General features: G+C 31.2%; 5 protein-coding genes across 8 annotated transcripts in view; 3 read left to right on the forward strand and 2 right to left on the reverse strand.

Annotated features, from left to right (window-relative positions):
* LOC100263114 (uncharacterized) overlaps positions 1–1,410 on the reverse strand; it is a 9,775-nt gene extending 8,365 nt beyond the window's left edge. Inside the window, exons 1-3 of the mRNA XM_002275152.5 lie at positions 1,034–1,410; positions 726–941; positions 1–7 (exon numbers count right to left, since the gene is read on the reverse strand). The exon at positions 1–7 is cut by the window's left edge and continues 160 nt beyond it. Of these exons, the coding sequence (XP_002275188.2) occupies positions 1–7; positions 726–941; positions 1,034–1,153 (343 nt within the window). The 5' untranslated portion in view covers positions 1,154–1,410. The remainder of the gene's footprint in view (positions 8–725; positions 942–1,033) is intronic.
* Positions 1,411–12,238: 10,828 nt separating this feature from the next.
* LOC100247770 (late embryogenesis abundant protein At5g17165) lies at positions 12,239–15,878 on the forward strand. 2 transcript variants are annotated; one of them, XM_002274923.5, is made up of 2 exons: positions 12,239–12,525; positions 15,350–15,878. In XM_002274923.5, the coding sequence occupies exons 1-2, from the start codon at positions 12,416–12,418 to the stop codon at positions 15,633–15,635; spliced, it is 396 nt and encodes a 131-aa protein (XP_002274959.1). In that variant the 5' UTR covers positions 12,239–12,415; the 3' UTR covers positions 15,636–15,878. The 2 variants fall into 2 exon arrangements, with proteins under 2 accessions (XP_002274959.1, XP_010662149.1); XM_010663847.3 differs by having other exon boundaries at positions 12,253–12,525; positions 15,353–15,878.
* Positions 15,879–21,541: 5,663 nt separating this feature from the next.
* LOC100257976 (pentatricopeptide repeat-containing protein CRP1, chloroplastic) lies at positions 21,542–25,926 on the reverse strand. 2 transcript variants are annotated; one of them, XM_019225864.2, is made up of 9 exons: positions 24,606–25,920; positions 23,651–23,803; positions 23,438–23,509; positions 23,207–23,309; positions 23,081–23,105; positions 22,492–22,630; positions 22,220–22,387; positions 21,869–21,981; positions 21,542–21,739 (listed from the first exon to the last, which is right to left on the reverse strand). In XM_019225864.2, coding segments are annotated over exons 1-5 (1,512 nt in total). In that variant the 5' UTR covers positions 25,788–25,920; the 3' UTR covers positions 21,542–21,739; positions 21,869–21,981; positions 22,220–22,387; positions 22,492–22,630; positions 23,081–23,103. The 2 variants fall into 2 exon arrangements, with proteins under 2 accessions (XP_019081409.1, XP_010662150.1); XM_010663848.3 differs by having other exon boundaries at positions 21,542–21,981; positions 24,606–25,926.
* A 757-nt stretch (positions 25,927–26,683) lies between these two features.
* On the forward strand, positions 26,684–32,469 carry LOC100252831 (pentatricopeptide repeat-containing protein At3g18110, chloroplastic). Of its 2 annotated transcripts, XM_010663849.3 has the most exons (4): positions 26,687–30,489; positions 30,583–30,783; positions 31,092–31,182; positions 31,755–32,469. In XM_010663849.3, the coding sequence occupies exons 1-4, from the start codon at positions 26,879–26,881 to the stop codon at positions 32,286–32,288; spliced, it is 4,437 nt and encodes a 1,478-aa protein (XP_010662151.1). In that variant the 5' UTR covers positions 26,687–26,878; the 3' UTR covers positions 32,289–32,469. The 2 variants fall into 2 exon arrangements, with proteins under 2 accessions (XP_019081759.1, XP_010662151.1); XM_019226214.2 differs by lacking the exons at positions 31,092–31,182; positions 31,755–32,469 and having other exon boundaries at positions 26,684–30,489; positions 30,612–30,720.
* A 3,194-nt stretch (positions 32,470–35,663) lies between these two features.
* Positions 35,664–37,010, forward strand: LOC104882014 (retrovirus-related Pol polyprotein from transposon RE1). The gene is made up of 2 exons (XM_010663894.1): positions 35,664–36,318; positions 36,976–37,010. The coding sequence occupies exons 1-2, from the start codon at positions 35,664–35,666 to the stop codon at positions 37,008–37,010; spliced, it is 690 nt and encodes a 229-aa protein (XP_010662196.1).
* The last annotated feature ends 35,079 nt before the right edge of the window (positions 37,011–72,089 follow it).

Consider the following 72,089-nt stretch of genomic DNA (forward strand, 5'->3'; position numbering starts at 1 on the left):
CCACTGCCTAAAAACCGATCCAATTTCAAAAAACAACCAGAGAATAACCCCCTCAAACCTATTATCAAACTGTTGTTAAAGCAAGAATTTGATTTGATTAAGCAAGAAAGTAGTCCCAAAATGCTAATTAACCAAAAAAAATGTCTAATTCCAAAAACACACTATCTATTCTATTGCCTAAAAAGGATCCAATTTTGAAAAGAACAACATAGTCAGAAGCATATAGTCCTTAAAAACCCTGCATTCTGCTATTAAACCATCATGGGATTAACAAACTTAAATCACTTTTCCTACTTGTGAAAGCAAAAAAAAAAATCAATTAAATTGAACAAGAAACTACTCCCAAAATGCTAATTGATCAAATACGATCTAATTTTAAAAATAACCACACAAAAGATGGATCCAATTTCAAAAAAACAATCACACAAGTACTTTTCATGCTTTTGAAAACAAAAAGTATGCACTAGGATTGATGAAGAAAGTACTCCCAAAATGCCAGATAACCAAACAATCTCAAAAGCAACCATATATTAACCAATTCTATTGCCTAAAAATCGATCTGATTTTTGAAAACAACCCAAAGAAACCATCAATTCTATCATCAAACCACTGTTTGGTCATCAAGTTCAGACTAATTTTCCTGATTTGAAAGCAAAATTTCTGTTAGATTGAGCAAGAAAAGCACTCCCAGAATGCAAATTAGCCAAATAGAATCACAAACTCACTGTGATAACCACTCCACCACCAGACTTTTGGCCCAAGGTGAGGCCCAGTGGCTTGTCAACCTCAACCTCAATGTTCTTAGCAGCCCCAGCAGTTCTTGCAGTGATCTCAAGACCCCTTCTCACAGAGGCAAAACTGCTCCTACTGTCAGCAGCCAACACGGAATTGGAGAAACCCCTTTTGGCATCTTGAAGAGAGAGCCCCTGGAAAGTGGTTTTCTGGGGGAACAAACAGAGAGTCACAGCCTACACAACCAACCCAAAAGGGTTTATGCAAATGGGGTTTCGTTGGGGGGGCTTAGAATTCATACCTGGGATTGTGAAGGTGTGAGTGGCTTTGGAGGTGGGGTCGAAGAGGGTTTGATGGAGTGGGTCCTGGTGAATGCAGCAGAGCAAGAAGATGAAGTTCCTGCAACCACAGCTGATGCCATTTTGGAATGGCCACCAATTCTGAACTCAGGGAGAGGAAGAAGAAGAAGGGGGTTGTGTCAGTTACTGGTTGGCAGTTGGAGGGTTTTTTTTTGTGTGGACAGGAGTGATCAATCAGATAACCTTTTAGTGGATTAGAGTGTGGAAAAATTATGAGAGCCACATGCCTCTGAGAACGAATTGTTGGTGACTTGGAACTTGCCACACCAATGGTGGACAGCCCCATTTTTGTAGCCAGAGTAGTTTTAAAAACAATTTTGAAAAACACTTCTGTTTTATCTTTTCTACAACAAAAGTCTGTTTCAAAATTGGAACATGCTCAACCTACTTTTGTTTGGAAAGTATTTTTAAAAAATAAATTTTTTTATTTATAATATTTTATTTTAATTATTATATCGGATATACTATAAGACAATGACCACATCAGAAGATGCAAAGTGTATACTAAAACCCACAAAAGGGACAACCCTTTTGTTCCAGGCCAATGCAGAACATTCTTCGGTCAATTTTGAAAAACACTTCTGTTTTATCTTTTCTACAACAAAAGTCTGTTTCAAAATTGGAACATGCTCAACCTACTTTTGTTTGGAAAATATTTCTTAAAAATAATTTTTTTTATTTGTAATATTTTATTTTAATCATTACCTGTATTTGTATAATATTTTTTTTAAAATAATTCTCAGAAAAAAAATAAAAATAATTAAAATATATTCTCAAAAAAACACCTTGTACAGATGATCCTCTCTTATTCAACATTTTGTGCACCAACAACATCTATGATAAAATATTCAAAATTGTCATAAGTTTTTATATTAAACCATAGGTAAAGAAACAAATAATAAACTGGGTTATTTAACAACTCATAGTTCAAAAAAAGAAAAAAAGAAAAAAAAGAGAGTAACAACAAACTAGCTAAAAAAACATCATGGGTTTTATATTCATCCCTTTGTTCTTTTTAATTCTATTACCATAGTTGTTTGACCCTCCAAGTGTAAACTATCAATTAGATACACAATTATTAAAAACAAGGTTGGGTAGACTTTTCACTAAAAAAGGGTTTTTGGGAATTGGTTATAAAAATAAATTAATTTTTAGAATAAAATTTGAGGTGTTTTTATTTTTTATTTTATTTTATAAAGGATTTTAGGCTTAAAAAAAAAAAAAAACTTCAATAACTTGTGTATTGTACGTGAATATATAATACCTTTATAAAAAATAAGTTAAGAAAATTACATTTTATATTTAAGAGTTCTTGATAGTAATTTTAAGAAACGCTCCTAACATGTTTAACACTTGAAAAAGTTTATCATTGAAGTGTTAAAAAGACAAGAAACGTTTTTTAGAATCACTATCAAACACACTCTAAGTTTGAAATCGAATTTTGTTTCTAAAAAATTTGAGAATTTTTTTTTAAAACATTACTAACTATATCCTAAACTTTTTTCTTGAATCAAGTTTTCACTATTTTATCTAAAAACAAATTGTCGTATTATAAAAGTAGGTTAAACCTTTTATGATATTTGAGTAATTTAGTATCAAGTTTAAGAACAACATTGTTGCACCCCACCAATCCCTCCCTTGGCATGACGTTCTCATAAAGTGAACCCATGATTATTGGTTCTGATATTACTCTGTGGATCAGAATTTGAATCATCTCATTGTGAATGTAAGTTAAATCTTTTATGACATTCAACCACTTTATTTGAATGACCAATTCTAAATTACATGTGGTATGTCTTGTACCAACATTTTCGAATGAGTAAATATATGAATAAAAAGTTATATAAAATGATAATATATTTTATTGTAAATACGACGATGTCTTTTTTTTTCCTCTTATAAAATTATACTTATCTTAGTTACTATGGATAATTTATTTGAAGTAAGAATTGGATTTTTTTTTCTATTTTTGGAAATCAAAACTCAATCATGTCAAATTTTGAATTCCTTTCTTCTACATGTTAATGCGATTTCCTTCATTCTTATTTCCATTTCAAAGCACCAACCTTTTGTTTCATGGGCCCTATGGGCCAAGCCCTTATTACATGAGTTAGAATTTTTTTTTGGATCTTTGTCATATACTTGGGCCATAGGCCAAAACCATATCACATGAGTTGAATGTTTGTATGGGCTAGTGGCCCAAATCCATATCACAATAGTGGATTTTTTATATTGGCCAATGGGCCCAAAGTTTAATTTGGATCTTTCATGGGCAAAAAACGTAGCACATGAGTGAAATGTTTGTATGGGCCAGTGGCCCAAATCCATATCACATTAGTGAGTCTTAATATTGGCCAATGGGCCCAAAGTTTAATTTGGATCTTTATCATAGACTTGGACCATGGAAACCATATCACATCAGTGACATGTTTGTATGGGCCAGTGGCCCAAATCCATATCACATTAGTGAATCTTAATATTGGCCAGTGGGCCAAAGTTTAATTTGGATCTTTGTCATAGACTTGGGGCCATGGGCAAAAAACGTAGCACATGAGTGAAATGTTTGTATGGGCCAGTGGTTATTCTTGATATTGGCGAGCAGGTCTTAAGTTTAAGTGTGATTGCGTTGATGGGCCCAGGCCCGTTACTTGAAAGTCATTGAAACTTTGGCTAGGCTTGGTTTTTTCACCTCAAACTCAATTTGAATTTAGCTTGAACTAAATTTCGAAATGTAAATTTAACCTAAACTAATATAATCCTAATTTGAATTCAACTCGAATTTGAAAAAATAAGTTCAAGTTGAATTTGATTTAAATATTGAAAAAATAGTGGTATTTATAAAAATAATTTAAAATACTTTCTTAAATTAATTTACCATTTGAAATATTAATATTAATATTTATATTATTGCTATTACAAATACTAAATTCTTAAAATAATTGTTCATGTAGTCGCTATAAATCCTTTATAATAACAATTTGGTATTTATTGAAAAATAAGACCAATCATAATATGCCACATGTATAGTTCGTTTTTATTTTTTTTATTTTATACTTTATTTATGTTTCATTAATTTGTAAGTCAATCCCTTTCTTTTATACTTTGTTTTCATTTGTTTATACCTCGTACCATATATTTATACCGTCATCCAACGATTTTATCATATACTTTCAATTGTCGAGACTGAAAGTTTGATAAGAGGAATAACATAACATTCTCGTATTTTGATGAGAAAAATATTATACATTGGAATAGACAAAATTCACTATCATCCAAAGAAGATACAATCCTATCTTGGGGAACACTATTATTGATAATTTTTAGTATACCTTTGGAAAGATAATTTATTATAAATGATAAGAATTTAAAAATATATCAGTCAATGTTGACTAAGACATGGCAAAATTATCTTAAAATTTCAAATTAATAATTATTAATTGCAAATGCTTCCTACCGGCCAACACAAAATTTAAAAGCATGTTTTCAAATGTCAAACCTTTGATACCATATTAAAAAAAAATTAATAATTCAATTTGAAGCCATCAAAATAAAATTATTTGACAAAAAAAAAAAAAAAATTCCAATATTTATTAATTTGTTTGTCTACAAGGCCATAACTTAGGTTGGGTTGGACCAATTAGAAGACTAATCCATTTCATGTATTAATATGTTCAACTGGGTTAAACCCAATTTGAAGTTCGATTATTACGCTAGACCTTAAGCAACTCGGGTTTCTAATAGGGATGACAACGAAGTGGGTTCGGGACGGGTCGTCCCCATCTCAACCTTGTCCCGTTTATTCAAAATAATTTACATCACCGTCTTATTAAAAAAACTAAATGAGGTGAGACAGGTTGTTTTTTTTTGAAATTTTTTAATGTTTTCTTAAAAAAATAATAATTTTTTTAATTACATTAAAATAAATATATTTTATAAATAAATAAATTATTAATTTTTTTAATTTATATATTATTGAAAAATATTTTATTATTTTTATTATTAGCTATATATGAAAAATAAGAAAATAAAAATTAAATTAAATTAATTTTATATATAATCAAGATGAGGTCGGGTGGAATGAGACAAGACAATACTCGAACCCACCCTGATCGTCTTGGGTTTTAAAAAAAATATTAAATCCATAAAAAAATCCGTTTATTTAAATTTCAAACCCATTCCATTAGATGTGGGGTAAGGCAGATACCCGAAAAAATCTGTTCTATTGTCCTCTCTAGTTTTTATGGATTATCAAATAAAACAATTATTTTAAAGTTTATAGAATATAAACAATATTATAGAATTCAAAGTTATAAACTAAATGTCTCAAAGTCATAAAGTAAAATATTAATTATTAATATAATGATCATTTTTATATTTTAATAAAATAATATATAGTATAATTAAAAATAACGAACAAATAATAGTGTACACGCTTAGGTTTTGGTGGGTGATTCTTGTCAACTCTAATATTTTTAAGCTAGTATAAATTTGAGACTGATTTGTTCAAATTTTATCTACATGACCCCGAAGAGTCGGGCCACTACAGGTTGTAACTCGAACCCAAAAAAATAATATCATAAAAATAAAATAATACTTAGAATTAATTGGATTGTAACTCAAATTTTTATTTTTCTAGAAAGAAAAAGTACTTAGAATAAATTCTTTAGTAAAACCCTAATGGAGGCTCAATTATTATAAAGAGAAAAAGATTGGATGCCATAATTAATAATTATTCTGAAAGGACTATCTTATTTACCTTTCTTTTGTTAAGGAATAAAACATAGGGGTTAGTAGCTTGCCACTTGGCCACGAGAAGGAAGGTAGAAGGACCCTTTTTTTTAAAAAAAAAAAAAAAAATTAATAATGTTTTTTGGAATTTTATTATGTTCTTTTTGAGGAAAGACCATCTTTATATAAATTAATAAATGGAGAAAATTTCTATGGTTTGAGGAAATGACAATAATATTAAATTCCTTTTTCTTTTATTAATATATATATATATATATATATATCAATGGTGACCAAAGATTTTTCATTGGCACCATTAGAAGTGGCATGACCCATAATACCTAGCTAGAAAAATGATTCTCTAAACTTTGGAGATAAGAGTCCAAGGCCAATCCAAAGAATTTCATAATATTTTTGAAAAATTATTATTATTATTATTATTATTATTATTATTTTAATTGTTAATGTTGTTGAATTAAATTTGATATTTGCCTCCTATATTGATAATGACTTCAATTAAATAAAGTCTAATATTATAATTTATGGGGTTTAGGTTGACCAAGGGGTTGTTTTTGGATACCATAAGAAAGAAGTATTAATAAAATAAATGATTGACAAGAAAAAAATCTGTGTGTAAAAAATTTTCGATACATTTGACTCTACAAATTGTCTCATTGTTATATAATCCAAATAAAAAGTTTGACCATGAAAAAAATTGACTGTTGAATATATTTGAAAAATATTAAGATTTTATAGTGATACCTACCAAATAAAAAGTTTGACCATCCGAAAAAAATTGATTGTTGAATATATATATATATATATATATATATATATATATATATATATATATATATATATAAAATATTAAGATATCTTAGCGATACCTTACAAATAAAAATTCGAATATATATATGATAAGATTTAGGTATAGAAATACAAATGAATGAAATAAAGTATAACTGTATAGATAATAAAACTTAAAAAATACATACTTGATACGATACTAAAAAAAATACATTGAATATGCATATATATAAGAAAATGTAAGTTTTTTTTTAAATATTGTTGTTGAATTACCAATTTCTTAACTAATTAAATACTTTATCATTACAAATTTTTTATTGTGATAATAAATTATGATATTTTAGCATATTGAAAATATTTCTTAAAATTATTAGGTTTCAAATCAAAATAAGAAAAATATAATATTAATTTTATAAATATTATAAAATAAATAAGTTAAACACATAATGTACTAAAATATTAAAAAATAAGATTTGATAGCATTCAAACACTAATAAAATACAAACAAACTAAAAAAATTACAACTTAATCATATTTAAATCAAATTTAGATTTATTCGAAATTATAAAAAAAAGAAGAAAAAACTAACACCAACTTATTAAAATATTTTATGGATAATTAATTAGTATTTAGTAGTAAATCAAAAAATTTTAGTAATAAAATATATATAGCAAAAAGTGTTTTTAAAAGAAGTATCCACCAATTATTGGCTTAAGAATCTTATTTTTTTTTATAAAAAATTATTATTAAAATTTGGTCATAGGTATAAATCTCTCTTAATGTTCCAAGGATGACTTGCAAGAGGACCAAGAAATGGCATTACCTCATCCCTTATTTATTTTATTATCTAAAACATCATATCAACATAATATTAAATTCCTCTTTCTTTTATCAAACAACATAACATCATTGGTGACTAGTTTTTCCATGAGCACCATTAGAAGCGGCATGACCCATAAGACAAAAAATGATTCTTTAAACTTAGAGATAAAGAGTCTAATGCCAATCTAAAGAATTTTAAAGAGATTATTATTATTATTATTATTATTGTTGTTGTTGTTGTTGTTGTTATTGATATTGTTGTTGTTGAATTAATTGTAATGTTAGTTTCTTGTATTGATAACCATTTTAATTAAATAAAGTCTAATATTATACTTTTTTGGGATTTGGGTCATGGTGCCCAAAGGTTGCCTTTGATATCATATGAAAAAAAATACCAAAAAAATAAACTGTCGATAAGAAATGCCATGTGTCCAAACTTTTTGATACTTTTTACCTGTAAATTGTCTCATTGTTTTGTAATCGGATAGTATATATTTGTTTTCTTTTATATTCGATTTCTTTGTATCTTAATCTTATATATGCATTTATACCATCATTTAATGATTTATGTCAATAACTCAAATTGTGATATCTCACATCAGATATGATAGAAAATTTCTGATACTATATAAATATAAACTTTTTTTAACTCTGTAAAGTCATTTTTAAACTGCAAGGGCCCTTTTAATTTAAAAACAAATAATATTTACACGATTAGAACTTGACTCCGACGTGAGAGTTTGTTTGACTCCAAAATCTCGTGGAACATAACGGAGATATTGTATTTGCATGAGAAGTGTTTATAATATCTCACATCCGATATTCCTGACACTATATAAGTATGAATACTAATTCACAATTGAATATGAATCATTATACAAATCATGAAATTTTGGATCAAATTGATCCTTAAATAAAATAAAATATAAGTTTTGACCATATTTTAAAATTATTATTTAAATTAAGCCTCATTTACTTTTTCTTAAACTAATTTGAAACCTCATTTTGAAAATGTTTGTAAACAAATTAAGACTGAAGTTTTAAAATACGCTTTCTAAATTTGTGCTAAATTGCAATGTTAAGATATGATTTCAAAATTTGTACTAAAATCACAATTTTAAGATATTATTTTAAATATTTTTTTTTAAAAATAAAGCACATCGATAATAGCCATTTCCAAAGTATCTTTTGGGAAGTGGATTAAAATGTATATTTTAACATAAGGAAATGACATTCTTGATCCAAAACTCCGGATCATAAGTTGTACCTTTTCCATTTTTTTATCCTTAGTGTGAAAAGGACCTCCATTCCAATGTTAAAAGGGGGAAGCAAACGGATAAGGGATGCCATGAATGAGTTGTTTATGTGAAATCATTTTGGGTTTTGCCTTCTTTATCGATGTGACTTGTCTCAATGGAACAAAAAACTTTAAGAGATTTACATCCGAAAATAATGAGAAAAATGTATAAAGATACAAATAAATTAATGAAATTTGGGTTCAAATGAGATTTGAAAATTTATAAATTTAAATTTGAACATGAAATTTAAGTTTAAGGGTATAATCGAATGAAATTAATGTTTTTGAATAGTTAAATATATATGATAAGATTTAGACTTAAAGGTAGAAACTAATGAAATCAGGATATGAAGATATAAACAAATGAAATTAAAGTACAAACAGTAAGATTTGAAAATTTATAAATCTAAATTTAGACATTTAAATACGGATGATGAGATCTGGGTTTAAGAATACAAATGAATGAAACCAATATATAATGATACAAAAAAAATGAAAGTATAGTACAAACAATGAGATTTGAAAATTTATAAATTTAGGTTTAAGGGTACAAATGAATGATACCATAAAAATAAATGAAAATATGGTACAAATAATGAGATTTAAAAATTTATATGTGGCAGCACCCATATAAAATAAAATTTAAGGTTTTCTTTCTTTTTAGAAATGAATTATTTTTTTAAAAATAAAATATTAAAGTATAATTTTTTTATCAGCTGCCAAGCATAATTTAAAATCCTAATTATTGTCCAATTACTAGTTTCTTGACTAATTAAATATTTATAATTAATTTTTTTTATTATGATAGTAAATTATGATATTTTAGCATATTTATTTATTTTTTTAAACTATTAGGTTTCAAATTAAAATAAGAAAAATATAATAATTAATTTTAACACATAAAAATAAATAAATTAAACACATAGCACTAATAAAATACAAACAAATTGACCTCATATCAACATAATATTAAATTCCTTTTCTTTTTATTAAGCACAATAACTTTAATGGTCATCATAGTTTTTCCATTAACAACATGAGAAGTAGCATGACCCATAAGACCCAAACTTTAGAGATCACTCCAAAGAATTTTCATAATATTTTTTAAAGAGATTATTATTATTATTATTATTATTATTTTATAATTTTAGTTGGTAGTGCCTTTGAATGAATTGTGATGTAAGCTTATACATAGAGGGAAAGCATGGCTTTGTATTGGTCTACACTCACCCAAGCTAACCATCGAGGGTTGTGGATGTGATATCATCCTCTATCCTTTCTTTCTTTGATTTATTTATTATTATTATTTTTAATTTGATTATTGATGTGACTTTGTTGAAGATGAATCAACAAGTCATGGATAGGGTTTTCGAGGGAAAGAGCTTGAATGCTCTAGAATCATGTTAAAGACGAATAAGATCGATAAATTATTGTATGTTAAAGAATATGAATTTCGAAAATTTCTTAATTACCTAAAATTATAACTTAAAATATAATTAATTTACGGTCAATAAATTATAAATGACGTAGTGGCATATATTTGTGTTTTTTATTTAATGACACAAATTTTATCATTCACTTGAATGGTTCGGATTCAAAGTTCAATACGACATCAATTCGGTATTAGAGATTTTTCCTTTACAATAATAAAAGCTAGAAAATAACAAGTAAAAAAGAAAAATGTTAAAAGAGAATGATTTTATCATATTTAGTTGTACAATCGATCATTCTCATGTTTGGTTGTATAATGAAAAAAAAAAAATCAAATATAATTAAAATTGATTTAAAATTTATATATTTTAATATTATTTAATATTTATATAGTAAAAGAAAATAAGTGAAATGAATTTAAATAAATATATAAAAATAATTTATTAATTTTGAATTTATTTTTTATTTTCTTTCACTATTTCTTTTCTTGTAGTTTTTCTTCTATTTTCTCTCAAATTTTTTGGAAACCAAACATAAAGTTGGAAAGAGCTTAAGTGAATTTTTAAAATAACAATGTCCAAAAAAAATAAGAAAAATTAGGATATTGAAAAATGAAAATATTTTAAAAATAATAATTTTTGTTTTTCCTATAACATTTCAAAATAATATGCCTAATTTGAAAAAAAAAAATCAAAGAAAATATTTTAAGAATGAATTCAAAAAGGATTTTGGTTTAGAAATTTATAAAATAATTTAATAACATGTTTTTATAGAATTAATTTTTTTTTTCTAGAAGTAATTTAAAAAAAAAAATATTATAAGTAAAACCAATGTCTTCCTCATATTTATTTTCAAAAAGAAAATATTTTTTAAAAATAGTTCTCATACTTCTTGGAAAAATTGTTGGTGTTTTTTTTTTTTTTTTTTTTAAAATGTTAAAGCATAAATAAGACCACTATAATCATTATATTTATATTGGAAATGAAAATACTTTTTAAATTATTATTTTTAAGAAAAAATATCAAATTATATTATATTATTTTTTTTTAGATTTTTAGAAAGATACATAAAATTATTTTTACTTTTTTTTATTGCAATTTATAAATTTGGTCAAAATTTCTATTTTTCATATAAATAAATAGAAAAAATTCTTAGAAAACATAATATAAATAGATTATGAATTATGCAATTCCATTAATCTTAAAACAATGTGTGGATATACCTATCAAGTGGAATATCTTGACTATACCTCAAGTCTAATTCAACTAATTCGATCTTAGATAAATGAGGTTGGTTGACTTGGATTGAGTACCCCGGGCTAAAAATTGTGTTGAGTTGGTTTCAGATTAATTATTTTTTAATTCAAATTAGATTTGAATTAGCCATCAATCGATCGACCAGTCCAAGTTTTATCCCTTATTACATTCGAAATAATTTTATTATATCAAAATTTTCTCTTTTATTTATAATTTTTTCGAGTAAGGTAGATTAATTCTTTAGAAAAGAGTAATTAAAGTAAAGTTATTAGAAGAATAAATTTATTGACTCTAAAATTTTTAGAGATTTACATTGAAAAAATAATGATTTTAAAATGGTTTAAATATAAGGATGATTAAAAAAAAAATTATTTTCTCAAATTAAAATATTTGAAAATGATATTAAAAAATATAAAATAAATTTGTAAGATGTTTGAATTTTATAGAGAAGCTTCTGATTTTAAATTTAAAAAATAAAAAGAAGGAATTGTATCGAAAACAAATTATTTCTTTTTATGATTATTTGTTGACGCATTATTATTATTTTCAAAATTAATAATGGATTCAGCACACGTCAAGGGGCACAAATGGTAATTTCAGCTAAAATAATGTGGCTTTAATGACCGATTGCCGTTCAACAACTAACGCCGTTGCGACGGTCCAGAATATTCCCGGAGAATACGTCTACGACAAAAGCTAACGGCGTCAATACTAAAGGACATAGACAACAATACTCCTTTTTGTAACGGTAACGACCGTCAAAAAAGTAGACGGCAACGGTAGTACTGGAGAGTGTACGGTAGGTGAGGGCTGTTTGGCGGGTGAGAAACTGACACCCTCGCTTTTCTCTCTCTTTTTCCTCACTTTCTCACTCCCTATATATATATCTGGGTTGAGATTTCGTTAGCAGAAGAAGCCATATCCACTTCTCTGTGCTTTCTTTCTCTGTGCTTTCTTTCTCTTTAGAGGTTGAAATTCATTGTATGGCAGCCAATCCGAAGAGCCGCGAACTCGCCAGCTTGGGGAAGCGAGTCGTGAGCCAGATCTGGAGCAGCAGCTCCCGCGATCCTGCTCTGCCAGCTGTTGCTTTCAGGTGAAGTTTTCTTTGAGCTCTTCGGATTCGTCTTGTTTCCCGCTTTTTCTTGTAAAAATTTTGCCGGCTGTTTTCCGGGATAATATTGGAGGATTTTCTGAAGTTTTTAAAATTCTTTTTGGGGAGATTTATTCAGGCAGCTCGTTAATGGTGATTTGGCTCATTTTTTTCAGATTTTTTTCTTAAGATTTTTGTGGTTCAATTGTGTTTGGTTGCTGAGAAAAGAGGTAGGTGAAGGAAAGGGATGTGAATTTTGACTCACTCAACCAAATATTTTTGATGCAGCTGTTTGCGTCAGTCGGAACTTAAAATTATATTCTCAACCGAGAAAGTCACATGCAAATTTATGTTCTACTTTATTTCCATGCTTTCCTTTTCCTCTCTTTTCTCGGTAACCAAACTGCAGGGAGGATCTCCGAGATAGCTCTTTGTATTTCATTCCTTTCTTCAACAAAGAAAATTAAATTTGGATTCTCTTTTTACTTTTATTATTCTTCCTTTTTTTCCTCTGATTTCTCGGCAGCAAAACGAACACGAAAATCATCGAACCAGTTATTTTAATCTCGATAAGATCTTCTCTCCTAAAGCCTTCCATTTTTTCTCTATTTCTCACAAAGACGATTCATCTCCCATCCTATTTTCCTCTCCGATCCTTGAAATTTTTCACTTTTCCGGCACCGACCTCGCCGGAGATATGGCATACTGTACGAAGAACTTACCAGTAGAAGATGACGTGGCATTGCCACCGCTTTGCACCTCATCACCGTGTCCCGCCACGTCATCTCCGATGAACAACCAAATATGAATTGACAATAAATTTAATATTTATTTATTTTCTTTCTCATTTTCTCTATAATTTTTTTATTAGAAAAATAAGAGAATCAGGTGATTAGCAAGAAAAAAAAAAAACCCTCAAATCCAACAAGGAAAAAACTTTCAAATTATTATTCTTATATTTTTATGAACAAATTTGCAGTTGGATGAGTTTTTGCAGATGAATTCAAATGTGGGCTTGTGATTTAAATTTTGGGTGTTTCTCAAAACTGCAGATACATGCCAAAATCGATTCATACATGATAGCTCCCTAGGGTGTTACCATCCTTGGTTGGTTTTCTTGATCTAGTTGAATAAAACCCGTGTCGGATTAGCTGCATACTTTGCATGTGGCTTATTGATCATACCGCCTTTTGTGTCCGAATATGCTTGTTTGATCCTTAGTCTAAAGTTTGACTCCATCGTGACTATTTATCATTTATTAATCACACACGCATACACATATACATATGCATATATATTAGTATTATTAAATCACTATTGTTGTCTTTGCTGTAAAGGCAAGGATGGCAGTCCAGATCCCATTAATGGTTAGATTTGAATGGAATCACCACTCCATATTTGACATTTCTAGCTACAAATCAGTGGCTGAAGATGGGTTTGTGACCAAAAAAGGTCAAAACAAACTCTATGACATTGGTGTTTTGTTTTCTTCATACACATATGTATATATTAGCATTATTAAATCGCTGCCTTTGCCTGGACTGCAAAGGCAGCTATGGCGGCCCAAGCCTGATTACTGGTTAGATTTGAATAGAATCACCACTCTATATTTGACCATTTTTGCTGCAAATTGACGACTGAAGAGGTATGACCAAAAATGGTTAGAACAAACTCTATGACATAATGTTTTTGTTTTCTTCAACCCGTGTTTTTGGTGGCTTAGCACCAGCCTTTTCTACAAGCAGCATGGAAAACGCACCCCACCTTGTTTTTTAATTCAAATCTGCTTCTGAGTAGTTGGCAAATCCTTATCCAATTGCGGTAGATATATTTGGGTCATGTGACTTCCAAACCTTGACGAGTAGAATAATATGTCACTAGTGGCACCTACCCATATGCCATGCGGCTTGGATCACACCTACCCATATGGTTGGGCTATTTAATTTAATGAGTTATACTCAAAACAAAGTTGTTAGGAGTGCCATTCGAGGTAGGGAAATAAAGTATTCATTGCCAAATTAAACTATCCTCTCACCTGAATTTTGGTGTTAGGTTGCTTAAACTGTTTGATATAGATGTGGCTAATGAAGAAGTGTGTAATTTGTAGGAAAAATAAATCAATGTATGGATATGCTACGCTTTTTCCTTTTTCTCATAATGGTTCTAACTTTCACGTTACTATTAAGATCATGCAGTGGCTCCCATAGAAGTAGTTAGGTCTTGTGCCCAACATCATCCTATTCCAAGTGATGGCTCACATGCCTCCATAAACCCTCAGAACCCCGCACCAGCCGGCCACTGTCACTAACCCTAAACCTTCAGTTATCATTATCTCAACGCCACCTGCAAGAAAGCTTCATTTCCTAACAAGAAGATTGGGTAGGGGTTTAGGGAAGGTTTGCTTTTAGATTGAAGTTACCCTGTTTTTCAAATCATTGGTGATGGGGTGGTTGTGTATGGGACCCCAGTGCTGGGCCAATTTCAGTGCCGGTTGGAGACCTGGTTGGACATACGTATCTTGAAGGAGAGCCATCACCATAGTACTGCTTGCTATATTTTGGAGGACACACCAGGACGATCAGAAATTATGATGCTGAATAGGGCCAGCCACATGTGCTAGCCAGTCACTTTTTTGAAGATTTTTGTTCCTTGGTTCCCTATTCGATATTCCTACTCAGAATTAAAGCATCAGCTTTCTTTAATGTGTTCTTCCTGATAACGTGCAGATATCTTTTGATATATCTTTTGGTTGTGGGTGGGGTAGGACTGAGGTTGGAATCTCTTTATACGTATTTTTGTTGATGCATATATATATGGGATTATGCAGCAGGAGTGCCCATTTCTCCATATATGACAAGAACCCGGATGATCAACTCCCCCCGGGTGTGGTCCCCGACGAGCTGATCCAGCCCCAGTCCGACAAGTACTGGGCTCCACACCCACAAACTGGCGTGTTTGGCCCAGCTGCCGAGCAAAACGCTGCAACTGCTGGTGCAGGAAGCAGGGACGGTGGCTTCTTCTCCTCGCCAGTGAATGGTGGTGGAGAGTCGGTGCTGGAAGAGAAGGCGTGGTTCCGCCCCACCAGCCTGGAGGACTTGGAGAAGCCTCACTGATCTCAACAAAAGCGCATGTGAATAAGGCCAAAGCTCTCCCATCAGAGGATAGGTAACTGGAACTGCTACTAAAAATATTTAGTAGAATCATAATAATAAGAAGAGTAGTAAGGCTTGGTTTTGGATGTGTATAAAAGAGTTTTACTCCCAACTCTTGTTATATGCGGTCATTTAATTAGGCTTGGAATTGGATGCTATGTTTCTTGTACTATTTTGCTATAAGACGCTTGCTTATGTTTGCCATCTTCGCATCTTCATTATTCCTATTCCTTGTAGCTAACATCATTCATTAACCCAGCATTAATCTGTATGAATCGATCCATTCGATCGTTTTTGTGATTCAAGCTTTTGGGTAGATGAAGTGAGGATGTACATAAGAAGTGGAGCCATTGAGTTGGGAGGATGAGCTTCAAAAACTTACCTCTCAATCTTCATTCATGTGAAGTGCTTCCCCTATTAGAAGCTAAAATTCTCTTTAAGTTAAAAAAAAAAATGTTTTAATAGCATTTTTGGTGATGTATTATATAACAAAAAAAAATGATAATTTATCATCTATAAACTTTTATAAGTAATTCTTGAGAGTGCTAGAAACTTTGGAAAACACTTTTAGTCATATATTTATAAAAACCCCGGAAGGGCTTGTTTTATTTTTAAAATAACTTTTAAAAATAGTTTTTGAGAATAGTTTTTGAAAATTGTTTTATAATGTTTTATAAAATAAAAAAAGTATGTTTGAAAACTTAAAATATTTTTAATATTTCTAAAAATAATTTTTATATTTAATAATTCTATATGTTTGTACCATTATTTTTAATTAAAAGATGTTATTTGAAAATGTCATGTTTTTTATTCTTAAGAATATACTATAAAAAATAATTTTTAATTATCAAATGTGTTCTTTTAATTTTTTGTTTTAGAGAACAAAATACAGTTCTTGAAAACAATAACCAAACAAACCGTAAGTCCTCCATGCTCTAAAGAAAAGTGGGGGACGTGGAGACAATGGCGATGTGTAGTAATTTTCAATCCTCCCATACCCTTGGCATGGCTCCTAAAGAACAGTGGGGGGGACCTTGGGACAAAGACTGAGTGCTATAATTCAATCCTCCCATACTCTTGGCGTGGCTACAACTTACACATATTGGGTTGGAAATTTTGTTGGACAATGTGAGTTGGGTTTTTATGAAATTTGTCATAGAGGTGAATCAGGTGATGTCTGCTAAATAATAGAAAAATGGTAAGAAAAATGAGTTGATTTCATTTACAATCTCGATATTTAATTTAATGTTTGATTTCATATTTTGTTAATTAGTATCTTTATATATGTTTCTGATATATAAAATTTATTTTGTAAAGAATAAAATTTAATTTTTTAGAGAATTATTAAATAATTTTTTTTTAAAATAATTTTTATAATTGAAATAAATTTGTAGGAATGCTAATTTATGAAATTTGAATCATTGATGATTACATGTATACCAAACTTTAGGTGTTTACTTTAAAAATAATACAAAAAATACTAACCCTATCTTTAACTTCTAAAAAAACCTAAGAAAAAAAATGAAAGAAGTAAAATGCATAAAAATAAAAATAAAAACGATAAGAAAAATATGATGGATAAATTATTTTGATGTATATTTAGAATTTATTTTATTTATTTTTTCCTGTGTATAAAAATTAAAAATAATATGAAAATATATAGGTTTTTAATTAATTTTAATTATATTTGAATATTTTATATTTATTGATAAATCAAATATGAAAAAATTATTTTTATTTTAAAGCATAAATGGTTATGAATTTTCACATGGTGTAATGTGAATGGGAGGTCATTATCATACCATGTATCTTTTTTATCCATTTTGGAGTGGACACTGGACATATAGACAAGAGAGAAAATATTGTCCATTTGGACATGTTCCTCCCACAGTGATCCCACTCTTTGATCTTTTGGAGACCACATGCCACCACCACCCACCAGTCCCTGCCTGCCTCTCCACAACCCCCCTCTATGCTCATAAGGTTGATTGAGATTTTAATTTTAATTTTTCATTTTTTTATTGGTCCTCACAACATATGAGATAGGGGTTATTTGATTAAAAGTAACATTGAAAACCCGATTTTGGAAATCTAACCTTTTATCATTTTTTTATATCATATTTTAATAAAAATGTCTTCATTCTTTTTTTCTAAAAGCAATAATTTCTATTAAAATCTACATATAAATACTTTCTTAAAAAAAAAATTGGAAAAGGGGTTAAATTCACAAATATGATGATTATTTTATCAATTCTAACCAATTTATTCTATAAGATATGCTTTGCATATTCTTCATTTTGGTCTCTAATAATTACTCTAATAATTACATATTTGATTAGATAAACTCGAGTATAATAATTACATCAAATTTCTTTCACATGAAATTAAATTTGATTAAAGTATATTTGTGGGACGCTTACAGCCGTCTAGCATGAGCCCTAAGCCTGCAAAATATGTTTAACATAAGAGCCATGTAGTATTGTTCACTTTAAGTATTAATTGTAACGAGCATTAAGTGCATTGATTGACGCAACCATTACGAAGATAAAATGCTAAACTTCAAGGCTTATCAAGATGGGAACGTGTAATCAAAGACACAATTAAGGCACTTGAGAAGACATTATATTTGGAAAAGGATAAATAGTCATTCTTCATCACAAGAAAGGTATGTTATCACTTTTTCCAAAAAAACTCTTGCTCAAGTCTTCTATCTCTGACCTAAGCTTTGGGGTGTGCCTGAAAAACCCATTCGGACATTCCTTTGTGTAGGTGCAATTGTCATCTACGTCATGCGGAGGCTAGTCGGACACCTTCTTTCTTGGCCATGGACCAATAATATTAACTGGAAACATAATCCATTTATTTATTTTAGTATTATTCATAAATGATGATTATGACCCACATGACATAATTTCCTATTTTTAAATAAAAGTCTCTTTTAAAAAAAATTTAAACTCTTGAGTCAAGTTATATATAATCATTTGAACATAATATAATTAATTAAATGAGATAAACGGGTGTTATAGACTTTTAGAAGTATGAATACAAAGCTAAACATAGTTAAAAATTATATTTGATATATTTTTTTCTTTTACTAAATTACGGTTCATTTGGTAACCAAAAATATGAATGAAAATAAGATGAATCATAATACCATGTAAAATAAAGGAATCAAAATCGTAGTGAAAATTAGATCAAATTTTCATGATGGTAAATTTTTGTTTTTATTTTCGTTTTGGATTGTAATCCTAATACATTAATTAATGGGAAATAAAACTAATCTCCATTCTTGTTCTTTATTATAGTGTTCCAAAATATGGTTTTAGGATTGAAATTGATTTTGAAATATTAAAGGTTAAATTGGTAGATGTATAAATTACATAGAAATTTGAAATTTCTTACTTTTACATCATTTTAATACCTTTAATGCACATTTTTGTATTTTTTAAGTTTTGGGTTTGAAAGAAGAAACATAGCATTGATCAAAGTTAAAACAAAAGTAATGATTTTTTTTAGTTAAATAATTTGAAAATATGCGTCAACACATTGGATGGTATTTTAATTTAAATTTTTTTGGATAACCAAATGATGGATTTGAAGCATTCCCATACCAAAACAATGATAATTATTTATTGAATAAAATTTCAAAAATTTCAAATAGCAATAATAATATTGTTATTGTTATTATTATTATTATTATAAAGAAATAGAAAACCATTAATTTGAAACTTTTATCTAATTGTTTTTTAGGAATGACAATAAAGTGGGGTTAGGACAGGGATCGGTGAGGGGCGAGTATGAGAATTTTCCATGCCCATCTCATCTCAATTTATATATTTTGAAAAAAAAAAAATAAACTTTTTAATAAAATTATCTTAAAATTTTTAATTATATTAAAATAAATATATTTTATAAATAATTAAGATTTCGTATTCGATAAAGTCACGAACTCATCTTGAACTTGTCCAAATGACACAAAATATAATGGAAAGGTGGCACTTTATGTCATCTAGCTTTGCATTTGTATAAAAGAGTAAAATCCATTACTTTGACTCTTGCGGAATTGCATTTAATTTTTGTCTATAAAAAAATAATTTTTGAGAATAATGTTATAAAATAGTACTTAATTATTCCAAGGAAAATAAAATTCTTTGAAATTATTTTGTACCAAATATTGTGAGCTTATGTACAATACAAACATTCTTAAAATATTCTTCATATTTTTATCTAATATGTTCAATTTTTTCTTGTAATACTCAATAAAAATATATTGCTTAAAATTTAATCTAAAAACTAATTTATTTTCAGAATAAATTGTTTACAAAACTAGTTTTAATAAAAAAAATTTGTGAAATATATTTTTTTTCATTCTAAAAAATAAAAAACTAGTTTAAAAAATGATTATTAAACGGACTCAAAATATCTAAGGATATGTTCGAAAATAGTTATGAAAAATAGTTTTTGATTTTTTTTAAAAAATTATTCTTTGACTTTTGTGAAATAAAAGTTTATTTGAAAACCTAAAATATTTTAAACATATTTTTAAATATGTTTTAAAAATAATTTTTATATCTAATGTTTTATTTTTAATTATTCTACATGTTTGTATAATTATTTCTTAAAATAGTTTTAAGAAAACAAGTGAAAACAACATAAAACTAAAAAATGTTCTTCGAAAACACCCTATTTTTTGTTCTTGAAAAAAAAAAAAAAACAGTTTTTGATAATCAAACACATTTTTTATATTTTTTTGTTTCGGAGAATATAAAATTGTTTTAAAAAATAGTTCTCAAACAACCTCTAAACTTTTCAACTTTCAATTTAGACGATATGACTCGAAATATATTTGGTTGTATTTATATAGTAACAAATTTTATTTTAATTTTATATTATATTATATTTTTTTATCACTATTATAGATTTAAGTGTTAAATTTCAACGGTTGAAAATTTACAAGAAAAATGTTGAATCATGATTAATTTTCAAATGTTGTAATAAGAATCAGAGGTCATAATCACCGTGTTGAATCATATATATATGTTTGTATATATATGGAATGAACATAGTCAAGAGAGAGATTGAAGTTATCTATTTGAAGATGTTCCCCCACAATGATCCCATCCTTAGATATTTGGGGACCAGATATCACTACCCACTAGGCCCTACCTGCCTCCCCACAACCACTCTCATCCCCATATAGTCTCTCAAATCATATTAGAATTTAGGATAAGGTTGATTGAGTTTTCTTATTCATTTATTTATTTTTTGTTGAGTGTCACAACATATAAGCTAAATTCTTATTATTTTTACTTATTCAAAAGATGAATTTAACATTCATATTAAGCTCATTTTTTCAAAAGACGAATTTAGCGTAATGATTTTCATAACAGTATAAACTATTTTATTTTTAAAAATATTTTTGAGAAAATGATATTGTGAATTTGGTCTTTAAACAAAAGGGTAAATTGAAATTAAAAAAATTAAAATAAGGTGGGCAAAAAAAAAAAAAAAAAATGGTGGGTCCTCCCTTATCTTCATTTCTCCCACTCACATTTTACACCAAAACCCACTCCAACGAAAAAATCAAGGTTGGTAATAATATAATCGAAGTGGGTCATGTTCGTGTCGAATCAACTCTAGGCGACTTGCTTAATAGACATGCAAGTTGACATCAATAGGACCTAGATATGATTAACTTCAACCTAAATCATCTTCAAGTTAAAGATTTCAATCCAACATGACCCACTTAATAGACAAGTGAGTTGACATGAATAGGATCTAAACATGATTAACTTCAACCTAAATCTTCTTCAAGCTAAAGCTTTCAATCAAACATGATCCGCTTAATGGACAAGCGAGTTGACATGAATAGAGTCCAAACATGATCAACTTTATCTTAAATCATCTTCAAGTTAAATCTTTCAAGCAAACATGACCCACTTGATGGACAAGCATGTTGACACAAATAGAATCTAAATATGATCAACTTACAACCTAAATTTGTTAATTTCATTTGGTTTTCAAGTCATGTCACCAGGTGTGTCAAGATTTGAACACCGATAGTCCTGCATGCCAAACATAACTAACAAGTTGTAGCTTTTGAATTTGGTGTTATGGTAGTAGATGAGGGATGTGCTCTCTCAAATCTATAAAACCAACCCTCCCTTTCCCATTAACCAAACAAGCAAACTTACCTCATTAAATTCAAGCAGATGCACGAGCTCTAGATTTTCATGCCTAATTTTCAGGAGACACCCCAGATTTTCTCGTCTTTCTCAAGTTGAGTTGCATCTGGTAATGAGGAGTTCTGTTGTAACCATCAGAACAAGATAAATTGTTAGTATATGTTCCCATTTTCATAAATTCACGAACAGAAACCGAAGTTGAGAAAGGTTATTAGGTAGTTTCTTTGTTTCCTTAAGCAGGGTTTACTTCTTTTCCTCTGAAAAAAAGAGCAGAAAATTTCATGCAAAACTATTTCACAAATTCATCTACTGCTCAACTGCATCTATGTTTTCAAATTTGCAGGAATGATAATCAAACACCTCTTAGTGACGTCCTCATTTCTTCGATATTTGTCTTGCATTTTTGTTAGCATGGACTGTTCATCCATCTTGGTTTCCTCCTTTTGATTGACTGTTTATTCATCTCTCATGTCGGTTAATCTTCTCTTCCATGTATCAGAACTCTGTTACCGTTAAATCCAGTCTCTCCTGTACAATTTGAAATGATATGGATATAACATGCTTCACTGAGTTTGGGAGGATAAATGAACTCAAATCGTAGTGTGTAAGGAGTGTTGAGTTCGTGAACCAACCTCAGAGGCCAATCACTGACATCATTTCCATCATGGGGCAAATTCATTTGGTCAGGAGAGGCAGCCAGTCCATATTTTCACATTTTGCCATTCCTTCATTCTGAAGCAGTCCCACTCACCACGGTTCCTGAACTTGATGCTGCACAGAGATTTAGCATACATTTAGAAGCTTGGGAAAGTGGATAGATATACATAGCAGAATCATTACTTGAATTGAAACTTTTGACTGAGAGATTGCTCAGCACTCAATGTCATTTACATAATCATATAAATTTTGTGCATACATGCAGGCCAAAGATTGAAAAGTTCAGATATGATACCAAGCACATGAAATACAGGGATACTGGGAATAATCCATGCAGTGAGTCACACTAGACCCACAAATTTTAAGTACTTTACCATATGGAGGAACTAAGCATTTCCAATTCGGTCTAAAGGCATCATATAGCAGTATTGCCAGAATAATGTTTGCAAGCTTTTAGAAAAATGACGTGAAAGTATAAAGTACTTATATCACATATGGAAAAAAGCATGTCACACATGAGAACCAATGGCTGAGACATCTAATTATAAGAATCGAGAGGCTTACCTCTACAGAATTCAACCGTGGATTCCTGAAAGGAAACATGATTTAAATAAGAATAAGTTGGATTCTCGATTTTGATTTTATTTATGATTTGTTACACCATAGATATGCACCCGAAGTAATACTTACAATGTCTCTGCTGCAGGACCAAAAGTGCAGTTTGAAGCATCTCTCTAGCCTTCCTATCTGGAGTACATCCAGCAGATTCCATTTCCTCATATATCTCAGGGACCTGGCCAGCATGTCATTTGAATGGATTCGTTAAGGTAGAAAAGGGAGAAACGAAACAAAACAGTGCAATTCAATTCTTGTATGGAGGAATCTAGATGAATTTAGTTCAAACAGAAGGATATACTGCACCTTGTCAAACTTTCTTGCCCTAATACATGCCTTCATAAGTGTACTGTAAGTGACCACATCAGGACTGATACCCTTCGATAACAACAAGAATGTCTCATCAGAGTCTGGGAAGAAGTGTCTCGAAAATGAATTGCATGAGCAAATCCAAAAGTGCTTTAAGCCCATAACATATCACTCCTAGTATGTGTATCATGCAAAATAAGATAGGCTTACTGTGTCTTTTATATGATGATAAACTGATAGAGCCTCCAAATGTCTCCCAGCAATGCCAAATGCATTGATCAACATGTTCAGCATTATAAGGTTTGGTTCAATTCCTTCTGTCTCCATGAGCTGAAGAACCTTAACTGTTTGCTCACATAAACCCTGCTCAAGAAATCACAATTACAGTGTTGCATGAAATCTTCATAGATGTTGGTCAAATAGAGAGTTAATCCTCTTAACTCAACTTGGACAAAAAGCAAATACTAGCATATCATCATGTCAAACTATCTATCTAATTATCTATCTAATTATTGTGATTACAAAACTGTAAATAGTTTGTCATTGATGTGGTAGGGTATAGGCCCCGTTAGCAGCACATTAATTATTTGAGGATGGTTTTTATTTTATATTTTATTTGTTATTTTTGTGGCACTGGGTTTTGAGGATGGGGTGGGAAATGGAGACCCAAGCCTTACTATGTTTATCCTTGCTAAAACATCTATCTTTATAATTGATTCAAATGCCCAAACAGAAGCATATATCATCTGGTCATAATGAGGCTAGAGCTTTTCTCAATTTCTGGAGTCCAAAGAGATGTTATTTTCTTTGCACATCCAGTGGCCAGCAAAATAAGAGCTAAATTTGCAAATGAATCTATGGCCAACTCCTTATGGCCTCAACCTTCATGGGTTGACAATGAATCTGCTACATGATCATCCGGGCTATAAATTTCAGCTTTTAAAGGCAAATCATATTCTTTACATCTAAAAGTTACTAACTGCTTCCAGTGATCAAAGTCCTTCAACAATTTCTTGGTGTCTCTAGGTTACAAATAAAAGGGGGTATCCAATCATTGGACCACAGTGAATGAATATAGTAGGTAATACACACAGAAAAACAAGTGTAAAGATAATAAGAATAAAATACGAGAAATTAAAAGGGAGTGACTAGAAAGGTGACAAACCTGTTGAGCATATGCATTTGCCAACACACAAAACATGCTAGCTGATGGCTGAATACCTTCCGATTTTAAAGCAGATATGCACTCTTCCGGGCCCTGGAATCTTCCATACTGCCCATAAATATCAACCAGAATGGCATAAATGGCACCACTTCTTTGATGCCCTCTGCATTTCATATTCTCAAAATTCCTTTTTATCACATCCCACTTCCCCTGCTCCCCTAAACGGCTGATGATAGTGATGAAGATCTTCGGGTCAGGGTACAACCCTTCTTCTTGCATCTTACTAAATAACTCAAGTGCTTTACCGACATCCCCTGCCTTGCAGTGCCACTGAATCAAAGAATTCCATGTCATTATATCCGGTTTCACGCCTTCTTCCTGCATTTTCTCAAACACTTCCAAGGCCTCACTCAACTCACCACACTTGCCAAACGTATCAATTATGCTATTATAAATCCTCTTGTCTAGTGAAACCCCCATCTCCCTTATCTCTCTCACAATCTCCATTGCTTTCTTCCACATCCCATTATCCCTATACACACCAATCACCTTACTATATACAAATGAGTCTGGTCCAAATCCATCCCTACTCATTTCACCGATAACCGCCCAAACATCATTTAACCGCCCTGCACGGCCATAATAATCAACAAGGGCCTCATAAGTTGCTCGGTTCCTCCCAATTCCTAAAGCATCCATTTCCGCCAAAACTTTATCTGCAAGCTCTAACAGGCCTTTTCTCAAACAGCTTCTAAGCATCACATTATACACCCTCAAATCAAGCTTCAACCCCAAATGCACCATTTCCCTAAAAATGGCCTCGGCTTCCAAGGTCCTCCCAACACTCCCTAAGGCCTCAATTACAGTGGTGTAACTTCCCAAGCTAAGACTAAACCCGAGAGCCTCCATTTGAGCTAACAGCTTCATGGCCTTATCAACATCCCCTACTCTGCAACTTTCCCTAATCCTAGCATTGTACACAACCCCAGAGAGCTCTTCCCCATTTTCTGAAATGGAAACCTCTTCTACACTGACTTGATGCTTGTTTTTCATGTGGGTATTGATCAAAGTTGGAAATGGTGGACCCATAAGAGAGACCATGAAGTGCATTTTCATGGGCTTATACTGCCCCAATTGTTGGTGAAACAAGGAAACCGATTGGCAACACTTGATGCTGAGCATGATGAATGTACCAATGTATTGCTGTTACTGCAAAATGGGGGGTTTATCATTTATGTATATTTTTCCACAAATTGAAGTATAAAAAAATTCTTTGCCATTTGGGTTTAGTTGTGATATTCATGGTGGAACCATGTCTAAATCATACTATGCCACATGCCCAAGGGTTTTTTATATTATTTATTTATTTATATATATATATATATATATTTTTAAATACCATAGAGTGATATTAAAAATTTTATGATAAAAATTGTCACATAATACTGTAAGTAAAATCATAAGGGATGCAATAATCATACTAAAAAACAAGTATGAAATAATCCTAAGGATGCATCAACATCAAATTATATAATTTTATTTTAAAGGGTGAATCTTTTAAACTTGATCAACCATGAGTATCGTCTTTTGAAAATATGTATTTCACCTAACAAAATTAATTTATCTTTCATATTAACTTATCTTTTGTATTACTGTGAGTATTTTAACTCATTTTTTTTTTAAATACAAGTTAAATATTTTTATATTAAACTTATTTTTTCAAAAAAATAAATTTAATGTTTTATTAAAGTTACTTATTGTTTTTTATAGAGCTAAAAGTAATCCAAAAATCATTTCCAAAATAATTATATTATCATTTATAAGATCAAACAAACATGATATTGAGCAATTTTTTTTATTTTAAATATTCATTAATTTAATAAGTATTGTAAAGTTTTAATTATGGAATAAATCTTTATTTTTGACATGAATCTTATAAGTTTAGAAAAAGAGAAAGAAAATGTATAACAAGATTTTTGATTTAATTTTGAGAATTACAAATTTCAAAATTAACTTCAATATAAAAAACCCAGGTGGATGGGATGATAAAATCACTATATTGCCCTTCAACTTCACCCATTTTCTCTGGATAATAAAGAGGGGGAAAAAAAATCTTCAACTGAAATTCCTCCGTTTCTTCAAGGGATTACGTCATTGATTTCTGCACTTTCACTACCTGGGTTTGTCTCCTTAAACCCTGAAGGCTGATGGGTAAAGCCCTATAATCTACAAAACCCCTGAAAATCCAGGAAACAGCAAGAAAATCCGAGGTCATGCCAGTGGCAATGGCATGCGCTGGAGTGCTGGCATTCTCATCTGCGCCCAAAAACTCAGACCCATCATCATCATCATCATCATCAAAGGTATGCAGAAGCTCTACTGCTACAGTTTCTTGCGTTTCACATTGCGTATGTTCTGCTGCCAGTACCAGTACTGCCACTGAACAAGCAAATTTACAGAAATTTAGTTACAGCAGGGCGTCTCCATCTGTGAGATGGCCTCACCTGAAGCTGACTGAGAATTACCCACCATCACAGAGGCCTACCCATGTTGTGGAAGATGTGGGTCTTTTGGAAGACACTCATGATTCTTTAGGAAAAGAGGAAATTAGGGAGATAGGTGAAGCGGGTTTTGGGGAGGGTTTGGAATTGGGTGATGAAACCCAGGATTTTTTGGGGAAAACTAGTAAGAATAGGGTGAAGAAAATGACTAAATTGGCTCTTAAAAGGGCTAAAGACTGGAGGCAGAGGGTACAGTTTTTGACCGATAGGATACTGGGGTTGAAATCAGAGGAGTTTGTGGCTGATGTGTTGGATGATAGAAAGGTTCAGATGACGCCTACAGATTTTTGCTTTGTTGTGAAGTGGGTTGGGCAGTCGAGCTGGCAACGGGCATTGGAGGTTTACGAGTGGCTGAATCTTCGCCACTGGTACTCTCCCAATGCCAGGATGCTCGCCACTATATTGTCGGTGCTCGGGAAGGCCAATCAGGAAGCATTGGCTGTGGAAATATTTGCCCGAGCAGAGGCTGCATCTGGTAACACTGTCCAAGTTTACAATGCAATGATGGGTGTTTATGCCCGAACAGGTCGGTTCACTAAGGTTCAAGAATTGCTTGATTTAATGCGGTCACGGGGATGTGAGCCAGATCTTGTGAGCTTCAATACTTTGATAAATGCCCGGTTGAAATCAGGTACCATGGTAACAAATTTGGCAATTGAACTGCTTAATGAGGTTAGAAGGTCAGGTATTCAACCTGATATAATCACTTACAACACTCTTATTAGTGCTTGTTCACGTGAGTCCAATTTGGAGGAGGCAGTGAAGGTGTACAATGACATGGTGGCTCATCGTTGTCAACCTGATTTATGGACTTATAATGCAATGATTTCAGTTTATGGAAGATGTGGAATGTCCAGAGAGGCAGGTAGGCTCTTTAAGGACTTGGAGTCAAAAGGGTTTCTCCCTGATGCAGTGACGTATAATTCTCTGCTATATGCATTTGCTAGAGAAGGGAATGTGGATAAGGTCAAGGAGATTTGCGAGGACATGGTAAAAATGGGTTTTGGAAAAGATGAAATGACTTATAACACCATTATCCACATGTATGGAAAGCGAGGACAGCATGATCTAGCATTTCAGCTTTATAGTGACATGAAACTGTCAGGCCGAAGTCCTGATGCTGTTACCTACACTGTTTTGATTGATTCACTTGGGAAAGCAAATATGATAAAGGAGGCTGCAGAGGTGATGTCCGAGATGTTGAATGCAAGAGTTAAACCCACTTTGCGAACTTTCAGTGCTTTGATTTGTGGGTATGCCAAGGCCGGGAAGAGGGTGGAGGCTGAAGAGACTTTTGATTGCATGTTGAGGTCCGGGATCAAACCTGATCATCTAGCATACTCTGTTATGTTAGATATCCTTTTAAGGTTTAATGAGAGTGGGAAGGCAATGAAGTTGTATCAAGAAATGGTTCTTCATAGTTTCAAGCCGGATCATGCCCTTTATGAGGTCATGCTTCGAGTACTTGGGAAGGAAAACAGAGAGGAAGATGTTCACAAAGTGGTCAAGGATATGGAGGAGTTATGTGGTATGAACTCACAAGTTATTTGTTCTATTCTTGTTAAGGGGGAATGTTTTGACCATGCTGCTAACATGTTGAGATTGGCCATCAGCCAGGGCTGTGAACTTGACCGTGAGAATTTGTTATCTATTTTGGGTTCATATGGTTCATCTGGAAGACACTTGGAGGCACGGGAGTTGCTTGATTTCTTGAGAGAACATTCTTCTGGATCGCATCAATTGATAAATGAGGCTCTGATTATCATGCTTTGCAAGGCTCACCAGCTGGGTGATGCTTTGAGAGAATATGGCAAAGCTAGGGATTTTGGTTTGTTTTGTGGAAGTTTCACCATGTATGAGTCCTTGCTTCTGTGCTGTGAAGAAAATGAACTCTTTGCTGAAGCTTCTCAGATATTTTCTGATATGAGATTTTATGGTGTGGAACCTTCTGATCACCTTTACCGAAGCATGGTAGTTACATATTGTAAAATGGGATTCCCTGAGACAGCTCATTATTTGATTGATCAGGCAGAGGAAAAAGGCCTTCTATTCGATGATGTATCCATCCATACTGGTGTTATTGAGGCATATGGGAAATTGAAGCTGTGGCAAAAAGCAGAAAGCTTGGTTGGAAGTCTTCGACAGAAGTGTACAATGGTGGATCGGAAGGTTTGGAATGCCTTAATACATGCTTATGCAGCAAGTGGCTGCTATGAGCGAGCAAGGGCTATTTTTAATACAATGATGAGAGATGGTCCTTCCCCAACTGTAGATTCCGTGAATGGTCTCATGCAAGCTTTAATTGTTGATGGGAGACTAGATGAGCTCTATGTGGTAATACAGGAGTTGCAAGATATGGGTTTTAAGATAAGTAAAAGTTCAATTACACTGATGCTTGATGCATTTGCACATGCAGGGAACATATTTGAGGTGAAAAAAATATACCAGGGAATGAAGGCTGCCGGTTATTTTCCTACCATGCATCTCTACAGAATCATGATTGGGTTGCTAGCCAAGGGAAAACGAGTAAGGGATGTTGAAGCAATGGTTTCTGAGATGGAAGTAGCAAGATTCAAGCCCGACCTTTCTATATGGAATTCTGTGCTCAAATTATACACAGGAATTGGGGATTTTAAAAAGACGGGTCAGGTGTATCAGCTGATTCAAGAAGCTGGACTTAAACCAGATGAGGACACTTACAATACTTTAATATTAATGTACTGTAGAGATCGTAGACCAGAAGAAGGTTTGTCCCTGATGCATGAAATGAGAAGGGTTGGTTTGGAGCCTAAATTGGACACTTACAAAAGCCTGATTTCAGCATTTGGGAAACTGCAGATGGTAGAACAAGCTGAGGAACTTTTTGAAGGGTTGCTGTCAAAAGAGTGTAAATTGGATCGCTCTTTTTATCATATTATGATGAAAATGTTTAGAAATTCTGGAAACCATTCCAAAGCTGAAAAGCTACTTGGCGTGATGAAGGAAGCTGGAGTAGAACCTACCATTGCCACAATGCACTTACTTATGGTTTCTTATAGTGGTTCTGGACAGCCAGAGGAAGCTGAAAAAGTTCTTGATAATTTGAAAGTGGAAGGTTTACCTCTTAGTACACTACCGTATAGTTCAGTTATTGATGCTTATCTTAAGAATGGTGACCATAACGTTGCCATTCAAAAGCTTATGGAGATGAAGAAAGATGGTCTGGAGCCAGACCACAGAATATGGACATGCTTTGTTAGGGCTGCGAGTTTATCCCAGCACACAAGTGAAGCTATAGTCCTCTTAAAGGCACTCCGTGATACTGGATTTGATCTTCCAATCAGGTATGAGTACTCAATGTATTTTGCTTTTCTTTCATTTTTTTTCTTTTGGATATCATTCATGTGGATGTATTCCTAAATGATTCACCTTTGTAGGCTTCTCACAGAAAAATCTGATTCTCTAGTTTCTGAGGTAGACAATTGTTTGGAGAAACTAGGACCCCTGGAAGACAATGCAGCCTTCAACTTTGTCAATGCTCTCGAAGACCTATTGTGGGCATTTGAACTCCGGGCTACTGCTTCATGGGTTTTCCAATTGGCAGTTAAGAGGAGTATCTATCGCCATGATGTGTTCAGGTATCTAGTTAGTTCTTTTCTTTACTATCTCTATGCTTATTCTTTGTTTATCAAGGTTAGAATTTTTGCTTTTTCTGAGAAGAGCATGACTAGCCTTGGAGTATCCTCCACCTAGATGTTAAAGGGCTGAAATGATCTTTGATAACGAGTTACCAGTAGAATTATACCTGTTGAATTTTTATTGCAAAAATTCATTCATGTCCAATTAATGACGGGTCCAACTTGGAGTGAGCCACGGAAAGATAGTCTTAGTTTTTCTAATATTCATTAGCTTTCTTACACCTGACCGCTTGGTCTTTTCTATGCAGGGTAGCTGAAAAAGATTGGGGAGCTGATTTTAGAAAGATGTCTGCTGGTTCTGCTCTTGTTGGCCTCACTTTGTGGCTTGACCACATGCAGGCAAGTTTTATTCCCTTCTAAATATTCTCTGCATTTTTAGCATTTAGCAGTGTTATTTAACATCTGAAAGTATAATAAATATAAACATGACACAATAACTTGTTATCATCATTATCATCTGACTAAATTTCTTCAAGTCCTCATATTATTGGTAGCATTATCATTATTACTGTAATTATTATTCTTGACCTAGTGATTGGACCCCCTATTGGCCATATATACAACATCTCATAAGTGGACAGAGATGTGTCAACTAGGATTTTTATGAGGGACCTCATACCTAATACAATATTGGCAAAGTATCAGTAATATTATTGATTTTTTAGTCCTTGATTCAATCTGAGAACCTTGCTGAGTAACTCTATCCACCATGGATAAACATAGAACTGGTTCATATTTGGTTGCTTGCCTGGCCTTTACAAAGCCATCAGCTCCACCTAATCCTAGGACACTTTTGGTGGCCTTAGCTTAATTACATCTTAAGTTATCCTTAATGTTATTTTCCAATTTCTTAAGGCTTTTTGATTACCATTTTTGTGCAATTAATGGAAGAATACTTTTATTTTTGGCAGGATGCATCATTACAAGGTTATCCCCTGTCTCCAAAATCAGTTGTTCTGATAACAGGAACTGCGGAATATAACATGGTTTCCCTAAACAGCACATTAAAGGCATTCCTTTGGGAAATGGGTTCTCCATTTCTTCCTTGTAAAACACGGAGTGGGCTACTTGTAGCAAAGGCCCACTCCCTCAGGATGTGGTTGAAAGACTCTTCATTTTGCTTGGATCTTGAGTTGAAAGATGCGCCATCACTTCCTGAATCAAATTCGATGCAACTGATGGAAGGGTGTTTCCTAAGACGTGGCCTTGTTCCTGCTTTCAAGGACATAACTGAGAGACTAGGAGATGTAAGGCCAAAGAAATTTGCTAGATTGGCTTTGCTACCAGATGAGAAAAGAGATAAAGTCATTCGAGCGGATATAGAAGGTGGGAAAGAGAAGTTGGAAAAGATGAAGAAAAAGGTTGGGGTGAAGAGGAGAAGGAAGCTTGTGAGAAGAAAATTCATTCGAGGAGTTGTGCTATCAAAACCTGTAGAGATTAGATAAAAAAAACAAGCCTTGAAATAGTCACCTAATAAAAAGACGTCTCGCTGCCTTGCAATAAATTAATTCTTTACTTCTATCCCTTCTCAATTTTGATTATGCCTTGAAGAGAATCAGAAAGATACACAATGATGTTTTTTAAAGGAATGGAAAATATATTAAAACTGATAGTTGAATGTTAAAATGTTTTACATGTTTTTCCTATTACTGCATACCAACTGCTGGACATCCAGGATTCATTCTGAGAGTTTCATTCCATGCAGTTCATCAACAATTAAGAGAATCCTACTGTAAGTGAATCCTTTTTGTTAGGTTGCTGTAAAAGCTTGCATTGTATATTACCTTCAACACTTCTTTTTTTACTTTCCCCTTGATTCCCTGCAATTGTGGCCCTGCTTTGGTTAGATTTATTTGTGATATTTAGGCACTGTTAGCATCTCAGTGGCAGTTCAAAAGACTGTATTGGGCTGTGTACTCCCTTTTAGTGGCTGCTTCTTTCTTTTTCCTTGACATTTTATGCAAAATGACCATGGTTTGGTGAGTGATTCTTTGAAATTTTTTGCAGTTAGCATTATGAAAGCACTTCAAAAGCTGAAAGCTCAAGAGCTGAAAAGAAGATTTTTGGTTTAAAACCAAATGTACCTTCTAGGAAGCAAGAAATGAAAAAAGTTTAAATTCCATTTCTTTTCCTTCCCATTTCTTCAGCTTGGGAGTTCTCCTTTTCTCGAGGGAGACCAATCGGAAGTGCCCAAGTCTTATTCCTTCATTTTTTCCCATTCCCTCTCTATGAAAAGAGGCCTTGCTGTTTCTCCGATATTTCTTCTCCATTTCCACAAAGATTAACACTAAGAACTGTCAAGGAGAGTTGGTGACATTCAGCAAGGTTTCCAAAATACTGCACTAGTTCTAGCTCCCTTCTGAATGATCGTCGTAGAGATAATTTCTGTGTGCTTGGATATGTAATCTGCATTTTATCAATGTATAGGACCCTTTTGTGACTTTTCTGAGTTCTGACCTGTTCATAACCTAGAATGGATATCATTTAATGCGAACCAGATATATTTCAATTGAACTACAGTGTTTTTATATTTTTATCAAAGTTTCTGTTGTGTCCTTACTATCTTTGGCATATTGATATCTTAGATAATTTGCACTTGAACAATTTAGTAGAATGAATATGAAGGATTATACTTTGCTTGAGAGGGTTTGAGGTTTTCTTTTGAATGGAAGTGAATCAGTCATATCCACTGTAGGATTGGCTAGTGACTGACTACACTTTGGATGAGTAATGTGTAAAAACAGCTAATTTTGTGATAACGTCTGTGAGAGAAGGCAGATTTCTATTTTTGATTTTCTACTCAAAGATTGGAGAAAATTAAGCAAAATCCAGGCACACAAATCTTGATTTGCAAGGGTGGAGAACTTTCTTGCTCTCATTTTTCCAACTTAGAGAAAAAAGAAAGACTATTAAAGCCTGTTCTTTCGTAGATATTTCTGCTGAGAAGGTTTAGGGAAACTTTGGGCGTCTTCTGAATAAATCAGATAACAGGCTTCTAGTTCCAGTTCACTTACTTTTTCATGGAGATGGCTTTCTCACCACTACCTTTTAGAGGCTTATTTTTCCTGGCAGAGTGCAACCAGGAAAGGGTTTGGTTTATGACTGAGGGCCTACAATGTCTCTCTCTCTCTCTCTCTCTCGTGGGATTTAATTTCTCATAATTTCTACCTTGCTTTGTTTTTTTAATTTTTTGAAGAAGGAAAAATGCAAGAAACCTTGTTTTGCTGGATGCTTTCTAGAAATGGGTTTGAGAATGATGCTAAAACGGTGCCATTTTTATGGAGGATACCAGAAAGATGTTCTTGACCATTATCATTCTCAAGGCTTTTAGCCCAAGTAGGTTTAAACTTTTGCATGAACTTAATTGCTTAACGAGCTTGAATGACATGAACCTGGCCATGTGCATTTGACAATCAGCTGTGTCTTCATCTACATGCATGAAGATCAGTCCCATCTCCATTTTTGAGTTGCATTCTCAAAAAGAAGGAACAAAGCCCCCTCTTTGTTCATCTTTCTCCTTATCTCTCTCTCAACCACAACATTTCTTCTGTGCTCTAATTCTTCAAATGTGTGACAGATTTCAGGGTTGCTGCTTTGAAGATCCACTGGATTGAGTTCACATCATCACAGGTAACAGTTCTGATGTGAAACCATGAAGTTTTGTTTGTGTGCTCATGTGAATCCATTATCAGCATGTGTCTGTTCTGCAATTTGTGAATCCATTATCAAATTCTATGAATTCAAGATACATGTGTTTATAAGACTAAACACCTGATTTTACTTTGGTTTGTCAATCCACAGATCAAATCTTCAGCATGAGTTTTTTTTTTTTACCTTTTTCCTTTTTCGGGAGGGTGTCAAATGGGAAGGATGACCATAGCAAAGAGATATGTGTGGGAAAAGAGATAATTGTTGCTAAAATATTTTACCATTATGGAGTGAATGGAATGGTTTTACATGTAGCTAAAAAAAATTAAATGCAAATGCAGGTTGTGTCATACTGTAGTTTGATACTTCAGAATCATCTTGCTACCAAATATACTTGTTTCCTTATTTTTCCTGGCACATTTATCGAATGATTGAGATATGAGAAGTGGGGTAACTGAATGTTGGCCAAAAGAATTCGCTACCATAATTCATGTCACCAAAGATTCATGCATTTCCTTTAATTGGTTTAAGAGGACAACACATTCATTCATTGGCTATTAGATTCTTCTATAAACTTGGACATCACAAATTCACTACTATAGTAAAAATCCTTGCATCTGTCTGCCCCCAAATGTTCCCTGTTCATCATTTTCAGATCTTACTTGGAGTCCCAAAGTTGAAAAATGTTGGAAAGTCAATCTTCCATATTAAGAATAGATGATCTGTATATTAGTCTTCCTATTGTAATCCTTGACTTATAGTTGGACAACCTAGAATGTAGTAGCTAATTCCTGACTTGTAGGAAAAGATCACAAATCTCCCTATATAAATACACAATTTAGCATCAATAATATTTATTCAACCAATTCCCTCTGTCATTCATCTTTTCATGGTATTAGAGCAGGACTAAGATCCTAACTCATCGCTGCACTCTAATATCTCGTGTAACATCTCTTTTTTTTAGTCATCATGGCCAACGATGAGGTGCCACCAATGCCTCCGGTCCCTGGCAAGAAAGCTGTTGGCTCTAGTACAACAAAATCAAAGATTCCTACAGATTTCTCAAAGGCAGATATTTCCAACCCTATTTCACTCACCATTCAGATTACCTAGGTTTGCTTTTGATTTCCAAATCTTTGAATGGAGACAATTATTTGGCTTGGAAAAGGGCTATGATTCTAGCTTTGAATTCCAAGAACAAATTGGGTTTTGTCAATGGCTCGATTAAGGCTCCTTTAGAAGAAACTGATCTTAAAGGTTATGCGACTTGGTCACGGTGTAACAACATGGTTCACTCCTGGATCGTCAATACTCTCAATCCAGAAATCGTGGACAATGTAATCTATTATTCTACTGCTTATGAAGTTTGGGAAGATCTTCGTGAGCGGTTCTCTCAAAGCAATGCACATCGCATCTTTGAAATTCAACAAGATATTGCTTGTCTTCGACAAGAGCAACTCTCTGTCTCTGCCTATTACACAAAATTGAAAGGTCTGTGGGATGAACTAGCTTCCTACAATGTTGCACCACATAGGGCACAACAAGATCAACAAAAATTGATGCAATTTCTGATGGGATTGAATGAATCTTACAGTGCTATTCGTGGGCAAATCCTCCTAATGAATCCTCTCCCTTCTGTCCTCCAAGCATACTCCTCTGTCTCTCAAGAAGAAAAACATTGCCTTCTTACTTCGACGAATGCAACAACGGAATTTGCCGCAAGTGCTGCTATGGCTGTGTGCAGCAACAACAAGTCTTTGGTGGCCTGGAAGGACAAAATAGATCGATCGAACACAGGAATGATGGAACCGACTAATCGCCCCTCTGGTTCTCAAAATTTCCAGGTGAATCAGTCTTTTTAGGGGTAAGATGGCAGACGTTTTTTTTTTTATCAAGATCGGTGCCGCATGGGTTCGAGAAGAGGATGCCCCCAGTGCTCGTATTATGGAGATATGGGCCATTGGGTCCAAAAGTGTTTTCAACTACATGGATACCCACTAGGCTATCCTAAAGCAAGAATGAACTTAGACTCAAATTCAAGTCGATATAAAGGTTTTTCTGCGGCTAACCAAGTTTCTGAGGCAGATGAAGGGAGACCTGCAGTTGCATTATCAGAAGCCCAACTCAAGCAACTTTTGTCATTTTTTAATAACCAAGATGAAGGCTCTAGTTCCAAAGTGAATGCGGTAACAAAGCTAGGTTTGTCCAAAATCGCTTCCCGAAATTGGATTATTGACAGCGGGGCGACGGATCATATTACTTCATCATCTAAGTTATTGCATAAAGATAAAAATTGCTCATTACCGCCCGTATTGTTGCCTAGCGGAGAAAAAGTGACTATTGTTGCGAAAGGGTCTTTGCCTCTGAATTCTGTCTATTATTTGCATGATGTGTTATCTCAAAGTTGATTTAATATCAGTTAGTCGTTTGACAAGAGGTCTGAGTTGTTCAGTGACGTTTTTCCCTTATTGGTGTATTTTGTAGGATCTGGCTATGAGGAAGACGATTGGTTTGGGTAAACAACGTGACAAACTATACTATTTGGTGGCACTAGTGACAAAGAAATCTTTGACCAACCATTCCTCATCCACAAACCAACTAGCCTACAATCTTGCCATTTTTTCCATTGATCTCTGGAATAGTCGCTTAGGCCATGTATCACCTTCTCATTTGAGTTTCATTGTTAAGAATTTTTTCGTTTAGTCCAATAATGCTTGCCCTATATGTCCTTCGACTAAGCAAAGTCGTTTTCTTTTTGGTACTAGTGCTATTTCTTCTACAAAACCTTTTGAGATTATTCATTGTGACATTTGGGGTTGTTATCAACACCCTTCTCTTTCTGGTGCCCATTACTTTCTCACTATTGTTAATGATTATACACATTTCACATGGATATTTTTAATGCGACATAAAGATGAAGCACAATCACTTTTAAAACACTTCTTTAGCTATGTTTTCACACAATTTGAATTTCGCACTAAAAATTTTTGAAGTGACAATGGTGGAGAATTTTTCTCACTTCGTTCCTTTTTTCAAGATAATGATATCATCTTTTAGCATTCTTGCATTTACACGCCTCAACAAAATGGGCTTGTGGGACGCAAACATCGTCATATTTTACAAGTAGCCCGAGCTTTGAAATTTCATGCTAAACTTCCCACTCAATTTTGGGAGGAGTGTGCTCTCATTGCCGTACACATCATCAATTTTTTACCTTCACCAGTATTGTCTTTCAAAACTCCATTTGAATTGCTTTACTCAAAACCACCTTCTTACTCTCATCTTCGTGTTTTTGGATGTTTAGCCTATGCCACCAATGTTCACATTTCTCACAAATTTGACTAGCGTGCCATGCCATGCCATCTTCGTCGGTTATCCTACCTGTCAGAAAGCATACAAATTATTTGATTTATCAACCAAAAAGGTCTTTACTAGTCGAGATGTCAAATTTCATGAAGATATTTTTCCTTATGTCTTTCTCAAGCCCAACTCTACTTTCCCTTCGTTGACCCATAATTCTGGCCCAATCCCTTTGGTGCCCCATGACATCCCTTCCTCTCTTGACTCTTTTTTTTGACTCTATTTCTCACGTACCTTCCTCTCTTCTTTTCGACCACACAAGCACACCGTATTCTCCCATAGAAAATGACGACCTTCCTTCTCCTTCTTGACCGTCTGAACTCGCTCCCTCTTCTTCGATGCTGGCACCAGCCCCACCCTCCATTCTTCGTACCTATACCCGAAGCCTAAAACCTTTCTCCTTACTAAACAATCCTACCCTGATCGAACCTTCTTCTCAGATCGATCTAAACCCTCCACCATTGCCTTTTGCAACTCCAACATTGCCTTCTCCGATGTTGCCATTCGCATCCATCCTGTCTGCTCCTCCAGACCAAACGTCCCTCTTTTCACCAAAAACACACTCACTTGAACCAGCTACTCCGCTCTAGCCACCATATCGCCTCGCCGGTCAAGCTCCACGATTATGTCTGCTCCCACATTTGCTCTAATCAATCTTCTTTCTTGATTCCAGGTCCGACCAAAGGTACACGATATCCACTAGCCAATTATGTTTCTCATCACATATATAAGCCTGCATATAGATCTTTTGTTGCTCAACACAGTGTTGTCATAGAACCCAGGTCTTATTCGGAAGCCGTTGCTCATCCTGAGTGGCAGGAGACAATGAGTTCCAAATTGCAGGCTCTCCAAGCTAATGACACTTGGTCTCTCACTCCACTTTCGACCGGCAAGACGCCGATTGGCTGCCGATGGGTGTATAAAATTAAACACCGTTCAGATGGGTCCATCAAGCGTTACAAAGCACTATTGGTAGTGAAGGGCTTCACTCAATTAGAAGGTGTTGATTATCAAGATACCTTTTCTCCCACTGCCAAGATCATATCAGTGCGTTGCTTGCTTGCATTGGCTGCAGCCCATGGCTGGTCTTTTCATCAAATGGATGCCAACAATGCCTTTCTTCACGATGACTTACATGAGGAAATATATGTCTCCGTCGCCATGGCTTCGATAACAGAGGAAGGAAAACTTGGTATGTCGCCTTCATAAATCACTCAACGGTTTGAAACAAGCATCTCGCTAGTGGTTCACCAAGTTCTTAGAAGCTATTCGATCCACCGGTTATGCACAATCTCGAGCCGATTATTCTTTGTTCACCAGAAAACAAGGCAAGTCCTTTACTGCCCTCTTGATATATGTTGATGATATTCTGATTACTGGAAATGATCCTGTGAGCATTGCTGTAACTAAAAAATTTCTGCACAATCATTTTCATCTCAAAGATCTGGGTGATTTAAAATACTTTCTTAGCATTGAGGTTTTTGCTTCTAAAAATGAGATTTTTATTTCCCAACATAAGTATGCATTAGAGATTATTGAGGATGTAGGACTGTTGGGCACTACCCCTATTGATACACCTATGGAACGAGGATTGAAATTGTCTGATAAGAGTGATTTGCTTAAGGATCAAGGTCATTATAGGAGATTGGTTGGAAGGTTAATATATCTAACTGTGTCGAGGCCAAATATCACTTATGCAGTTCATGTGTTAAGCCGGTTTATGCATTAACCGAGAAAGGCTCATATGGAAGCAGCGCTCAGAGTTGTGCGTTATCTCAAGAATGCACTTGGCCAGGGTTTGTTATTCTCTTCGAATAATGATTTCAGATTGAGAGCCTACTGTGATTTAGATTGGGCAGGTTGTCCACTTACTAGAAGGTTCACTACAGGCTATTGTGTATTCCTTGGACCTTCACTGATTTCTTGGAAATCAAAGCGACATAAAACAATGTCACTTTCTTCAACCGAAGCATAATATCGTGCAATGACAGGAGCTTGTTGTGAGTTGACATGACTTTGGTACCTTTTGAGAGATTTGGGTGTTTTACATAAAGAACCTGCCTTGTTGGCTTGTGACAACAAGGCAGCGTTGCACATTGCAGCCAACCCTGTTTTCCATGAGTGTACTAGACACATTGAGATGGATTGTTACTATATTAGGGACAAGATCCAAGATGGTTCCATTATTACAAGACATGTGAGCTCAGCGCACCAACTTCTAAACATTCTGACCAAACCATTGGGAAAGGAGATTTTTGCTCCTATGATTCGCAAGTTGGGAGTACAAGATATCCACTCTCCAACTTGAGGGGGAGTGTTGGAAAGTCAATCTTCCTAAATCTTCCATATTAAGAATGGATGATTTGTATATTAGTCTTCCTATTGTAATCCTTGACTTATAGCTGGACAACCTAGAATGTAGTAGCTAATTCATGACTTATAGGAAAAGATCACAAATCTCTCCCTGTATAAATACACAGTTTAGGATCAATAATATTTATTAAGCCAATTCCCTCTGTCATTCATCTTTTCAAAAAACTATGACTGAAAACCATTTCCTTCAAACACAAAAGACAAGGAATCAAGTTTGATGATTGTACTAAAGAGCATAAAATAGGAGAAACGAATGAAGGGAATTGAACATTGAACTGATCACATCTTAAGATCTAGGAATGTACCAAAAAGAAATAAGAACAAAGAAAAGAAGTTGATAATGCAAGTTTATGTTTACAGTTTATTCATTAAGTTGTTGGGGTTGTGTATATATATATATATATATACTATTGGCTGTAGATAAAAGGAACTGAAAATGGTTCATATCATTTGTTCTTTTGTCAAATATTTCCTAACTACTAAACTGAGTTGTTTGGCTGTAAAGTGTTTTGAGTCTAATGAGATTGAATACCAGTTCCTATTTGGTTAAGTCCTTTGTAGTTTTCTTATGTTTATGTTGAATGGTCACCTTAATTTGATGCAGAAGATGGATCCCTAGTATTCCAAATGGAGAATGAAGAAGTCCCGGATGAGATGCATCCCAATAATTTAGACATTCTGGGGAGGATGTGCCTCTGATTATTTCAACAATGTACACTTGGAAGTGCTTTGTAACTTTCTCTTCTTTCTTCTTTCTTCTTTCTTTTCCCTCTCTCTCTCTCTTCCTCTCTGTCTCTGTCTCTGTCTCTGTCTCTGTCTCTTTCTCTCTCTCCGGTATTCCAAATGGAGAATGAAGAAGTCCCGGAAGATATGCATCCCAATAATTTAAACATTCTGGAGAGGATGTGCCTATGATTATTTCAACAATGTACACTTGGAAATGCTTTGTAATTTTCTCTTCTTTCTTCTTTCTTTTTTATCTCTCTCGCTCTTTCTCTTAATTACTTAGTTATATATATATATATATATTCTTGATTATTATTTATTAATCATAAATTGAATTAAACCAATTTAATAATTCTTTATGCAAATTTGGTCAGTTCTCAATACATCCAAATTTAAAAATTTTTAGTACATAAAGTTGCATTGGTTAAATTGTAGACATGTCTAATTCTCACTTAGGGGTGATAATTTGTGTTGGTGGGTCGTGTTTGTGTCATGTCAAAACTTAGGCATTTGATTACATAGCTTATCATGTAAAAAACATAAGTCTGTAATACATTGCATTCCTAACCTTGTTTAGCTATTGAGAAAATGTAAAAACAAAACGAATCAAAAATTTTAAATTGTAATATCCATCGACCTCACTACAACTAGTCAACATAATTGAATAGAGATTTCAATTTCCTTCTAGAAACCAAATCAAAGAAAACCTATAACAACCCAAAATTCCAATCTCCTCTTTTTTTCGTCACTTTCTCTGCAACTAACCAAATAACAACATATAAAGTCAAACCACCCAAATCCTGCATTTCATTGAGCATTTCACAAACAAAAACAATTTCATCCAAATGGGTACCCTTCAAAATCAACCCATAAACCAAAAACTAAAAAAAGAAAAAAGAAAAAAAGAAAAACAAACAAAAAAGTCATTCCAATAATCACACAAAAAAATGCCCATTTGCATACCCCCAAAATTCAAAACTCTAAGCTCCCTTAACTCCTTCTTCAGAGGTGGAAGATCTATAATGCCTAAGAAAAGAATGTATGATTAGGTTTTGAAGATTGGAGTAAGAAGGGGGAGAAGATAGTAAGAAGATAAAGACAAAATGCTGAAATTGCTAACCACCTACAAAAGGGGGAAAATGCTGAAAATTGCACCCCAAACAGGGTTAGGGTTGCAGTTTATTTCAAACGAAAATGAAGATGAAGACTAAGGGAGGGAAAGTTGTTTGGGGATTTTTGTTGGGCCTTTTTGGGTTTGAGAATTTACAAAGCTACCCTTCATTGATCAGTCACGTGTACAACACGTGAGATTTTTGTCCACTTAAACTAACACCGTTCAACGAAAAAGATAAAGTACTGCAATTTAAGAAGCTTGGTGTGCAATGTATTCGATTTTAAACCTAAAGGGGCAATGTGCAAAACATGGGATAGGTTGAAGGGGGTAAAGTCTATTAAACCCAAAAACTTATTAATACAACTATCTTACAATTTTAAAAATCCAAAAACAATACCTTCTCGTTCTTCTCTCCCTAGACCCATCTTCTTCTTCATTTTTCTTTAAATTTATTTATTTTTCAACCACAAATCTAAGAGAAAATTATTATATTCTCTAAAACTCATTTGATGTCATAAGATTATTTAAACCACATTCATAGTCAATTGAAATTTTTTTTTTATACATTTTGTTTGAATCTATATAATATACCATGTGAATATCTTTTAGGTTTATTCTTTTTGTAATTTTGACGAAAAAAAAACTTATTGTAAAAATATTTAAAAAATAATCAAGAAGAATTTAGAAATGATTTAAAAGCAAGAAATTATGAAAAAAATACAATATAAATGAAAAAAATTAATTCATGGTGTTTAGATTTGGTAGGTCAGACACTCTGGAAAGGTCTAAACCTAGAAGTATAAAGAAATGTTCCGAAATAGATGAAACAAAAATGTTCGATTATATAAAATTGAATATGCTGTAATTTAGGGATTTGAGAAATTTCCACTAGATGATTGAAGGAAGGAGGAGAGCTGGGTTGGGGTTTTAAAATGAAATAATAATTTTGCCCTCGCTTAAACATGTCACATGTTAATATATGTATCTTCTGTTCATTACAGCTAATGTCATCCCACAACAAATATACATTGTATGTATTTATGAAGTATGAATGGTATATTGCTCGATTTTAGATGTGAGACAATGTGAAAAACAATGTATAGGTTGGAGGTAAAGTATAATAAACCCTAAAATTTTTGTTAAAAAGACAAAATGAGTTTTGATGATGTAAATATAAGTTCTAATTATTTATTTTTAATAAATTTTATTTGTTGGGGTCTGAATCATGTACACCAGCACCCCAAGTCCAAACACCAAACTAGTTTCACTCCAAGCTCCTTTGGTGTGAAACAACGTGTTCAAGTAACTGGCTTTCCACTTCCTCAACTCCAAGGCCTCCTCACCCCAACCCACATCCACCATGACAGTAGCCTTGGATTCTTCAACAACCACTTGCTCCAGCTTCAGCACAAGCACCACCACAACCTCAAAAATTTCACACTCCACCCAAAACCAACCCTCCATCTCAACTGCTCCCCTACTGAAGGTGCAGCAGCTGGAGACAATTCCCCTCAGGATCAGCAGCAGTTTGAGGTGATTTTGGAAATTTTCTTTCTCCATATGGGTATTTTTTTATTTATTTTTGGGTTTTCTCATGAATGGTTGATTGTTTGTCTATTGCTAGGTTGATCAGAGAAATGGGTTTTGGAGTAAATGGAAGGTGAGGCCTTTATCCCAAGTTTCTTGTTTAACAAGATAGAGATTTTTTTTTTTGGTTCCCCTGAAATTTGAATGATGGTGTGTTTGGTGGCTGAGAAAATGTGCTTACTACAGAAAGCCAAGATATTTTAGTTTCCTTTTAGCTTTTCTTTTCCCTTCAGTTTTCCCAGCAAAAAATGACATTGTCAAAAGGTAGCGAGTGGAAATGGAGATGTCGGTCAAGCTGAGGTGTCAAGTTATCCAATAAATTCTGAGCTAGGGTAATGGTTTGACTGGCATTAATTTCTCTAGCCCTCCTGAAACCAGTGGTATGCTATTGCCGCTCCAGTCCTGAAACATGCAGGGTGATTGTGCTGCATGAGGGCTCTCTTTGAGTTTTCACAAATCTGAAGTGCTCGCGGGCACAAAGTGCTTATTAGTGCTAGAACAATTTGGCATATTGCAATCTCATAGCAGTCAACAAAACCTGCAAAGAGAGTAGGGTTCTTATTAGCATTACAATCACCCTAATGGTGAAGAATGTGCTTGCTAGCATAGGCAGCCATTATTTACATATATTGACTTTGGATCAATGATGTAAATTGTAACGACCCATACGATCTCCTTTACATAAAGATCAAACCTGAACTTCAACTCTGAACCTCTAACCCTTGAGCCCTACGATCTCCGATTCTCTAATTTGGTTGATAAGATTTTCTGAATAAAGAAGACAAAAGGAAAATCTAATTTATACCTAGGATTATTAGTTGTAAAAAGACTCTTTTACCCTTAATGAATTTAATTAATTACTTAATTACTTTATAAATTACTATTTTGCTCCTAGATTAAATTTTGGGGTGTTACAGTGGATCTCTAGGATGCCTCTTTCAGACCTAGAAGAAGTTGGTCACTGTTACCTTATTAGTAGCCTCTTATTCTTTGACCTTAACTAAAAACTTAAATGTAATGTACAAGTTGCAAGGCACCACATGTATATTTCAATAATGTTTGATGTTATTATTAAATAAAAAATTTATGGTTTGATCTTTATGAAAAAGAAAAATTGGCTTATGTTGCTTCAAATCTTCTGCAATAATGTTAAATCATTAATCTCAAGGTAGTACTAGAAGATTTAGTTCATATGAAAATCGCTTGGTTCATCACCTGCTATTAGAACAACTTGTATAAGCGGCATCTTGAAGAGGGATGTGAAATTCTTTATCTGGATGACTAGTTCTATGTGATGCGGCATCTTGAAGAGGGATGTGAAATTCTTTATCTGGATGACTAGTTCTATGTGATTGCTCATGTTTGTGTATCTTCCAATACCCCCTTTTCTCCCATCATTGTTGCTGACATAGAATATCGGGTTAAACTATCATCTGCCCTAAAAAGTTCAAACTTTCAAATTATGTTAGGTTCTCGGAAAGTTTAAGGAATAGATGGGAAGAATTGAAGGAAAGAAAAATGGTATGGGAAAATTATAAATTTCTTTTATTGTTTGGTTGTCCATAAAAAAAAAAACGAGGGAAAGCAAATTGATTTCTTGTGAAATGCACTTTCTCCTAATTTCTCCTACCTTTTTCAAGGAAAATAGGGTGGAATTTTTTTTTTAAGTTTCCTTTTAGTATTTTCTTTACTTGAATTTTTTCATTTCATCCAAATATAAGAAAAGTATTTTCTTTAGCCAATATTTGGTTCTTGGAAAATATCAAGGAAAGGAAAGAAAATGTTACAAAAAAAAAAAAAAAAATTCTTATTTTGGATCTTATAGAAAATGATGAGGAAAACAATTCTAAAGAAAAGAGGAGGGAAAATGTTAAAAGATTTTTCTCCCCATTTTCCTTAGATAACAATAAGAAAAGTTTGGGAAAAGTGTGTTCCTCAACAATTTAGTTTTCTTCCCTTCAACTCTTCCATTGATGCCTAAATAAGTGCATGATAAATTTTATAAATTTTCCATGCCTTTTTTCTTTACTTTACTCCTAATTTCAGGAACCAAACCGAACATAACCTTGGTAATTCTTTTTTTGTCCCTTTTCTAAGTACTTTCATAGAACCAAACATAGCATTTTCTCACATGGAGAGGAGTAACTGAACCCAAGAACTCAGAACTCTGATATTCAGTGTTTGCACCGATAGTTAAACTGCTAGGGACATAGACCAACGCTATACATTGAACTGAACGAAAACACCATTGTTTCAGCCCAGCTCTTGTGCTTATTCATTTTCCTTCATCTTATCTCGATCAGCCTTTCGGTTTGCCTAACCCGGTTTTTCTTTTGATTTGCAGATTGTTATCTAGATGTGGACAGGAAACAACATCACAAGACCATTTAGAGTAGCTGGGGCAGCTGCATTGTCACCCTTTATTGACAAAGGACTAAGGAGGATCCAAAAGTACTTCAATTTCCCAAATTTTGTATATGCATTTGCGCTTGTGGTATCTGCAGTTGCTGCGCCATGTTTAACAGTTGCTGGCTTACTTATCCTCTCCAGATGGGGAAAATGATAATTTGGAGTATAATCAAGGCTCTCAATGAAGAAGGTTTCTCATTCCTTCATGTAAGACTGTACACATTCCTTCTATGAAGTAAGTTTTTGATATCGGCATCGTTCTCTAATAAGTTAGCTTGATATACATTGTTGGCTTAGTCCCTAATCTTTTAAGCGTTTTGGTAACCATTAACATGGATTTAGAGCTTTGGTTCTCCGATATCTTGAGTTCATATGACTCATATTTTATAATTTGAAAATAATTGTCTTATTTACTATAAGACGTCATTCTAGGATTTTCATTTGATTATCTAGGACATGAAAGAACTCGAGTTGTTCATGGGTTTAGTATGGTGTGGTAATTCCAACCTGATCTTGGGTTGAGATTAGTGCATGTTAGTCTTTTAGGTTGTCCATCCCATTTGTAGTTTGATTAATTTTCGGTCATTATATTAAGAAATACGATTTACTTGATAAAGCCTTATTGAGAATGAACCTCATCAATGCCTAGATCCCCTTCTTTTTATCTTTGCATATATGGATCATTTCCCTAGGTGACACTTTTTTTTTCATTGAAAGCCCTTCTCCTTAGGAAATCTTTTGAAAAAAATAAAAAATAATTCAAATTACAAGTTCCAAGAAAACTATTTTGTGCTAAATAAATTACTAAATCTGTTTCCAAGTTTGGAAAAGAGTTTTCTATTTTTAAGGATAGAGAGCTATTTTTAAATCTAGGACCAAACAAACTCTTATTTAATTTGTGTGGAGATGGCACATGTATGTACCTATCCCTTGCTAACCCTAACCATAAAAAAAGAAAAAGGGAGTGAAATGGAAGGGAAGAAAAGGGGAAAGGAAAGGAAAAGGGAAGGGAAAATAAAAAAGTAAAGGAAAAGGAAATGAAGTTAGAGAAAGGGAGAGTTAGGGTTAGGGATGACAATGAGGTGAGTTTTTTTCGGGTACTCGCCTTGTCTCACCCCTAATGGAACGGGCTTGAAATTTAAAAATAATGGGGTCAAGTATTGTCTTGTCCATCCGGCTTGGCCATTTAAAATAATTTAATTTGAATATTATTTTTCTTTTTGGGATGAGTTTGAAATTTAAATAAACGAGTTTGAGATTTTTTTTAGAACTTGAGATGGGGTCAAGTATTGTTTTGTCCATCCCCTCGGCCTACCCCGATTATATACAAAATTAATTTAATTTGATTTTTATTTTCCTTTTTTAATAAATAGATGATAAATACTCATCAATAAAATAAGTTACAAAAATTACAATAATTTAATTATTTATAAAATATATTTATTTTAATGTAATTAAAAAATGTTAAAATAATTTTTAAAAAACAATTTAAAATTTTCAAAAAAAAAAAAGTTAAATGGGGCGGGTATGGGAATTTCTCATACCCACCCCACCCTGTTTCGTTTAATTTTTTTAATGTGACAAGGATTAGAATTATTTTGAATAAATGGACGAGGTTGAGATGAGGACAACTCGTCCTGAACTCGACCTGTTATCATCACTAGTTAGGGTACATATCATGCAACAAATGTTTTGAGTAGATATGGAACGTGAGGAAGATGATTACATTTTTTCCTTTCCACATCAAATTTTGAATTTTAAAAAAAATTTGAAAATGGGTTTAGGTGGATATATAATTTTTGAAGAGGACGACATATCTTAATTATAAAAATACAAACTTAAATACTCTAAATAAGAAAACATTACCTTGAAATAATTTTTAAGAGGTGTATGATAAAGAAGATAAAAGGCCTAAACCTACTAATTAATTTATTATGTCTAATAACATTAGATTATGTTTGGTTGGCTGAATAGAGTAAGATATGATACATATATTTTATAATGTTATATCTATAAGATATGTGTATTATAGATATCATATTCAATAGGATGCGATACCTTTAGATATTATATTAGATGAAATAATATTTCAATATATTATATCCAATTGGATATGTTATCTCATGCTAATATTTAGTTTGTAAAAAAATTTAAAATAAAAAATATTTATGATTATAGTATTTAAAATTTATAAATAAAAATATTATATTATGTTGTTAAATATATAAAATAATTTATCTATATTAAATAATACATATATTAGTCCTATTTTAAATATATATAAAAGTTTTTTTCAACTATATATTTAATTTTTTAATCAAAATTATTTGTGCTACAAAATAAGTAATATATAAAATTTAAAAAAAATGAAGAACTTGACAAGATATGTATGTCTTATATTGAAATTATGACATTCAGATAAAAGATATAAAAAAGAGGTGAGATAATATATCCCATCACTTATTTTATAAGTGATGAGATAATTTATGCTATCTTATTGTTAAGCAAACATATGATAGAATACATTATCCCATCTCTTATTTATCTCACACTATATTTAGTCAAAACTTGGCTTTAGTGCATTTTAGAATTCCTATGCCAAGATCATTTCATAAAGTAATTTAGATAACTTTAGGGTTTGTTTGGAAATGTTTTTGAAAACAATTCTCAAAAAATAATTTTTGGTAATAGTTTCAATTATTCTCTAAATGTTTGTTAAAAATATATGCCATCTATAATGCTTTATTTTCATATGCCAGTCTCCATGTTTGTATTGTTATTTTTTAGCATAGTTCTTAGAAAGCAAATGAAAATAATTAAAATATGTTCTTCAAAGAATAATTTTCAAAAAGTTGTTTTCTATAAAAAAATTACCAAACTATTTCAAGTTTAAAAAACAAAATATTGTTTTTTAAGAATAGAAAACAATTTTCAAAAACAGTTTTCAAACATGCTCTTAACATTTACAAATTCTTTTAAGTATTCAACAATGCACCTCTTCAAAATTTTTAAAAACTCTTCAATATTCAAGTCAAAGGATTGAGCAATTGGAGCATTTACTAGAGAATCAAATGACAACATATTTTTGGAAAGAACCAACTAAAACATTATTACTAAAGCACAACCTCCAAAAGGGGAATTAATTTATTTCATTTTGATTTCTTAAGGCTATGTTTGGTTCCTGGAAAGTGTTAAGGAAAGAAAAAAATGTCAAGGAAAATGGTTTTTTCATGTTTGGTTTCATTATGGAAAATATGAAAGAAAATTTAATATAATTATCTAATCTTTATATAATCGAGAAAAAAAAAATTGAAGAAGTGAATAAAAATATTTTATTGACTTTGAATCTATTTTTTTTCTTTCTTTTTAGTTTTCCTCTTTTTTTCTTTCCCTCACATTTTCCCTCAAATTTAATGGGAACCAAACATAGCCTAAGTTTTGTTTTTGTATCATTAGTTTTTATCAAGTCAATGGTATGCATGCTTAGAAAAAGAAAAGATGAACTAAGCTTTAGGAGAGAAGTCAACACAAAAAGGAAAGTGTTGTCCTTCATTAAATGTCGTCCTTTATTTCAAATTATAGGAAATGAGGAGAATCACATCAATATTTGTCTAGAATTTATTCAAACCTAGAAAGATATATAGATAGCATAGGACTACACACTAGCATATATGGACATGATGATTGCATGTTCTTCTTAAACTCTAGACTCCATAAATTCTTTGTCATGGCACACCCTTCCCATACCTTTGCTTGATTCTTGCATTTTTCACTTTTGGCCACCAAAAGCAGAAGTCATAAATACCTTCATCGATTTTGAGCAAGCAAGCACCCTTAGGTTTATGACATCCATACAAATCCCCATATTCTTCGTAACTATCAAATGACATAAGTTTATCTTGTCATTGAATTTTACAAAAGAAAAGTGTATTCATAACAAAAAAAATTGGGATAGAAAGACCATTGAAAGGAGTTGTTATAAGAGAGTACATGTATGCCGAGATCATCATCCTTAGAATATTTGTAAGCCGTACATGCACTTCCCCAAAGGAAAAATAATACTTCCTTTGGATAGAGTAATATGTAAAGCAAACAATAACACTAGATTTTTGAACAAAGAACTCATCTTTGCAAATATGCTTTTAGTGTCCAAAGATGGAATCTAGGCTCTTCTTTTATAGAGTAGTAAATAATTGAAGAAAAATGAATAATGCTTATGAAAAGCGGAGCCATATTTACTATCACATTAAATATTTCAATTATCTTTAGCTATATCACATTATAATTCCATATATTTTTTTCTATAATATAAAATTGATGACATAAATATTAATTGCTTGCCTTGAACTTTTTCATTTATATTACTCAATGATGAAATGCAAATAATTAATGTGCTTGGATTTTCATTTACTACAATTTTGCATTTACCTTTTTTTTTGTTAATCTTTTAAGGAAAAAATGTGTTTTCACAGGTCATGTAAAAATAATTACAAAATAAGAATCCTCTAAAAATAATTTAAGTTGCATTTACTCATGGTCAAATGTGATACCTAGGATGGTACAAGTTAGTACTTATATTATTAAGTGGTAGTAACTAAATGATCGAAGGTGGTACCTTTGACCAAAAAGTACATAAAATGCTAATTATTTTTAGATAGCTGCTTAAAATTTGTATTTTATAATCTTGGATTCCTATTTGGTGATTTTTTTTTTCATATGAATGTAGGGAAACACACTTTTCCCATATTTTAAAATTATAATCTTCTCTTCAAATTTATTTCTTTTCTAATTCAACTAGCAATTATAATCATTATGAACCCTTCTAAAATTGTTTTTTTTTTCCTTTTAATTAAAGAAAGTCAATGATGAGATGAAAACAATTAGTCCTCTTGGATTTTCCTTTCATGCAATTTTGCATTTACTTTCTTGCTAATTTTATAAAATTGTCATATTCTACTTCAAATTAATTTATTTTCCAATTCAACTAGCCATCTTATTAATAATTATTATTTTTTATAACCATTATGAACTTTCTAATCTATATATATTTATATATATTTAAGGAAGTCAATGATGAAGTGAAAATAATTAAGGGTGTATTTGGTAATTGTTTTCGAAAACAGTTCTAAAGAATAGTTTTTTACAACAGTTTTTGAAAATTATTATCTAATTTTTGTAGAACAAAAGTTTGTTTCAAAACCTAAAATATTTTTAACTTGTTTTTAATATTTTTCAATATGTTTTGAAAATAATTTTTATATGTAGTCTTTTATTTTTTAATCATTCTAATTTGTATGATTATTTCTTAAAATTGGAAAAAAAGTGAACATAATAGAAAACAACTAAAAGATGTTATTTGAAAAAACTTTGTTTTCTGTTTTTAAGAATAAAAAATAATTTTTTTTGGTTGCTATACATGTTTTTTGTTATGGAGAACACAATTGTTTTTTTGTCACTATCTTGAAATTTTGTCTTATTTGTTATTTAAAAATTTCATATAATAAAAACATTATAATTTTTTTTTTTGAATTATGCAATTCAATCAACCTGACCGACTTGAATCTAACCTAACCAACCCAAACCGAACTTGAGCTTAGAACAATGAGGTTGGGTTGGGCTTGGGTTGAGTATATCAATCGAGTTGGAGGTTGGGTTGGAATAGGCTTGTGTTAGCCATCCCACCTAAGTTATAGTTCTAATAAAAATATGATCATGAAATTAATCTAAATAGTCTACAAAGATGATACACATTATTAATAAGTTTACTACAAATTCATTTTATTTCCTTAGTTATATGATATTATAAATGTATCCATGACGATAGAAATAAATTTTCACCAAACATATTAAGTTGAAAAAGTCAATTTATCTAATTATTTTGAAATAATATCAAATTTGAAAAATTAAATCATCTGATAAAGAAAAAGGTCATATGTTTTTTTCATTTAAGCAACACACCATATGTATATTGTTCTATTGTGATGCTTAAAGTGTACCTTATTGGTATGCTATTTATTTTAGTTTTTTGACTCGGTCTCTAAACCATGAAGAGTCTTTTCTTGACAAGAATCATGTTAAGAGTGTGTTTCAATAAACTAGGAGAGATTTTACTTTTAAAAGTATTTTTTTTTCATGATGAAATTAAGTAGAAATTAAAATTTGATGATTTCCCTTTTAATCGATCAAGCTGAGTTCATGGATCAATTAAGATATATTTTTAAGATTTGATCTTTCAAAAACATGCTTCAAAGAGTAAACTAAATTTTAGAGGAAAAACTATATTAAGGTTTTATCAAATTGAAAACATGGTTTTAAGTGATCAATATTGCTAAGGTGATTTTGTAGATAAAATGATAAGCTTTTAAACTATATTTCTTCAATTTTTTTAGGCACTCTTCAAATATTTAAGTCAAAGGATTAATGTTAATTGATAAATGAAATTAGAATAGTTTTTTATAAAGAAATTACTAACACATCTTGTAGAAAATTTAAAGAGAGAATTATTTTGATTTTGACTCCCTCAAATTTTAAATAGGATAAAAAAGGTGAAATATGATAAATTTTATTTTTCATTTGTTATTGAATTCCTTTATTGTAAGGTTAAGGACATATATGCTTATAAAAAGAAAAAATGGACTTGGGTTATGGAGAACAATTACAAACAAAAAGGAAAGTGTGGTCTTTTATTAATAGAATGGAGTGACACACTAAGATAGAAATGATGATGGAATTTTCCTTTAGAAATCAAGCCTCCATAAGTTCTTCATCATGGAATATCCTTGCCATGTCCTTGCTCAATTCCTACAATTGTTTTCTTTGGCCAATAATAGCAAAAGTCATAACCACCGTCATGTTTAAGCATGCACGGACCATTGGGGGTTATATCCCAATAGCAGAATTTACCACAATCTTCAATATCCCTAGCTTCTCTATAACTATCGAATGACATCACCTTTTCTTGCCATTGTATTTTACAAAAGAAAAGTGTAGTCAATACGAAAAAGTTGGGTTTGAAAGACCACTCGAAGGAGTCCTTAAAGGGGAGTACATGTACGCCGAGATCATCATCTTTGGATTGACAATGTATGGTAACGCTTGATCCTGGGCCTAGAAGATTTGTAAGCCGCACATGTGCTTTTCCATAAGGAAATAATTTTCCTTGGGACAAAGTAACCTGCAAAAGAATCAACAATACAAGTTTCTTAAGCAAACAACTCATATTTGATTTTGTTTTGGTGCACAAGAAGATGGAGGATCCTCATTTTATAAGCTAAAAAAGGTGTTATATATCAGGAAAAAAAATGAATCATGCTCATAAAAGGTAGAACCATGTCATGATGCTAAAAATAATCATGCATTTATTTTCTTACTGATTTTTCAAAATTTGTTTACCATAATTTCCATTTACCTTCTTCTGCAATTTGTTTACCATAATTTATACTTACCTTTTTGTCCAATTAAATTATTTATTTTGTTGAAATTTACTTCTTTTCAAAGATAAGATCACCTTTGCCTCCCATAATTTTAGGTTTTTAGTAAAAAATTTCTTGTTATTTGGAACTCTAACACTAGCACTTGTCATTCTATTGAGAATTAACACTTTTTTTTTGAAGATTTTAGTATCACTTATGTTCTATTCACACTCCCTTTAAGGGTTTTTTGGTTCGATTTTGTTAAAATAGGCTTTTTATTTGTATCACTTTTGTCAGTAATGCTTTTATCATAAACACTTGTATAAAACATCCTTAATGTTTAAATACAAATCATAAAAAGGTAATTTGATAATATTTTTGAATATGTGTTAGAATCAAAAGGTGGTTTTTAGAAGAACCATCCACCAAATGCTAGTAAAAGAATCGATAAGAATCATGCATTTACTTTCTTGTTGATTTTTCAAGAATCATACATAGGTTTAGATATGTATGTTCTATATTGAAATTATGACGTCCGGATAAAAAATATAAAAAAGAGGTAAGATAATATATCCCATCACTTATTTTATAAGTGTTGAGATAATTTATCCTATCTCATTGTCAAGCAAACGTGTGATACCATATATTATCCAATTTCTTATTTTATCTCACATTATATTTAGCCAATCAAACATGGCTTTAGTGCATTTTAGAATTTTTATGCTAAGATCATTTCATAAAGTAATTTAGATAATTAGGTTTTTTATTTTTCCAAAACTTTAGGTTCTGTTTGGAAATGTTTTTGAAAATACTTCTTAAAAAATAGTTTTTGATAACTGTTTCAATTATTATTTAAATTTTTCTTAAAAATAACTGCCATCTATAATGCTTTATTTTCATATGCCAGTCTCCATGTTTGTATTGTTATTTTTTAGCATAGTCATTAGAAAACAAGCAAAAATAATTAAAATATGTTTTTTAGAGAATAAATTTTTAGAAAGTTGTTTTTTATAAAAAAATTGCAAAAATATTTCAAGTTTTAAAAAAAATATATTTTTTTTAAGAACAAAAAGGTATTTTCAAAAACAGTTTTTAAACATACTGTTAACATCTACAAATTCTTTGAAGTATTCAACATTGCTATTGGCAAGGTTGAAAATAGAATGATATTGTTTGCAATTACACCTCTTCAAAATTTTTAAAAACTCTTCAATATTCAAGTCAAAGGATTGAGCAATTGGAGCATTTACTAGAGAATCAAATGACAACATATTTTTGGAAAGCACCAACTAAAACATTATTACTAAAGCACAACCTCCAAAAGGGGAATTAATTTATTTTATTTTGATTTCTTATGTTTGGTTCCCAGAAAGTGTCAAGGAAAGAAAAAAATGTTAAGGAAAATGATTTTTTCATGTTTAGTTTCATTATGGAAAATGTGAAAGAAAATTTAATATAATTATTTAATCTTTATATAATAGAGAAAAATAAGTAAAATTAATTTGAAGAAGTAAATAAAACTATTTTATTGACTTTGAATCTATTTTATTTTCTTTCATTTCTTTCTTTCTTTTTAGTTTTCCTATTTTTTTATTTCCCTCACATTTTCCCTCAAATTTTATGGGAACCAAACATAGCTTAAGTTTTGTTTTGGTTTCATTATTTTTTATCAAGTCAATGGTATGCATGCTTAGAAAAAGAAAGATGAACTAGGGTTTAGGAGAGAAGTCAACACATAAAGGAAAGTGTTGTCCTTTATTAAATGTTGTCCTTTATTTCAAATTATAGGAAATGAGGAGAATCACAACAATATTTCTCTAGAATTTATTCAAACCTAGAAAAATATATAGATAGCATAGGACTACACACTAGCATATATGGACATGATGATTGCATGTTCTTCTTGAACTCTAGACTCCATAAATTCTTTGTCATGGCACACCCTTCCCATACCTTTGCTCGATTCTTGCATTTTTCGCTTTTGGCCACCAAAAGCAGAAGTCATAAATACCTTCATCGATTTTGAGCAAGCAAGCACCCTTAGGGGTTAATTTCCCAATAACAACGTTTATGACATCCATACAAGTCCCCATATTCTTCGTAACTATCAAATGACATAAGTTTATCTTGCCATTGAATTTTACAAAAGAAAAGTGTATTCATAACAAAAAAATTGGGATAGAAAATTGCCATTGAACTTGAGACATGGTTGAATATTGTTTTGTCCATCCCGCCCGGCCTACCCCGATTATATATAAAATTAATTTAATTTGATTTTTATTTTATTTTTTTAATAAATAAATGATAAATACTCATCAATAAAATAAATTACAAAAAATTTAATAATAATAATAATAATAATAATAATAATAATAATAATAATAATAATAATAATAATAATAATAATAATAATAATAATAAAATAACAATAATAATAAATACTCAACAATAAAAGAAGTTACAAAAAATATAATATTTTAATTATTTATAAAATATATTTATTTTAATATAATTAAAAAATTTTAAAATAATTTTTTAAAAAAATTTAAAATTTTCAAAAAAAGAAGAAGTTAAATGGGATGGTATGGGAATTTCTCATACCCGTCCCACCCCGTTTTGTTTAATTTTTTTAATGTGATAAGGATGAAAATTATTTTGAATAAACGGATGAGGTTGAGATGATGACATAATAATAATAATAATAATAATAATAATAATAATAATAATAATAAAATATTTTAATTATTTATAAAATGTATTTATTTTAATGTAATTAAAAAATTTTAAAATAAGTTTTTAAAAATAATATAATTTTTTTTAAAAAAAAGTTAAATGGGACGGTATGAGAATTTCTCATACCCGTCCCACCCCATTTCGTTTAATTTTTTTTAATGTGACAAGGATGAAAACGGATGAGGTTGAGATGAGGACATAATAATAATAATAATAATAATAATAATAATAATAATAATAATAATAATAATAATAATAATAATAATAATAATAATAATAATAATAATAATAATAATAATATAATAATAATAATAATAATAATAATAATAATAAATAGGTTACAAAATTAAAATATTTTAATTATTTATAAAATATATTTATTTTAATGTAATTAAAAACTTTAAATTTTTTTTTTTAAAATAACAATAATAATAAATACTCATCAATAAAATAAGTTACAAAAATTACAATATTTTAAATATTTATAAAATATATTTATTTTAATGTAATTAAAAATTTTAAAATAATTTTTAAAAATAACAATAATAATAAATACTCATCAATAAAATAAGTTACAAAAATTACAATATTTATTTTAATGTAATTAAAAAATTTTAAAATACTTTTTAAAAATAACAATAATAATAAATACTCATCAATAAAATAAGTTACGAAAATTAAAATATTTTAAATATTTATAAAATATATTTATTTTAATGTAATTAAAAAATTTAAAATAATTTTGAAAAAACAATTTAAATTTTTTTTAAAAAATAAGTTAAATGGGGCATATGGGAATTTTTCATACCCACCTCACTCCGTTTTGTTTAATTTTTTTAATGTGATAAGGATGAGAATTATTTTGAATAAATGGACGAGGTTGAGATGAGAACAACTCGTCCTGAACCCGGCCTATTATCATCTCTAATTAGAGTACATATCATGCAACAATTGTTTTTAGTAGATATGGAAGGTGAGGAAGATGATTACATTTTTTCCTTTCCACATCAAATTTTGAATTTTCAAAAAAATTTGAAAATGGGTTTAGGTGGATATATAATTTTTGAAGAGGACGACATATCTTAATTATAAAAATACAAACTTAAATACTCTAAATAAGAAAACATTACCTTGAAATAATTTTTAAGAGGTGTATGATAAAGAAGATAAAAGGCTTAAACCTACTAATTAATTTATTATGTCTAATAACATTATGTTATGTTTGGTTGACTGAATAAAGTAAGATATGGTATATATTTTAAGATGTTATATCTATAGGATATGTGTATTATAGATATCATATTCAGTAGGATGCGATACCTTTAGATATTATATTAGATGAAATAATATTTCAATATATTATATCCAATTGGATATGTTATCTCATGCTTATATTTAGTTTGTAAAAAAATTAAAAATTAAAAATATTTATGATTATAGTATTTAAAATTTATAAATAAAAATATTATATTATGTTGTTAAATATATAAAACAATTTATCTATATTAAATAATACATATATTAGTCCTATTTTAAATATATATAAAAGTTTTTTTCAACTATATATTTAATTTTTTAATCAAAATTATTTATGCTACAAAATAAGTAATATATAAAATTTTAAAAAAATGAAGAAGTTGACAAGATATGTATGTCCTATATTGAAATTATGACATTCAGATAAAAGATATAAAAAAGAGGTGAGATAATATATCCCATCACTTATTTTATAAGTGATGAGATAATTTATGCTATCTTATTGTTAAGCAAACATATGATACAATACATTATCCCATCTCTTATTTATCTCACACTATATTTAGTCAAAACATGGCTTTAGTGCATTTTAGAATTCCTATGCTAAGATCATTTCATAAAGTAATTTAGATAACTTTAGGGTTTGTTTGGAAATGTTTTTGAAAACAATTCTCAAAAAATAATTTTTGATAATAGTTTCAATTATTCTCTAAATGTTTGTTAAAAAATATATGCCATCTATAATGCTTTATTTTCATATGCCAGTCTCCATGTTTGTATTGTTATTTTTTAGCATAGTTCTTAGAAAGCAAATGAAAATAATTAAAATATGTTCTTCAAAGAATAATTTTCAAAAAGTTGTTTTCTATCAAAAAATTACCAAACTATTTCAAGTTTTAAAAAAGAAATATTGTTTTTTTAAGAATAGAAAACCATTTTCAAAAACAGTATTCAAACATGCTCTTAACATTTACAAATTCTTTTAAGTATTCAACAATGCACCTCTTCAAAATTTTTAAAGCCTCTTCAATATTCAAGTCAAAGGATTGAGAAATTGGAGCATTTACTAGAGAATCAAATGACAACATTTTTTTGGAAAGAAGCTACTAAAACATTATTACTAAAGCACAATCTCCAAAAGGGGAACTAATTTATTTCATTTTGATTTTTTAAGGCTATGTTTGGTTCCCGGAAAGTGTTAAGGAAAGAAAAAAGTGTTAAGGAAAATGGTTTTTTCATGTTTGGTTTCATTATGGAAAATATGAAAGAAAATTAAATATAATTATTTATTCTTTATATAATCGAGAAAAATAAGAAAAATTAAATTGAAGAAGTAAATAAAAATATTTTATTGACTTTGAATCTATTTTTTTTCTCATTTTTTTCTTTCTTTTTTGTTTTCCTTTTTTTTTTTCTTTTGCTCAAATTTTCCCTCAAATTTTATGGGAACTAAACATAGCCTAAGTTTTGTTTTTGTATCATTAGTTTTTATCAAGTGAATGGTATGCATGCTTAGAAAAAGAAAAGATGAACTAAGGTTTAGGAGAGAAGTCAACACAAAAAGGAAAGTGTTGTCCTTTATTAAATGTCGTCCTTTATTTCAAATTATAGGAAATGAGGAAAATCACATCAATATTTCTCTAGAATTTATTCAAACCTAGAAAAATATATAGATAGCATAGGACTACACACTAGCATATATGGACATGATGATTGTATGTTCTTCTTGAACTCTAGACTCCATAAATTCTTTGTCATGGCACATCCTTCCCATACCTTTGCTCAATTCCTGCATTTTTCTCTTTTGGCCACCAAAAGCAGTAGTCATAAATACCTTTATCGATTTTGAGCAAGCAAGCACCCTTAGGGGTTATTTCCCAATAACAACATTTATGACATCCATACAAATCCCTATATTCTTTGTAACTATGAAATGACATAAGTTTATCTTGCCATTGAATTTTACAAAAGAAAAGTGTATTCATAACAAAAAAATTGGGATAGAAAGACCACTCAAAGGAGTTGTTATAAGAGAGTACATGTATGCCGAGATCATCGTCCTTAGATTGCCAATGTATGGTGAGGCTCGAGCCCAAACCTTGGATATTTGTAATTGTTTTCGAAAACAATTCTAAAGAATAGGTTTTTTTACAACAGTTTTTGAAAATTATTCTCTAATTTTTGTAGAACAAAAGTCTGTTTTATAACCTAAAATATTTTTAACTTGTTTTTAATATTTTTCAATATGTTTTGAAAATAATTTTTATATGTAGTCTTTTATTTTTTAATCAATCTATATGTTTGTATAATTATTTCTGAAAACACTAATTAGAAAAAAAAAGTGAACACAATAGAAAACAACTAAAAGATGTTATTTGAAAACACTCTGTTTTCTGTTTTTAAGAATAAAAAATAATTTTTTTTTGGTTGCTAAACATGTTTTTTATGTTTTTTTGTTCTAGAGAACACAATTGTTTTTTTGTCACTATGTTGAAATGTTGTCTTATTTGTTATTTAAAAATTTCATATAATAAAAACATTATAATTTTTTTTTGAATTATGCAATTTAATCAACCTGATCGACCTGAATCTAACCTAACCAACCCAAACCGAACTTGAGCTTAGAACAATGAGGTTGGGTTGGGCTTGGGTTGAGTATATCAATCGAGTTGGAGGTTGGGTTGGATTAGGCTTGTGTTAGCCATCCCACCTAAGTTATAGTTCTAATAAAAATATGATCATCAAATTAATCTAAATAGTTTACAAAGATGATACAAATTATTAATAAATTTACTACAAATTCATTTTTATTTCCTTTGTTATATGATATTATAAATGTATCCATGACAATAGAAATAAATTTTCACCAAACATATTAAGTTGAAAAAGTCAATTTATCTAATTATTTTGAAATAATATCAAATTTGAAAAATTAAATCATTTGATAAAGAAAAAGGTCATATGTTTTTTTCATTTAAGCAACACACCATATGTATATTGTTCTATTGTGATGCTTAAAGTGTACCTTATTGGTATGTTATTTATTTTAGTTTTTTGACTCAGTCTCTAAACCACGAAGAGTTTTTCCTCGACAAGAAGTATGTTAAGAGTGTGTTTCAATAAATTAGGAGAGATTTTACTTTTAAAAGTTTTTTTTTCATGATGAAATTAAGTAGAAATTAAACTTTGATGATTTCCCTTTTAATCGATCAAGCTGAGTTCATGGATCAATTAAGATATATTTTTAAGATTTGATCTTTCAAAAACATGCTTCAAAGAGCAAACTAAATTTTAGAGGAAAAACTATATTAAGGTTTTATCAAATTGAAAACATGGTTTTAAGTGATCAATATTGCTAAGGTGATTTTGTAGACAAAATGATTTCCTTTTCAACTATATTTCTTCAAAATTTTTAGGCACTCTTCAAATATTTAAGTCAAAGGATTGAACATTTGAAATGTTAATTAAGAAATCAAATTAGAATAGTTTTTTATAAAGTAATTACTAACACATCTTGTAGAAAATTTAAAAAGATAATTATTTTGATTTTGACTCCCTCAAATTTTAAATAGGATAAAAAAGGTGAAATATGATAAATTTTATTTTTCATTTGTTATTGAATTCCTTTATTATAAGGTCAAGGACACATATGCTTATGAAAAGAACAAATGGACTTGGGTTAAGGAGAACAACTACAAACAAAAAGGAAAGCGTGGACTTTTATTAATAGAATGGAGTGACACACCAAGATAGAACTGATGATAGAATTTTCCTTTAGAAATCAAGCCTCCATAAGTTCTTCATCATGGAATATCCTTGCCATGGCCTTGCTCAATTCCTACAATTGTTTTCTTTGGCCAATAATAGCAAAAGTCATAACCACCGTCATGTTTAAGCATGCACGGACCATTGGGGGTTATATCCCAATAGCAGAATTTACCACAATCTTCAATATCCCTAGCTTCTCTATAACTATCGAATGACATCACCTTATCTTGCCATTGTATTTTACAAAAGAAAAGTGTAGTCAATACCAAAAAGTTGGGTTTGAAGGACCACTCAAAGGAGTCCTTGAAGGGGAGTACATGTACGCCGAGATCATCATCTTTGGATTGACAATGTATGGTAACACTTGATCCTGGACCTAGAAGATTTGTAAGCCGCACATGTGCTTTTCCATAAGGAAATAATTTTCCTTGGGACAAAGTAACCTGCAAAAGAATCAACAATACAAGTTTCTTAAGCAAAAAACTCATATTTGATTTTGTTTTGGTGCACGAGGAGATGGAGGATCCTCTTTTTATAAGCTAAAAGGGGTGTTATATATTAGGAAAAAAAATGAATCATGCTCATAAAAGGTAGAACCATGTCATGATGCTAAAAAGAATCATGCATTTACTTTCTTACGGATTTTTCAAAATTTGTTTATTATAATTTCTATTTACCTTCTTCTCCAATTTGTTTACCATAATTTCTATTTACTTTTTTCTCCAATTTGTTTACCATAATTTCTATTTACCTTTTTCTCCAATTTGTTTACCATAATTTCTATTTACCTTTTTCTCCAATTAAACTATTTATTTTGTTGAAATTTACTTCTTTTCAAAGATAACATCACCTTCGCCCCCATAATTATAGGTTTTTAGTAAAAAATTTCTTGTTATTTGGAACTATAAGACTAGCACTTGTCATTCTATTGAGAATTAGCACTTTTTTTTGAAGATTTTAGTATCACTTATCCCTTTAAGGGTTTTTTGGGGTGATTTTGTTAAAATAGGCTTTTTATTTGTAGCGCGTTCGTTAGTAATGCTTTTATCATTAACACTTGTATAAAACATCCTTAATGTTTAAATACAAATCATAAAAAGGTAATTTGATAATATTTTTTAATATGTGTTAAAATCAAAAGATGGTTTTTAGAAGAACCATCCACCAAATGCTAGTAAAAGAATCGATAAGAATCATGCATTTACTTTCTTGTTGATTTTTCAAAATTTGTTTGCCATAATTTCTATTTACCTTTTCCTCCAATTTGTTTACCATAATTTCTATTCTATTTACCTTTTCCTCCAATTTGTTTACCATAATTTCTATTTACCTTTTTCTCCAATTAAACTATTTATTTTGTTGAAATTTACTTCTTTTCAAAGATAACATCACCTTCGCCCCCATAATTATAGGTTTTTAGTAAAAATTTTCTTGTTATTTGGAACTATAAGACTAGCACTTGTCATTTTATTGAGAATTAGCACTTTTTTTTTTGAAGATTTTAGTATCACTTATCCCTTTAAGGGTTTTTTGGGGTGATTTTGTTAAAATAGGCTTTTTATTTGTAGCGCTTTCGTCAGTAATGCTTTTATCATAAATACTTGTATAAAACATCCTTAATGTTTAAATACAAATCGTAAAAAGGTAATTTGATAATATTTTTTAATGTGTTAAAATCAAAAGATGGTTTTTAGAAGAACCATCCACCAAATGCTAGTAAAAGAATCGATAAGAATCATGCATTTACTTTCTTGTTGATTTTTCAAAATTTGTTTACCATAATTTCTATTTACCTTTTCCTCCAATTTGTTTACCATAATTTCTATTCTATTTACCTTTTCCTCCAATTTGTTTGCCATAATTTCTATTTACCTTTTTTTCCAATTTGTTTACCATAATTTCTATTTACCTTTTTCTCTAATTAAACTATTTATTTTGTTGAAATTTACTTCTTTTCAAAGATAAGGTCACCTTCGCCCCCTATAATTATATGTTTTTAGTAAAAAAATTATTGTTATTTGGAACTATAAGACTAGCACTTGTCATTCTATTGAGAATTAACACTTTATTTGAAGATTTTAGTATCACTTATGTTCTATTCACACTCCCTTTAAGGGTTTTTTGGGGCGATTATGTTAAAATAGGCTTTTTATTTGTAGCGCTTTTGTCAGTAATGCTTTTATCATAAACACTTGTATAAAACATCTTTAATGTTTAAATACAAATCTAAAAAGGTGATTTGATAATATTTTTGAATATGTATTAAAATCAAAAGGTGGTTTTTAGAAGAACCATCCACCAAATGCTAGTAAAAGAATCGATAAGATGATTCTTCATAATTTTAAGCGCTAAACCTACTAATTAAGTTATTACGTCTAATAACATTAGATTATGTTTGGTTGGCTGAATAGAGTAAGATATGATACATATATTTTAAGATGTTATATTTATAGGATATGTGTATTATAAATATCATATTTAGTAGGAGACGATACATTTAGATATTATATTAGATGAAATAATATTTCAATATATTTATATATCCAATTGGATGTCTTATGTCATGCTTATGTTTAGTTTGTAAAAAGATTAAAAATAAAAAATATTTATGATTCTAGTATTTAAAATTTATAAATAAAAATATTATATTATGTTGTTAAACATAGAAAATAATTGATCTATATTAAATAATACGTATATTAGTCCTATTTTAAATATATATAAGTCTTTTTAACCATAAATTTAATTTTTAATCAAAATTATTTGTGCTACAAAATAAGTAATATATAAAATTTTTAAGAAAATGAAGAACTTGACAAGATATGTATGTCCTATATTGAAATTATGACATTTAGATAAAAAATATAAAAAAGAGGTGAGATAATATATCCCATCACTTATTTTATAAGTGATGAGATAATTTATGCTATCTTATTGTTAAGCAAACATATGATACAATACATTATCCCATCTCTTATTTATCTCACACTATATTTAGTCAAAACATGGCTTTAGTGCATTTTGGAATTCTTATGCTAAGATCATTTCATAAAGTAATTTAGATAATTAGGTTTTTTATTCTTCCAAAACTTTAGGTTATGTTTGGAAATGGTTTTGAAAATACTTCTTAAAAAATAGTTTTTGATAACTGTTTCAATTATTATTTAAATATTTCTTAAAAATAACTGCCATCTATAATGCTTTATTTTCATGTCAGTTTCCATGTTTGTATTTTTATTTTTTAGCATAGTCCTTAGAAAGCAAGAAAAAATATTTAAAATATGTTCTTCAAAGAATAAATTTTCAAAAAGTTGTTTTCTATCAAAAAATTGCCAAACTATTTCAAGTTTTAAAAAAAATATTTTGTTTTTTAAGAACAAAAAGGTATTTTCAAAAACAGTTTTTAAACATACTGTTAACATTTACAAATTCTTTGAAGTATTCAACATTGCTATTGGCAAGGTTGAAAATAGAATGATATGGTTTGCAATTACACTTCTTCAAAATTTTTAAAAACTCTTCAATATTCAAGTCAAAGGATTTAGTAATTGGATAATTTACTAGAGAATCAAATGACAACATATTTTTGGAAAGAAGCTACTAAAACATTATTATTGAAGCACAACCTCCAAAAGGGGAATTCATTTATGTCATTTTGATTTCTTAAGGCTATCTTTGGTTCCCGGAAAGTGTTAAGGAAAGAAAAAAATGTTAAGGAAAATGGATTTTTCATGTTTAGTTTCATTGTGGAAAATGTGAAAGAAAATTTAAAATAATTATGTAATCTTTATATAATCGAGAAAAATAAGTAAAATTAATTTGAAGAAGTAAATAAAACTATTTTATTGGCTTTGAATCTATTTTCTTTTCTTTCATTTTTTTTCTTTCTTTTTAGTTTTCCTCTTTTTTTATTTCCCTCACATTTTTCCTCAAATTTTATGGGAACCAAACATAGCTTAAGTTTTGTTTTGGTTTCTTTAGTTTTTATCAAGTCAATGGTATGCATGCTTAGAAAAAGAAAAGATGAACTAGGGTTTAGGAGAGAAGTCAACACATAAAGGAAAGTGTTGTCCTTTATTAAATGTCGTCCCTTATTTCAAATTATAGGAAATGAGGAGAATCACATCACTATTTCTATAGAATTTATTCAAACTTAAAAAAATATATAGATAGCATAGGACTACATACTAGCATATATGAACATCATGATTGTATGTTCTTCTTGAACTCTAGACTCCATTAATTCTTTGTCATGGCACACCCTTCCCATACCTTTGCGCGATTCCTGCATTTTTTGCTTTTGGCCACTAAAAGCAGAAGTCATAAATACCTTCATCGATTTTGAGCAAGCAAGCACCCTTAGGGGTTAATTTCCCAATAACAACGTTTATGACATTCATACAAATCCCTATATTCTTCGTAACTATCAAATGACATAAGTTTATCTTGCCATTGAATTTTACATAAGAAAAGTGTATTCATAACAAAAAAAATTGGGATAGAAAGACCACTCAAAGGGGTTGTTATAAGAGAGTACATGTATCACATGAATGATCATACAACATAGGATTCCTTCTATAGGGAATGCCATTGTTTATCCCATATTGGGTGATGGGCCCTTCACCAAATCAACAATTTATATGTGATAATTGACAGGAAGTTTAGTGAAAAAGAGATCGCCTTATTGAACTAATTTTCTACTTTTTTTTTAAACTTCCTCCGATGCACATGCATTTTTTTTTTCCTAATATTTTTTACTCTTTTGAGCCACATATAACAATATATTTATTTTTTTAAAATTTCATTATTTAGATCTATTCATCTAAGAAATTTTGAATTTCCCTATTTTCATCAATAGAACAACCTAGATTCCTAATTTTAATATTTTGGCCTACGTTTTAAATAAATTAACCCTAGCCTAAATCTAAATCTTCCAAAGAATCTTTTTTTTTTTTCATCAAAAAACTTAAGATTTCCCAATTTCCAACAATAAATCAAAATCTTAAATTTTCAATATTTTGATATTAAAATGAATTAAAAAAAATAAACTAACCTTAATCTAAATTAAATTTTTTTCAAGAATAACTAGCTTGTTCAGAACTAACTAACGAATATAATATATTAATTTAGGGTTAGAATCTTACTTGGAAAAATATGAACTTCAACTCTGAACCTCTAACCATTGAGCCCTACGATTTCTAATTCTCTAATTTGGTTGATAGGGTTTTCTTAATAAAGAAGATAAGAGGAAAATCTAATTTATACCTAGGATTATTAGTTGTAAAATGACTCTTTCACCCTTAATGAATTTAATTAATTACTTAATTACTTTATAAATTACTATTTTGCCCCTAGATTAAATTTTGGGGTGTTACATCCCCTCCTCCTAAAAAAAAGTTTAGTCCTCTAAACTTGACATACCTGGGTCTTGAAAAAGATGTGGGTGCTTTTCTCTCATCTCCTCTTTTAATTCCCAAGTGGGTTCTCGAATACTATGATTGCTCCATTGGATTTTTGCTAACTTGACAACAACATGACGTAGTACCTTTTCCATCTCATCCACAATCGTAATTATTACTTCTTCATAAGTCAAGTCTTCAGAAATTTGAATAGGCTCCAACTCCACAAAATGAGAGTGGTCAAAAACATATTTCCTCAAATTTGAAACATGGAATACATTATGAATCTTAGACAAGCTTAGGGGCAAGGCCACTTTATATGCCAAAGTGCCTACTCTTTCTAATATTTTGAATGGACCCACAAATCAAGGACTGAACTTTCCCTTTCTCCCAAATCTCATCATAGATTCCATAGGCGATACTTTTAAGAAAACATGATCACCTACCTCAAACTCCAAATCCTGCCTACGATTGTGAGCATAACTTTTATGTCTACTTTGAGTTATCTTTAACCTCTCTTTAATTAAGACAACTTTTTCAACTGTCAACTGCACAAGTTCAGGCCCCAAAAGTTTCCTTTCTCCAACATCATCCCAACAAATGGGAGATCGACATTTCCTACCATATAGCCCCTCAAAAGGTGACATCCAAATCCTAGCTTGAAAGCTATTATTATAGGCAAACTCTACTAAAGGTAAGTAATTATCCCAATTACCTTTTAAGTCTAAAGTACAAGCTTTCAACAAATCTTCCAAAACTTGAATTACACTTTCTGATTGACCATCAGTCTGAGGATGGAAAGCAGTACTTAGTACCCAAAGCTTTCTATAGACTATGCCAAAATCTAGAAGTAAAATGAGGATCTCTATTAGATACTATAGAAATAGGTACACCATGCATTCTCACAATCTTCCTAACATACAAAGAAACTAGACGGTCCATAGAGAAGTTGACTTTCATAGGCAAAAAGTGAGCAGACTTAGTCAATCGATCAACAATCACCCAAATAGTATTATTGCTCCTTAAGGTCCTTGGTAACCCTATCACAAAATCCATAGTACTATGTTCCCACTTTCACTCAGGAATAGAAAGTGGTTGTAATGACCTTGCTGGTCGTTGATGCTCAACTTTCACTTCTTGACACACCAAACGCTGAGCCATAAATTGTGCAATATCTCGCTCCATACTTGACCACCAATAATTCTGTCTCAAATCTTTGTACATTTTTGTCCCTCTTGGGTGGATCGCAAGCCTAGAACAATGAACTTCTTCCAAAAGCTCTCTTCTTAAGTCTCCATCATTTGAGACACAAAGTCTAGTCCTAAACCTCAAAATCCCATCATCTAATAAAATAAAGTCAAGCTTACTACCCTTTTTAACCTCTTTAATAAGTTGCACTAAATTCAAATAGTTCTTTTGTAGCACCTTAATTCTCCCAACTAAGTTTGGTTGCACTTTGAAATTCACCACAAGTGCTCTTGAGTCCAAAACTCTAATATGGACATGTAAACTCCTCAAATCCTCTATTAATCGCCTCTGACAACCTTTAATAGCTGCTAGAGAACCAATTGATTTCCTGCTTAAGGCATAAGCTACAACATTCGCATTTTCGGGATGATACTGAATAATACAATCATAGTCCTTAAGTAGTTCTATCCATATTCTCTGTCTCATATTCAATTCCTTTTGGGAAAACAAATACTTCAAGCTCTTATGATCAATGAATATTTCACAAGTTTCACCAAAAAGAAAATGTCTCCAAATCTTAAGTGCAAAAATCATTGCAACTAACTCCAGATCATGAGTGGGGTAATTTCGCTCAAAAGACTTCAACTGTCTAGAAGCATAAGCCACAACTTTTCCATGTTGCATAAGGACACAACCCAAATCCTGATGAGAGGCATCACTATACACTACAAATCCTCCTGAACCTGAAGGGATAGTCAAAATAGGAGTTGTCACTAATCTATTCTTTAACTCTTGAAAGCTATGTTCGCAGTCATCAAACCACTCAAACTTAACCCTTTTTGGTGTCAACTTAGTCAAAGGTAGGGCGATCTTAGAGAACCCCTCAATAAATCATCTATGGTAACCAACAAGTCCTAAGAAACTTCATATTTCAGTCACAATACTAGGTTTCCTCCAATTTTCTACAACATCTACCTTTCCAGGGTCAACTGAGATGCCATTCTTAGTTATCACATGCCTAAGGAAAGAGACTTTATCTAACCAAAACTCACACTTCTTCAATTTAGTAAACAACTGCTTATCTCTTAGAGTCTGCAATACAATACTCAAATGGCGCTCATGCTCTTCTCCACTCCTTGAGTACACCAAAATATCATCTATAAAAACCACCACAAATTGATATAGATAGGGTTTAAATACCCTATTCATTAAATCCGTAAAAGCAGTAGGTGCATTAGTCAAACCAAAAGGCATAACCAAAAACTCATAGTGTCCATACCTAGTTTGAAAAGCAGTTTTGGGTACATCCTCACCTCTTACCATCAACTGATGATATCTAGACTGAAGATCAATCTTAGAGAATACACAAGCACCCTGAAGCTGATAAAAAAAAATTGTCAATTTGAGGAAGAGGATACTTATTCCTCACAATCACTTTATTCAACTCTCTATAATCAATGCAAAGCCTCATTGATCCATCCTTCTTCTTCACAAATAAAACAGGAGCTCCCCAAGGTGAAACACTAGTGTGGATCTGCATTTTTCACGTGTGTCCCCACTTGATCAGTGAGACTTACTTTTAATTTTGGTGAAAAATTAATTTTAGAAAAGTCAGAGACACCACTTATTTTATTTTATTTTAAAGGGAAAATAAAATAAGAAATAAAACCCTAAAAAAATGACTCCATAGTTTTTGGAAAAGCATGTCTTTGAAAAACTCGAGTCTAGGTCCGGGGATCAGGTTACTTATTGGGAAGGTACCTCAAAGAGATATCACCCCTCTAAGCCTTAAGGAGGTCTCTACTGGCTAAGTCGAAGGGAATATGAAAATTAGTTAATTGATTGAAGGTACCTAGGTAGACTAAGGTGATTTCAGAATTAACATGACAAGCCAGAGAGTCAAATCATGATCATAAAAGAGAGTCAAAGTGTGTACCTGAATTGCTTCTCAAGTGCTATTGTAAAATATCAAAGTTAGTATAGAAATATAACACACATGTGTTTTATCCAAATAAATAAAGCATACATTTAAGCACCTAAGGATCACATCAAGCATAAATAAGGCTCATAACAACATGCATGTTCATGGAATTCCGGAAAGTAAGTGATAGAGAGCGTACCTGGATAGCATGCATAATTTATAAGATTCCTAAAAAAAGGCTAAAGTGGTTAGGAAAAGTACATATTATATAACATCTTTATTATGTCTAATATACAGTGCCAAAGCCAAAATTGAGCTAAGATAAATCAAATGACTCCAAAAACAATAACAATTTCAAGTAAAGTATAAAACCATCAACATGCAGTTAGAAAAGGAAGCATCATAAAACAATTTCTAAAAAATGGCTTAGAATGGAATTTAGTTATGAAAAGTTTCAAGAAACAACTCCTACACATGTAGATCAACATACCAAAAGCTAAACACTCAGTCAAAGAACATATTACAGCAAAGACACCTAAAGGTTCTACAAAGTCTAGATTAGAAAAGAAAAAGTGACATGCATAAATGATTTTTAAAAAAATAATAAATGATTACATAAAATCATACACATAGTTCAAAGTGTCTATATCACATAAAAAATGAATCCAGGGTCAAATAGTACTCAAAAATATTTTTGAAATACTCAAGCTAATCAGATGTCCAGAATCTTGTATGCACAGTAGGTATGACTTTGAAAAATCGTATCTCCCTCAAAAAGGCATATTTTTTAATATTTATGTGTCTAAGATAAATTTCAAGAAGCCTAGAATTGAGGAAAAATATTGAATCAAATTTAAAAATTCATCTGTTATTTTATTTTTGCAAAACGATCTCGGGTGTTCAGAACTGGGTGAAAATGGAGCCCTCCTAAAGACTCATTGCTATCTTCTATTCCTGAATGACTTTCTAACTCGAACGAAACTTTAAATTCAACTTCAAGAAGTGAGGAAAGTCATACTAGTTTTGGAAATTTTTCAAAAATATTCTAAAGTTGCTGAAATGAATTTTAAATCTAGAAGGTCAATGGTTGAATGAAAACTGGCAGCAAGTGGTTTCTTGAAATCTGAATTTTTGATGAATCTAAAAACTCTTTAAGGATGAAATTTGAAGGAAACTGGAATTGTTTAACAAAACAAAGAAAGAGGAGGATGGTGTGACTGCCCTTGAGAATGAGTGAATGGTGCGTGTAGGTAATATCGTTTGTGGAGGCTGGCTGATTCTATAATATTACGCATGCTGCATGCTGTAACGTGGCTTCAAAGAGGACGCAAACCACCCCGTTTTTAGTCTTTGATACAACTGTTAGTGGAGTCCATTCATAGTGGCGGTAGAGCTGTAAATTCCTTTTGAGTTTGTGCAGAAATTGAATTCCAAATGCACTTTGTCCTCTGTAGCATTGTTGATTGTATGAAAAATGATAGCATGTCTGCCCATATGCAAACCGTTGACCTTTTTATGTATGGACTTTCACAAAAGAGCCGTGAGCAACAAGAGACATCAAACTCCTAATGCTATGGGGTACAGTCCCATCAATTTAATTTCCTTAGGGGCATCTGAAAGTGTTAATGACCTATATAAATGCACCATTTCTTTTTGTTCATTTCGCAACATACATGAACTCCACATCAACGAGTTCACAATCTGCATAATAAATGCCCTATAAGCTTTACTCAGAAGCAACCGATGATCAGTAAATAAATGTAAGGAGACTGTTGGAGATTGGAGAGTCACTGCATAGCTTCAGAAAAACCCACTTGGAGATTACCATAGTAAAATATAGTGTGATAAACCCCCATGAATATATCTCCAAGAATCCACTGAGGCAGACGGTTGCAATGCCTTCACCAGTTTTTAGAACATACTCTTTTGGGGTCAGGGTGAAATGCTTATCTACAATGGTGAATGTAACATCTGGCATGTAGGGAACATACTGCATCAGGTTGTACCATTGATATTAGATGATCCCATATCATGTTTCCGTATTGGGAAATTACTTCTTTACATTCCTGGCTCACGATTCCTTCTGCTCCAATTGCATGGTTGATTTCAGTCACGATCGCCGTTGGACCAGCAATTAAGGATGTTCTTGAATCTATAATAGCTGCACAACCTGCCTCACAAAAGCTTGTTGATTGGTATCCAATAAGAAACTCTCCCATTTCAAACTGCCAGTAACCCTTTTGAGTGATTATAAGTGTGCTGCCCCTTGAAGTGTCTCTTGTCGACACCACCAAAAACAATCTCACCTCCATCGATGGCTTGTGGATCCCGGTTTAGCCAGAAAGAGAAGA

This window comes from Vitis vinifera, chromosome 16, assembly GCF_030704535.1.
Source record: "Vitis vinifera cultivar Pinot Noir 40024 chromosome 16, ASM3070453v1".
NCBI classification, from domain to species: Eukaryota; Viridiplantae; Streptophyta; class Magnoliopsida; order Vitales; family Vitaceae; genus Vitis; species Vitis vinifera.

Bases quoted from the DNA above. Each gene is read 5' to 3' on its own strand.
- LOC100247770 (XM_002274923.5), top strand. From the start codon at position 12,416: ATGGCAGCCAATCCGAAGAGCCGCGAACTCGCCAGCTTGGGGAAGCGA. The intron at 12,526-15,349 runs GTGAAGTTTTCT...GGGATTATGCAG, and splicing joins CTGCCAGCTGTTGCTTTCAG to CAGGAGTGCCCATTTCTCCA.
- LOC100257976 (XM_010663848.3), bottom strand. From the start codon at position 25,787: ATGCTCAGCATCAAGTGTTGCCAATCGGTTTCCTTGTTTCACCAACAA. The intron at 23,804-24,605 runs GTTTGTCACCTT...TTTCTTGAGCAG, and splicing joins CAAATGCATATGCTCAACAG to GGTTTATGTGAGCAAACAGT. The intron at 23,310-23,437 runs GTGCAGTATATC...CATGCTGGCCAG, and splicing joins GGGCAAGAAAGTTTGACAAG to GTCCCTGAGATATATGAGGA.
- LOC100252831 (XM_010663849.3), top strand. From the start codon at position 26,879: ATGCCAGTGGCAATGGCATGCGCTGGAGTGCTGGCATTCTCATCTGCG. The intron at 30,490-30,582 runs GTATGAGTACTC...TCACCTTTGTAG, and splicing joins GGATTTGATCTTCCAATCAG to GCTTCTCACAGAAAAATCTG. The intron at 31,183-31,754 runs GCAAGTTTTATT...TATTTTTGGCAG, and splicing joins TGTGGCTTGACCACATGCAG to GATGCATCATTACAAGGTTA.
- LOC104882014 (XM_010663894.1), top strand. From the start codon at position 35,664: ATGATTCTAGCTTTGAATTCCAAGAACAAATTGGGTTTTGTCAATGGC. The intron at 36,319-36,975 runs GTTCTCAAAATT...TGTATTTTGTAG, and splicing joins ACCGACTAATCGCCCCTCTG to GATCTGGCTATGAGGAAGAC.